A 72,089-nucleotide genomic window follows, 5' to 3' on the forward strand; every position below is an offset into this window, starting at 1 on the left:
AAAATACCACTATTTTGGGTGAAATGTATGTCTCAACAGACGGTTTAGAAAATACCACAATTTTGGGTGACATATATGACTCGACAGTCGGTTTAGAAAATACCACAATTTTGGGTGACATTTATGTCTCGACAGTCGGTTTAGAAAATACGGATACAAGAATGTTGACTGACAAAAGCTATATAGATTCAACTACTGAAGGTTTAAAAGAAAATGATTAAAACTCTCAAGATAACCTACTGTAAGATAGCTATATAAAAGGATTCAATTCGTGAAATTAAAATCTTTGCTTTCCGCGAAATAAAATGTTCTGAAATCTTAACAGGTTAAAACAAAATGTTTGCCACAAGCGCAATAACAAATTGTATGTGTTATTGTATTACCTTGTGTAGCTTTAGTTAAAAAACATAATCTGCAACAAACCATATTGAACTTAGACCAGCAATCGTTATGAACTTTACTGTAATTTTATGACATGTGGCCTAGCTTTTTGTTTAATTCTCAATACTGACTTATAATATCATTTTAAATTTTATATTCTAATAATATCAGATTTTTAAATATTATTAATTCTTTAAAAATAGCATGATGATAAAAAAAATTTTTTTTTTAAAATAGCACAATATTAAACGTATATTTTAATCATTTATCACAATATTCTGTTTGCAAATATTTACATATTTATTCAGATTTAAGGGGCACTAGTAAAAGCAATTGCAATGATATATTGGTTAGAAGTTGCATTTTATTTCTATGTTAAAATAATATTATAGATTGGTACATCAAATAGACCTACTAGTCCATATTATTTTTATTTTAAGATTTGTAAATCTTATTTAATATTTCTTAAAAGCAGTTACTAGTTATTTAATAACAGCGAAAACTGTTTATTAATCAATCATCGAAATAAATTATCATGTATTTAAAAACTTAATTGGCGTATTAGTTTTCAACTTAGTTATCTATCACAAAAGATGCACTTCAGAAATATATTATTTGGTTAGATTTGATATTTTTAATAATCCATTGTATTAAATGGCTGAAAATAAATGGTACAAGATTGCTTTGTGTATTTTTGTCAAATAAAATATATTACTTATAAAGACGAAAAATAACAATTTCGTGGTTGTTTGTTTGTATAGGGTCATGTTTCTTAGTTAATGATAATTTATTTAAAGGCTTAATTTTTTACCCAAACAGTTAATGAAGCTGGAAAGAGCTCAGCTAAGTTTTCTCGTATACTCTTATACAACAGTGTGGGTAATTAAGATGTTTTCTGAAGGGGTGGTGGGGTGGGGGGGGGGGGGATATACAGGCGGAATATTCATTCAATGTGTTGCTTTATGAGAAAATTATATAAATTGTTTAGTAATAAATAATATTCTATTTGAATCTACACGTAACGAACATTACATTTGGAGGGCGATTTTTTTTCTATTGTTTCTCAGTTAGTGACGTTTTTGGAGGTTGGTGTATGCACTTTCTCAAAGAAATCGGTTGATCATTTTAAAAACTGTCACGGGATTTGTGTGCATTAGATAAATGATGTTAGACTTCTGGGACAGCCCTAGAGTAAACGTGGGCCTTGAGGAAGGTGTAATAATGCTGGTGTTAGTATCCGGATCATAAGATATTCTCTAGATTTCTTGGCGTGGAAGATGTTATACTAGCCATCGGTACCCGTTACACGTGAACTTTAGGCATATATATTTTAAATGTTATAATTGTTTGAGAAATACATTTTATAAAAGAGTTATTTTTCAAAACGCAATGTGCTTTACTACACGTTGCATGATATTACTGACAAAGTAAAGAAATAACTAAATAGCTAAAAATCCGACACATTTAAAATTACATAGGGTAGCAATACCAATAAGAAAAATTAAAACCAAATTATTATTAGTCAACACAAAACCATATTAAATGCACACACTGATTAAAAAACTTAAATAATTCCGTTAATTATTCTGTGTAAAATTATAAATACCTCTTAAATATAATTACTATTCTTTTGTTAAATGATCACCAAACAAGTCAAGCATAATAAGATAAACAAACAAACGCGCTCCTGTTCAATGTTGCGAGACGCCGCGCCGCCTACGCCGTGTCATATAAGCTATATAACCACCGCAACATGTCGGCTAAACAAGGTATTCAAAACATTCATGAAAAGAATGTTAGAACACCGCCGCCAACATGACCTTACATTTATTAAAGAATAAAGTTATACTTACTGCACTTTCTCAGTTTTGAAAAAAAAAAATAAAAGCTAAATTTAAAAATACAAACAACTTTTATGCTTAGAATTGTGTTTATAATCAAAATTTCAAACTTAAATTGATTAAAGAATGTCTATTTGGAAATATTATTTATTATCTAATACAGGGGTCTCCAAACTACGGCCCGCGGGCCGGATGCGGCCCGCGAGATCCTCTCATCCGGCCCGCGGAGATCTTTTTGTCCAAGGAAAAATCGTTTGTTGGTGATTGCTGAGAAAGTTTGCTCAGAAAAATCAAAGACATGCCTGGAAGAAACTGGCCCCCGAACTGAAATTTGATAGTAAATGCGGCCCTCGGACTGAAAAGTTTGGAGACCCCTGATCTAATATTAACATTTTTCGGGCAAACGGCCTTCGGGCAAGTGGCATTCGGGCATTTGTCCCATTCGGGCAAGTGTCCATTCGGGCATTTGTCGCATTCGGGGAAGTGTCCATTCGGAAATCGGCCTTCGGGCAAACGGCATTCGGGCAAGTGTCTTTCGGGAAAACGTCCGGCTCCCAAAATGTTTTATCTAAAAAAGAACATAATTTCAATATCTCAATATTTTTCGCTAAAGTCACAGCGCAGTTAACAGAAATGATTCTGCTTTCGTTGAGAAGCAATGTGGATTATGGTCTCAATGGGAAAGTTGATATCTCCAAAGGTACCTAGTTAGAACTAATAGTTCACGTGTCTTATACCTGTCCTATATATAAAGCCCGAATCTTTTGCTTTTTAATCATTGATAACTAATTAGCTTAGACGACAACTACCTGAACAAACACCGTTCTGTGACCACTGAACCATGACGGTACACGTGATGCTTGACAGTCCTGTGACTTGGTATCCATGGTTACACTGGAGGTAGCACTTTTCATTGTACTGATGTCCCCGAGGACAATAGAACTGTCCTTGTAGGACTTTGGGTGGAGCTGCGCATGTCCGGGCTAGTTAGAGATAATTGTTACGTGCCATGTTCAAGATTTTTATTTATCCCAATTGGGTGCTGCAGTTTTGATGCTGATGTAGTCTGTAACATGTGTTGTGTTGGGGTTACACTTGAAAATCGTAACAGATTGTTGCAGATGTATCATAGCTTAAGTTTTAAGTATGACAAGTGGGTTGCATTAAATATTGCTTAGATGTTAAGACTAACAGGACATTTGTCTGCAATCAGTCCGAATTATAAAGACATGTGACTTGTACAAGAATGCAGACAGTTCTAGCGCTTTAAGACACTTACGTCTGCAGCCAGGTTTGACGTAGCTCCATGACTGGTTCAATAAACATGTCTGCGCACGCTCTGTGACGTTACGTAACTCGTAGCCAGGGTGACACGTGGTGATACATTCAGAGCCGTAGGCGGCACCATGGGAACAGGTCACGTCTGCTTTATAGGCTGGTGTGTATTCTGGACAGTAGATTACTGTAAAACGAAAAAAAAGGAAAACACATTTCCACGAACTTAGAAAATTACGAGAAGATGTGATAGAACCAACTTCTCTTTATCACGAGTCTTTTCACCGTCAGAATTGGTGGATCTTAAAAACCCAAACTCGTTATTTAATTTTCATTTATAGTGTCGTCAACAGTTCGACCAAATGACAAACATTTGATTTAAAACTTCCCTAATTTGTAGTAAAAAAAAACTGGAACTACTAAATGACATCAATAACTGTACCTGCGACTTTGATAAAAGTCTTGCACATGTTACTATTTTTAGAAGCATCTGTTGCTGTAAATGTTACGACGTGTTTTCCCACGCTGAAGTTGGATCCGGAAATGACGTCACTGACAACTTCCGTGTCCAGACCGGAGTTATCGGACACTTCCGGCATGTCCCAGAAGACCACAGCCTCTCCAAGCTTTGGCCCAGCTGGTGCTTCTATAGTGGTCGGGCAAGAAATGGTTGGTGGTTGAACGTCTGAAGTAAGATCAAGTTTTTCTTGAAGTAATGTTGAAGTAATGTTGAAGTAATGTTAATGTAATGTTCAAATAAAGTTATGTTTACATGAAATCAATATGAAAGTAAAGCAAGGAAATACTATATATATATATATATATATATATATATATATATATATATGTAACGAGTCTATTTGCCTGTAGTGCCAAATGTTAACGAGTCTAACCACTCATTCTACACAACATCGACCACAGTATAGATACTCGAAGATGCAGGTTCACTATTGATCCTTTTATTACATGAATCAAAGAAATGCTTCACAATAATATAATGAATCAAAAGAAATGCTTCACAATAATAGTCTGAATCAACTGACCCCCAACAGTCCTCACTAGTCTTCACATAACTGAATGCACATGTCTATCGTCCTTATTAACACAATACGGCTAACCCGTTCAATAACCAACTTGATACTGCCACTTTCCTACTGACTGACTGATCTCTTACTCATCTCTCTCGATCTTAGCTGTCGCCTTCCTATATATCCCCTTCGTATTCGTAATCGTATTCGGTTCTATCATAGTTATGTTCAATCCGAATATCTCGCCTTCCGATTACTACGCAGTTGTCTCATCAGTCCGATTAATAGAACACCTGCACTGTTTCATCAGCCAAGTCGTGTCAAAGTTGACAGCGCTTGTCGTATCCTTCCCAAAATACGCCGTGGCTTTATGATCGTTATCAGTTGGCTTATCAGTCCAACACCTGCACTATTGCGTTGTTATCGTCTCTGGTAACTACACCTAGTTACATATATATATATATATATATATATATATATATATATATATATATATATATATATATATATATATATATATATATATATATATATATATATATATATATATATATATATATATATATATATATACCTGGACATATAACAATCTTAACTGGACATGTAACAATCATACCTGGATGTGAAACAATCTTAACTGGACATGTAACAATCATACCTGGATGTGAAACAATCTTAACTGGACATGTAACAATCATACCTGGATGTGAAACAATCTTAACTGGACATGTAACAATCATACCTGGATGTGAAACAATCTTAACTGGACATGTAACAATCATACCTGGATGTGAAACAATCTTAACTGGACATGTAACAATCATACCTGGATGTGAAACAATCTTAACTGGACATGTAACAATCATACCTGGATGTGAAACAATCTTAACTGGACATGTAACAATCATACCTGGATGTGAAACAATCTTAACTGGACATGTAACAATCATACCTGGATGTGAAACAATCTTAACTGGACATGTAACAATCATACCTGGATGTGAAACAATCTTAACTGGACATGTAACAATCATACCTGGATGTGAAACAATCTTAACTGTACATGTAACAATCATACCTGGATGTGAAACAATCTTAACTGAACATGTGACAATCATACCTGGATGTGAAACAATCTTAACTGGACATGTAACATTCATACCTGGATGTGAAACAATCTTAACTGGACATGTAACAATCATACCTGGATGTGAAACAATCTTAACTGGACATGTAACAATCATACCTGGATGTGAAACAATCTTAACTGGACATGTAACAATCATACCTGGATGTGAAACAATCTTAACTGGACATGTAACAATCATACCTGGATGTGAAACAATCTTAACTGGACATGTAACAATCATACCTGGATGTGAAACAATCTTAACTTGACATGTAACAATCATACCTGGATGTGAAACAATCTTAACTGGACATGTAACAATCATACCTGGATGTGAAACAATCTTAACTGGACATGTAACAATCATACCTGGATGTGAAACAATCTTAACTGGACATGTAACAATCATACCTGGATGTGAAACAATCTTAACTTGACATGTAACAATCATACCTGGATGTGAAACAATCTTAACTGGACATGTAACAATCATACCTCGACATTGTCCATAGGGTGTCCATGTTTTATTGGCCAAGCACAACGTTTGCTGCTGACCAATGGGATTGTAGCCCGCATCACATGACAGAAAACAGACCGAGTTGTAGTTCACGGATTTGCAGATCAGCTGACCGTTTCTGACAACCGGCTGCTCGCACTGTATCACTAGTTTTATCGGACGGGGAGGTATAGCAGAGCATTAGGGACATACAATTGATAGGGTCAAGACTCAAGAACAGTATTTAAAGATAACAAGATGGCTCACGAGATTCCAAGAGAGAAGGCGATAATAGATCAAATAAAATGCTGATCTTTAAAGAGAAAATAGACAAAATGGGAAGGAGGTGGAAAAGGAAAACAAATCAAGGAAACAAACAGGCACATTTTTATTTTGACTTTAATCGTCCACAATATCTTGCCAGTGGATGATCTGATACAGAAGGAGAAAAGTTTCAAATGGTTTATAATTACTTTCACAGATTATCTCTTGGCTTGCCACGCCCACCCATCTCTGGTCAATTTCACAGGACGCCGTCATCTCTCCATTCGTATGGGGGCCGGGGTCAGTCTCCCCGGTGGTCTCGAACCCTGGGTGGCACCGAAAGCGACACACACTCCCGTAGATGTTGTCGTGGCTGCACTCACTGTAACCGTTGGTGACTGACATCTCAGGGCATTTACGCACTGCAGACAATTTAAGTTGTGTAACTAGTGAACCATTAGGTTATCAGCAAGTGTTGGTCTGTGTTGCAACAAGGTCATAGGTCGTTGACTGGAGATTTCCAGGTCAGACAGTCCTAGACTCAGTTCTCAAACTCTCGCTATTTGGCCATGCCACAAATCTCCTGGTTTTTACCTGGGTTGTCCCATTTTTTAATCAGCTAGGGGAATTCCAGACGATGGTCTTTTTCCGTATAATGGCCATCATCTTTCGATATCAAGTACGTTTTTTCATAGTTAAATACACTAACGCTAGTTCATCAATAAATACACCATCACTAGTTCATGAGTAAATACATGAACGTTAGTTGACACGCTAAAAATCACAATGCTAGTTCATGGGTTAAGCTAAATACCATAACACAAAATGCAGGTACTCACCCAGAACTTGAAATTGTATTTGACACGTGACCCTCAGCCTGCCGCTGTCCACAGCTTCAAACAACACCAGGTGAGTCCCAGCCTCGAACTCTGACCCTGACCTATTGCCGCCAGTCTGATGCACGCTGTAATACAACATCAGCAAACATGACATGATTATACAGCATAGCTTATATTTATTGAGTTCAGTGTTTCTTCCAGACTTTTTTCTCCGGGGGGGGGGGGTGTACACTTTCTGGAAGAAACTCTGATTGAGTTATATAGACCAGCAGCTACAACTTATATTGAACTTGTATTATAAAACATGGGGTAGGCCTACATAAATATCAAATGAATAGAAAATAATGTATTGTTATATCAATGAATCAAGCGAGTGGATAATGGTACCGGTTAAAGTTCAACTATGGCCACACGGAAAATGCACATATCATTTGTTAGGCTGGTATAGTGACTGGTTTACGTTGCGTTTTGTGTTATATCAGGTGGGTGGTATGGATTGGGTGGTTAGCAACCACAATACTAGATGTGAAATATAATTTTTGCTAAATTTCTTCTTAATTGCATGAGTTGGTAAGGTGGGGTAATTCCACACACGGGGTAATTCCACACACTATATACTGGATACTCTCTATTTTTAATGCGAGTAAAGTTAAATTAAAAGTTACTATTCCCTGTTTCTAAGAGGTCATTTCTTGTACTTTCTGATACTGTTAGAGAAGCGTTCACCTACATTCAGAGCAAGAATTTTAATTTTATCTGCATCTATCTTCAAACATCCTTAGGTAAGTACAACCCCTGCACTTTTTAAAAAATATTTTTTTTTGTCTTTTTTTTAATTGTTGTCAATTATTTATTGATTATATGAAAGCTTAATCATTTTTGTTAATAGTAACAGTTAATGATGCTAGATTCAGCCTTTAATTTAGAACAGGAAAGCATATTTTTTTTCAATAGTAGGTGTGAGGCAATTCCACACACATGGTGTGGGGCAATTCCATACACTATAGTTTGGAATGTCCCATGTTGCTTTGTATACTCTTTAGAGGGTTTAGCTTTTATTTTAAACCATTTCAAATGGTTGTGGCTAATTCTGTAATTCACAACTCATGATTTAATCTTAAAAAATACTTGAATAGCACTAGATCTAGTACTATTTATTTTTTAAAAAGACTCTGCTATTAAAGTTAAGTAAAATTGCCACATACTTCTTTTATTTCTTTATCTATTATTATTTTTACTGTACCTATATTATTTATTATAATTTATGCAATATTTAGAGCTAAACATCCCCATATACACATTAGTAATTAGACTTTCTAACATTTAATTTTGTATTTGTTTCAGAATGGTCCACAATTATAAACGAATAACTTCGGCCTATGACAGATGAGAGTAGAATTCAGGAGGAAGAAATTGAGACTTTCTCCTCACCCATTGATGAAGACTGGTTGCCCCCATGCAAAATTGTTTCCAAGGGGAAAAATGTTTTTTACACATTTTTAAATACATGAATTTTAAAATTTTCATAATGTGTGTGGAATTGCCCCACTTGCCATGTTTTTTGCAATAAAAGTGAAATATTTAAAAATTGTATTTTATTTTGTGAATTATCTTTATATTTGTTTGCCATCATATAAGTAATGCATGTCTAGTTTTACCCTCAATATTATATTTTGGTAGTGTTGATTTTAGATTTTTTACAAATTTTTTAGAAAAGTAGTGTATGGAATTACCCCGGGTTACCCTACTGATAAATTTCAATGGTTACAATTTTTTTTTTCTTTTGCTATTATTTAATTTTCTTTATGTCTTTAGTGAAAACATAACATATATAAACTTGAAAAATATGTAGAGCGAATGTTTAGCTACCATGGCGTCCTTTATATTATCTTTATCTTATATCTAATCATGCAAAGTATAATGATCGGCCTGAGTAGATCAGTGTGATGAATGTTGGTGACTAAACTGAAATCTCGTGGGGGAGTTAGGTCCTTTAACAATTTGAAAAAAAAAACTTACGTAATGTTTCCGTCCTCTGGGTCCCAGACTGAGGGTGCTGGCCACGTGACGACCGTTGAAGTCTCACGTCTGGCCGTGTAGACATTGTTGACACATGGGCAGGTGATTGTAGGTGGCCTGTTGGTAGGGGCCTTCACGTCTGGGCTCACACAGACAAAAGTTAGTTGGGGTGGGAAGTCATTTGTAAGAGTCGCCTACTTATAGGGCTGGTAAGTAGGTCAACAACCAGTTCTATGGCTCATGTAGGTTTTATTGAGCCGTAGAACTGGTTGGTGACCTACTTACCAGCTCTATATTCAGTTAGAAAGTAGGCTTATATTTGATAAACACTCTTTAAAATTTATCAGTGCATTATTTTTTTATAAAAATCAATTTTTATCAGGTGTTTAAAGGTGTTTCATTTATAAATTAATCTTGAGTTTAGAAGATATGTTCATTTTTTTCCAATTTAATATCTAAAGATTTTTAAATACTGTTTATATTTCAGTATTTATATATTGAAATTTGTGTCACAACAAATTTTTTATATAAACACTGTTAGAAATTCTACAAGGTCTTAAATGTTGCACTCTAATTAACATGTGAAAAAATTCAGCTTGGAGACTTTTTTAGCATAAAATATTTTTGATGAAAACCATCACCTGTTAAAAAGTTATATTATTACATGAAAACAAATACTGAAAATGTGGTGGGCCTTGTATTATTATTATTATTAAAGTAGTAGACATTTTAGTGTTAAAAACTAACAAAATGAGAAAAACAGAAAAACATTATATTAAGAAAATACCTGAGAGTCCCACGCCAGCTTTAGACACACGTGCAGCAAACAGCAACGTAACAAGTCCCCAGAACGTGAATACCGTCAGCGGCATTCTCTCATATGAAAACCATCCCATGTTTGTGCTCTATGCTTTTTTTCTTCTTGTTACAACTTGTGAATAATTCAACTTTTTATTTGTTGTAAATGCAGAGAGCAAAAATAGTATTTCTTTACTAACACAGAAATACATAAACACATACACACAGGCACACACACGTATTATATATATATATATATATATATATATATATATATATATATATATATATATATATATATATATATATATATATGCGTACCTGTGCTTCGCTACGGTGAATCTTTGTTAAATGTGCCAACTGTACCAACATGGGAACAGAATAAAAGAAAATGCAAAAACAAATGCAAACACAAAAGAAAAAAACAAACGCAAACGCTAACTTAAACAAAACGCAAACACAATGCAAACGCAAAAACAAAATGAAACACAATACAACAAGCAAGAATAAACACAACGCAAACACAAACGCAAACACAAATACAAACACATAAGAAAACACAAACGCAAACAAACGCAATTTAAAACAAAAATGCAAACACAACACAAACGAAAACGAAAAAGGAAAACAACAAAAAACACAAAAGCAAGCAGACAGGAAAACACAAACGCAAGCGCAAACAGAAAAGTAAATACTAACACAAATACAAAAGAAAATTAAAATGCAAACTAAAGCAAACTCAAACTAAAAAAATCGCGAAGACAAAACAAACACAAACGCAAAAGCAAACGCAAACACAACGCACAAGTAAATGCTAATGCAAACGCAACATGCTATCGCAAACAGATCTAAATATCATTCGATCAAGCAAATTATTTCACAACAACCTAAGTGTGTAATTGTGTGGTGGAGGGTGGCTGATACCAGTAGAACAATAGCTGTACATTTGATTGTGCTTAAGTAGTTGATTGGTTATATATGGTGTGTGATGTGTTTAATGGGTTATTTTTGTATGCCTATTAAAAGTTGTGTAATATGTGTCTAAAAGCAATGTATATTTGTAGCAAGGTATTTGTCTTTGTCACATATATTTTTTGATATGTAATAGGTTAAATGAAAACATTTTGATTTTTCAATAGCTATTTAAAAGTGCGTATTTCATAATAACACAACTTTTGAAATGTATTAAATCATTGTAAATACATCAAGTTAAAAAAAGAGACGAAAAAATAAAAAAGCGAACAACAGGTTGTCTATTAAATTGACAAATGTTTATTCTTTTCGTTTGCTGCACATTTTAAACAATTGATTCACGCCTTTAATCAAATTGATCAACTACTATTTGTATATTTTGTAATGGAATATATTCTATGAAATTATAATTATTTGATTAAAACTTTAGCATACCCATACGAAGAAGATCAGCCTACAATACACAGCTTTTAAAAATATATTAAATACAACCACAAAAAAAACATATTTTAAAGACATATATATATATATATATATATATATATATACATTATATATATGATTACTCATTTCCAATCACTTAGAATAAACTTTAAGCACCTTCACGTCAACTTACACACTTTAATATTCATACAGAGTAGAACTACGAAGACACGACATCTCTAAAGCCTCACTCATAGCAACACATTGACTGACAACACAGTAGAGCGGCACACTAGATATTCAAGGGACATCACTAAGATAAATATAACACAAGGGACGTAACAATAACTAACAAGACAACGCAACCATATATATATATATATATATATATATATATATATATATATATATATATATATATATATATATATATGTATGTATGCGTAATACGAATATATCAAGAGCTACATTGTGAATGTATAAAAACAACCCACTCACTTATAATAAATATCATTTAGTTACTCAATACTCACATGCACTATGTTGCATATATTCGCCAAAATTTGTAGACTTTGAACATCACGAATGGATGATCAACAACAAAAAAATGCCCCATTGTGTTTTTCTATTACTTACTTCCTGCTGTAAGCGAAAACAAGAACCTCTATATATGTGCGTGAGTGTGTTTGTGTGTATCCGGTAGTCTGTTTTCAAGGTCAGCTAGTCGCAGTGTTTATTTTTCTGGCTGCAATAGCATCGTGATGGCTTGATAACATTCTAGGTTAACCTAACCTAACCTAACCTAACCTAACCTAACCAAACTTACCTAACCTAGCCTAGCCTAACCTAACCTAACCTAACCTAACCCAACCCAACCCAACCCAACCCAACCTAACCTAACCTAACCTAACCTAACCTAACCTAACCTAACCTAACCTAACCTAACCTAACCTAACCTAACCTAACCTAACCTAACCTAACCTAACCTAACCTAACCTAACCTAACCTAACCTAACCTAACCTAACCTAACCTAACCTAACCTAACCTAACCTAACCTAACCTATAGTTTGCGATGCTCTTTTGTATGTTTGTTGATTTGTGGGTTTTACGGACAATGGCGGATTAAGGGGGGGGGGGCTGATGGGACTGACGTCAGGGCCCCAGATTTTTTAGAGCCCCCAAATTTTTACTTACAAATCATAGTAAATTGCACTTTACAACTTAATTGTTGTTGTTTTTTATCTAAAATCAATGTTTTAATTTGATGTTTAATTACCTATTTTAAAACTAATTAATATTTTCTTTATAAACCATGAATGTTCAGCTTTATTATGGTTGTATTATGAAGGAAAGTTATATGGTTAGCATAGCTGAATTTTTGTGTCTCATTAATAATGGAATCATCAATGAGATTAACATTATTTTGAATCATTTTTCTAAAATAATCTATTTATTTATTTTATTTTATTTTTTTACAAGAAAAATGAACATTTTACTAATCTTTTTTGATATAGGTATAGAAAATCAGCCATCCCCCCCCCCCACACACACACACTCACCCCTGACCAGTATGCATTTATTTTAACTTCAAATAGAATTTTTTCTTTGCAAATTATTGTTTCAAATTATCAGCAAATACAATATGCTATCAAATTGTATTTCCAATTTTATTTATTTAAAATAATATACATATAATCTACAGAAAATATGCATTAAAAGACAAGTCTCAATGTAAATAAGCATACAATTACTACATATTGTTTCCATATACAAGCACATGATTCTGGAAGATTTTTCAGAATGCCTCTCAGTTTATGCCATTTGCTGGGCTGGTGCACATTCTCGACAAATTCAGTTGATATCTACATTACAGAAAACAATAAAATTATTCTTTTAATGGATAGACTGGTGAATCAATGATGAGCACGTTCAGCCTCTCTGGCTGGTAACACTGTCACTTGCAAGGATAACATTTTTGTAACAGTTAAATGTAGATGAATGTATGTTTCGAGTGTGTATCTTAAAAAGGCGATATGGATCGAAAATTTAAGGTGGGTGTGCGCATGCGCTAAGGAAAGGAAGCAGAGAGAGGTAGATAGAGCGCGAGAAGGATGACGAAACTGAAAGTCGTGGTTCTAGACTGTAAAATCACCAATAATGTGGTTTGTATTTGCCTTTAATTTGTGCCATGAACTCAGTCATATAAAAGGGCCGTGACAGTTTTGTTGAAAATTTTTTTTTCTCTAACATAATCAACTGATTTTTTTTTTACTTTGGCTAATATTTTTTGAAGCTTACTTAGACCAACAAAGTTTGAGTTTTAAATTTAGAAGCAATAATTTAGTCATTAGTGTGACTTATCGGGAGATATAGGAGTCGATTTGGTTGGACCAATAAAAGGCATGGCTGTAAAGACAAAAAGCCAATGGTTCGAATCTATGGGCAGATGAAGCACGATAGCTGGGAACAACGAGCCTTTTAGGAGAGAAATCTAAAAAACGAAACAGCTACTGACGTGTAGCAAATCCAGCTAGAAAAGCAGGCTGAAAATCTGAGTCGACGGCCGTTATATTATGCTGTCACGTTACACTTAATTGTGTATGAGCAAATAATGTCCTATATTACAATTTGGAACGAAGAATAAGCACACAAAAATGGCCGCTTTATAAATTAAGCTAAATAAAAAATTGATAACGAATACAAACTACAAAGAGGCAAGACAAACACAAGACAATAACACAAACATTGAACAAACACATGACAATAACACAAACATTGAACTAACATAAGGCAATAACACAAAAATTGAACTAACACAAGACAATAACACAAACATTGAACTAACACAAGACAATAACACAAACATTGAACTAACACAAGACAATAACACAAACATTTAGCTAACACAAGGCAATAACACAAACATTTAGCTAACACAAGGCAATAACACAAACATTGAACTAACAAAAGGCAATAACACAAACATTGAACTAACACAAGACAATAACACAAACATTGAACTAACACAAGACAATAACACAAACATTTAGCTAACAAAAGGCAATAACACAAACATTGAACTAACAAAAGGCAATAACACAAACATTTAGCTAACACAAGGCAATAACACAAACATTGACAGTCTCGGGTGGACAAGGGTCAATTACATGAAACGTATGACAGGTGTAATGATCCCTAGCTAAGAACAGAACTGACCTTGACATTGCTTGAGACTGACTGACCCCATGTAGACTGTCGTTGTACCTGTAGGGCACGGCTGGCAGGTGAACCCAATGTCCTGGTCCTGATAGGTGTCTTTAGGACATTCCCTGCATTTGTCTGTCTTTGTGTCGTAGATGTAACCTTGTCCACAGCTTACTGTAATAACAAGATTAGGATCATCCATTCTGACGATTCCCCAGTAAATACATCCATCTTTAGGAAAGTTTATGCTTGCTTTCATAATCTATTTTCATAGAAGATATTTAGTCTAAGATTTTTTTGTTGTCGTGAGTTGTGTTTTCTGTGTTTGAGATATTTTCCCTGAGATATTCTGTATTTGATATAATTATTTTTTATTAAATTCGGTTAGAGATGGTTTTTTCCTGAGATAATTTGTACTGAGATATTAAATTGTGCTTAAAATAATTTTGCTGTTACTAAAATTTTGTTTCGGATCAGTCTGAAATATGTTCTCTTTGACATATGATTGTTGGGTGTTAGTTGTGTTGATTTGTTTAAATATTTTTAAAGGTTAAACTGTCGTGATATTTACTTGCGGAGATATATTTTTGTTAAGTGTTTATGTCTATGTGATATGTGCTGAGCTTGTGTCTTGAGATACACACAACAAACGTGTTGACTAACCACACGTCAGAGAGTCTTTCATCAATCTGGTGCCCAGGCCACACCGAACTTCCAGACGACCAGCCTTCACCTTGCTGAAAGTGCCGACACCAGGTAGGTCAAGGTCACCGGATGTCGACAAGTTTGACAGTTTTTCATTGATAGAGTACCTGACAAAGCTGTATGACGTCATTGTTCTGTTGACGTCATGATCTATTCCGATTTTAATGATGGGCGTCAACTGGAGACAAAGACATGTTTTTAAATTAAATTATTTCTTGCGGCCATATTTTTGTAGACGTCCTTACACACAAACACGTCTTAATCTGACATCAACTAATGTTTCTTGAAATTTTACTCGAGGATTTCCTCTATTAGTTTTTCTAAATGCTTGAGGCTATCTGAGTTTTCTATGACTAAATATTAGTCCAAATGTGCATGTAAATTTAATGAACCCATGTAAATTTAATGAACCCATGTAAAGTTAATGAATGTTCAGGTAAATTTAATGAATGCTCGTCTAAATTTCAGTATGTACAGCGTGTATGTCTGCGGAGGTCTTGCAGTGTTCTTTTCTTTGATTCGCGTCTGGTAAACAAAACCTCATATAAAATACAAAGTATTACAAACGTAAACTTTTCACCTTGTAGGCATAGACCAGGTTTCTCTTTGACCTTCGTCTCTTGGTCTGTCTGCCGCAAGTGACCTTGACCTCACTGACGTCAACCTTCTGGTCCGCCACCACCAGTTCTAGAGCTGTCAAGGCCGTGAGAAATTTTTCCTTGACCACACTGACGTCACTGCTACAGTTACCGCTGTAGTAGTAGAAGCTGGGTGACGTCATGACGTACTGAGGACGTACTGGGACTGAAGTAAACAATTGTAAATTTGGCTTTAAGTGGTGAAAACGTCATAAACCGTTAAATTTAACCTAAACTGAAATTTACGAAAATGTTTTGTTGAAATGGTCATATTTAGCTTGCACGTTCTGATCATGCATTTTAAGTCAGGAAGTTTGGACAAGAGGGGAATAACGCTGCGTGCTGACCAGGTCTGGTTTTATGACATAATTTTTTTTCTCCGGGAGTGGGGGAGAGGCACTTGAAATTTTCGGAAAGGGGGTGGTGCGGACTAAATATTCCGGAGGGGGGGGGAGAGGGGCGGGGGTCGGACACTGATAAAGAAATAGTTTCTATATAAATTCCATTTTGTTTGGGTAGTGGGGGGGGGGGGGGGCTATGCGCCCCCGAAGAAATGCCTGGACGAAACTCTGATTACAAAAATGAATTCATACCCAGACAGTTGGGGACAAAGTTAACTGATGACATACATGATTACTTACCCAGACAGTTGGGGACAAAGTTTCCTGATGACATACATGAATACTTACCCAGACAGTTGGGGACAAAGTTTCCTGATGACATACATGAATACTTACCCAGACAGTTGGGGACAAAGTTTCCTGATGACATACATGAATACTTACCCAGACGGTTGGGGACAAAGTTTCCTGATGACATACATGAATACTTACCCAGACAGTTGGGGACAAAGTTTCCTGATGACATACATGAATACTTACCCAGACAGTTGGGGACAAAGTTTCCTGATGACATACATAAATACTTACCCAGACAGTTGGGGACAAAGTTTCCTGATGACATACATGAATACTTACCCAGACAGTTGGGGACAAAGTTTCTTGATGACATACATGAATACTTACCCAGACAGTTAGGGACAAAGTTTCCTGATGACATACATGAATACTTACCCAGACAGTTGGGGACAAAGTTTCCTGATGACATACATGAATACTTACCCAGACAGTTGGGGACAAAGTTTCCTGATGACATACATGAATACTTACCCAGACAGTTGGGGACAAAGTTTCCTGATGACATACATGAATACTTACCCACACAGTTGGGGACAAAGTTTCCTGATGACCTACATGAATACTTACCCAGACAGTTGGGGACAAAGTTTCCTGATGACATACATGAATAATTACCCAGACAGTTGGGGATAAAGTTTCCTGATGACATACATGAATACTTACCCAGACAGTTGGGGACAAAGTTTCCTGATGACATACATGAATACTTACCCAGACAGTTGGGGGACAAAGTTTCCTGATGACATACATGAATACTTACCCAGACAGTTGGGGACAAAGTTTCCTGATGACATACATGAATACTTACCCAGACAGTTGGGGACAAAGTTTCCTGATGACATACATGAATACTTACCCAGACAGTTGGGGACAAAGTTTCCTGATGACATACATGAATACTTACCCACACAGTTGGGGACAAAGTTTCCTGATGACCTACATGAATGCTTACCCAGACAGTTGGGGACAAAGTTTCCTGATGACATACATGAATACTTACCCAGACAGTTGGGGACAAAGTTTCCTGATGACATACATGAATACTTACCCAGACAGTTGGGGGGACAACGTTTCCTGATGACATACATGAATACTTACCCAGACAGTTGGGGACAAAGTTTCCTGATGACATACATGATTATTTACCCAGACAGTTGGGGACAAAGTTTCCTGATGACATACATGAATACTTACCCAGACAGTTGGGTATAAAGTTTCCTGATGACATACATGAATACTTACCCAGACAGTTGGGGACAAAGTTTCCTGATGACATACATGAATACTTACCCAGACAGTTGGGGACAAAGTTTCCTGATGACATACATGAATACTTACCCAGACAGTTGGGGACAAAGTTTCCTGATGACATACATGAATACTTACCCAGACAGTTGGAGACAAAGTTTCCTGATGACATACATGAATACTTACCCAGACAGTTGGGGACAAAGTTTCCTGATGACATACATGAATACTTACCCAGACAGTTGGGGACAAAGTTTCATGATGACATACATGAATACTTACCCAGACAGTTGGGGACAAAGTTTCCTGATGACATACATGAATACTTACCCAGACAGTTGGGGACAAAGCTCCGAGGAGACCAGCTCTGGCTTGACGACATACACAGGTACGAGCTGGGTGCCGCCTCCTGGCGGACAAAGTTCTCGTTACACATGACCACACACACTCGGCTCGTGCCGTTGGTGACGTCACAGCTCAGGGCGCCGTTGTTTGGGGGTGGCAGGGGCTTGCAGGTTTTGGCTGAGAAAAACATGTCATGTCTTTATTAATGTAAAAACTCCTAGCATTGTATTATAACGCAAGTAGAAATGTCTTTAGTCGGCGTAGATTTAAAACGCTGGGAATAAGCAAAAGGAGAATGTAAAAGTGGGGGGGGGGGGGGGGGGGGAGGGGTGGTGTTACCCAAAAGCTGAATTACTTATCTTTTTAAAAAATAATCTTCAAATACCATCGGAACTATATAGTAGGAGCGTTAGTTTTACGTCAAAGAGTAAAGCAAGCTACCCTTACTGGGTGCAACATTAAAGATAAGGAGATAGCTGGGTGTAGAGGGGGTTGCAATGCTCTATTCAACTGTTACATAATGAAACGTTCACATGTCACACTTAGATATCTTACAGTTACAAGATGGCCGCGTGTTATCTGACCACGCCCACGTCATCCTCCCACCTGAGGTCCTGGAACAATGGATGGACGCTGGTCCTTTGACCTCACTGCCATCACGACAGGTCAGCTGACACGAGGAGCCCATCACGTGACCATTGGGGCAGTCGTAGACAATCAGGCTGTTGACGTTCTGTTCAATGTTGGGGGTCTTACACCTGGCGTCTGATGAAAGTACCGAAAAAATAGTTGTGATTTTTAAAATTAATATAACATTACATATATATATATATATATATATATATATATATATATATATATATATATATATATATATATATATATATATATATATATATATATATATATATATATATACTATCTGCATATTGGTTAATCTTATTTAATTGCATCAACTTGGGAACAGAACAAACCTAAACACAAACGAAAACACAAACTCAATAATGGCGCAAACACAAACACAAAAGAAAACGCAAACGCAAACGCAAACACAAACAAAAATACATATAATATACCACATTGAATGCGATAAAAACCTTACACGTGACATTGACGTGAAACGAGCACGTGACACTGTTGTTGCTGACATCCACTGCTGTCAGTGTCACTAAGGTCACGCCGACCAGAAACCTTGACCCTGACTGTGGGTGTCCGGACACAAGGAACTGACCAGAGTTGTCCGACACACGAGGGAAGTTGTAGACCACACGTGTGTCTTCTCCCACACTCGCAGCCTCTTTATGGATATCTCCATGGCAACCGTCAACAAACACTGGCGGCTGTACGTCTATGGTGAAAAATGTAATTAGTTTCTGTACAAAATTATCGAAAGAACATTCAAAACATGCAAAACTAGTCAACAAAAAAAAATGAATAATAAACTTTTTTATAACAAGCTTGTATTTAATAGTGCACTAAAAAAGGAGACAATAAATTATTTCCTTTAATTATATACTAATACACTAATATTTAAATAACTGTATATAACTGTTAACATTTTTAATACAATAGAGTTGCATTACTAAAACCTGTTGCGTGTATAACTGTGCGGAATAGTAGGATAGGATAGCCTACTAGTTTCAGAAATGAATAACTCATGAAAAATTAATTATGCATCCAATTAAGTCAAATTTAATGTTATATCGCATTGTTTTCAAATCTTGACCCACGCGCCGAATTTAAGATAAATTGGTCTAATAGAAGTACCCAAAATTTCGCTCGCCCGTTTCGATCTATGACAGACAGACAGAGGAAACAAATTAAATAAAAGCTACCTCCCAAAGAAATCTACCCCCATGAAAACTAAACTCACACCATTAGCAAAACAAAATACACAAAGCGCTCACCCTGACAATAGCCACTCTTGGTCCAGGTTAAATCCTCCTGACAGGTGATCTCCCCTGCCCCTACAGATGTGAAGCCAGGGTGACAGGCCAGGTGACAGGTGTCTTGGAATCTGGTGCCGTTGGGACAATTTACTTGCCCGCTTGCAACTTTCGCTGGGGGCTCGCAATTTCTGACTGCGGAGATGGGGTGGGGGTAAAAGTGGTAGAAATAATTTGTTTTGAATCTAGGAGCGAGAAGACTGGGAAGGTAAGGACGACATTGGATGAAAAACATCAAGGTGTGCTGCCCCATCGACCCAAGGAGCTTAAGGATTATTATGTGGTTTATTGATTGAATGATTGCATGATCGCATGATTAAATGACTGAATGACTGAATGACTGAATGATTGAATGGTTGAATGGTTGAATGGTTGAATGGTTGAATGGTTGAATGGTTGAATGGTTGAATGGTTGAATGGTTGAATGGTTGAATGGTTGAATGGTTGAATGGTTGAATGGTTGAATGGTTGAATGGTTGAATGGTTGAATGGTTGAATGGTTGAATGGTTGAATGGTTGAATGGTTGAATGGTTGAATGGTTGAATGGTTGAATGGTTGAATGGTTGAATGGTTGAATGGTTGAATGGTTGAATGGTTGAATGGTTGAATGGTTGAATGGTTGAATGGTTGAATGGTTGAATGGTTGAATGGTTGAATGGTTGAATGGTTGAATGGTTGAATGGTTGAATGGTTGAATGATTGAATGCTTGAATGATCGAATGGTCGAATGATCGAATGATCGAATGATCGAATGATCGAATGATCGAATGATCGAATGATCGAATGATATAATGATCGAATGATCGAATGATCGAATGATCGAATGATCGAATGATCGAATGATCGAATGATCGAATGATCGAATGATCGAATGATCGAATGATCGAATGATCGAATGATCGAATGATCGAATGATCGAATGATCGAATGATCGAATGATCGAATGATCGAATGATCGAATGATCGAATGATCGAATGATCGAATGATTGAATGATTGAATGATTGAATGCTTGAATGCTTGAATGCTTGAATGATTGAATGATTGAATGATTGAATGATTGAATGATTGAATGATTGAATGATTGAATGATTGAATGATTGAATGATTGAATGATTGAATGATTGAATGATTGAATGATTGAATGATTGAATGATTGAATGATTGAATGATTGAATGATTGAATGATTGAATGATTGAATGATTGAATGATTGAATGATTGAATGATTGAATGATTGAATGATTGAATGATTGAATGATTGAATGATTGAATGATTGAATGATTGAATGATTGAATGATTGAATGATTGAATGATTTAATGATTGAATGATTGAATGATTGAATGATTGAATGATTGAATGATTGAATGATTGAATGATTGAATGATTGAATGATTGAATGATTGAATGATTGAATGATTGAATGATTGAATGATTGAATGATTGAATGATTGAATGATTGAATGATTGAATGATTGAATGATTGAATGATTGAATGATTGAATGATTGAATGATTGAATGATTGAATGATTGAATGATTGAATGATTGAATGATTGAATGATTGAATGATCGAATGATTGAATGATTGAATGATTGAATGATCGAATGATTGAATGATTGAACGATTGAACGATTGAACGATTGAACGATTGAATGATTGAACGATTGAACGATTGAACGATTGAACGATTGAACGATTGAACGATTGAACGATTGAACGATTGAACGATTGAACGATTGAACGATTGAATGATTGAATGATTGAATGATTGAATGATTGAATGATTGAACGATTGAATGATTGAATGATTGAATGATTGAATGATTGAATGATTGAATGATTGAATGATTGAATGATTGAATGATTGAATGATTGAATGATTGAATGATTGAATGATTGAATGATTGAATGATTGAATGATTGAATGATTGAATGATTGAATGATTGAATGATTGAATGATTGAATGATTGAATGATTGAATGATTGAATGATTGAATGATTGAATGATTGAATGATTGAATGATTGAATGATCGAATGATCGAATGATCGAATGATCGAATGATCGAATGATCGAATGATCGAATGATCGAATGATCGAATGATCGAATGATCGAATGATCGAATGATCGAATGATCGAATGATCGAATGATCGAATGATCGAATGATCGAATGATCGAATGATCGAATGATCGAATGATCGAATGATCGAATGATCGAATGATCGAATGATCGAATGATCGAATGATCGAATGATCGAATGATCGAATGATCGAATGATCGAATGATCGAATGATCGAATGATCGAATGATCGAATGATCGAATGATCGAATGATCGAATGATCGAATGATCGAATGATCGAATGATCGAATGATCGAATGATCGAATGATCGAATGATCGAATGATCGAATGATCGAATGATCGAATGATCGAATGATCGAATGATCGAATGATCGAATGATCGAATGATCGAATGATCGAATGATCGAATGATCGAATGATCGAATGATTGAATGATTGAACGATTGAACGATTGAACGATTGAACGATTGAACGATTGAACGATCGAACGATCGAACGACTGAATGATTGAATGATTGAACGATTGAACGATTGAATGATTGAATGATTGAATGATTGAATGATTGAATGATTGAATGATTGAATGATTGAATGATTGAATGATTGAATGATTGAATGATCGAATGATCGAATGATCGAATGATCGAATGATCGAATGATCGAATGATCGAATGATCGAATGATCGAATGATCGAATGATCGAATGATCGAATGATCGAATGATCGAATGATCGAATGATCGAATGATCGAATGATCGAATGATCGAATGATCGAATGATCGAATGATCGAATGATCGAATGATCGAATGATCGAATGATCGAATGATCGAATGATCGAATGATCGAATGATCGAATGATCGAATGATCGAATGATCGAATGATCGAATGATCGAATGATCGAATGATCGAATGATCGAATGATCGAATGATCGAATGATCGAATGATCGAATGATTGAACGATTGAACGATTGAACGATTGAACGATTGAACGATTGAACGATCGAACGATTGAACGACTGAATGATTGAATGATTGAATGATTGAACGATTGAATGATTGAATGATTGAATGATTGAATGATTGAATGATTGAATGATTGAATGATTGAATGATTGAATGATTGAATGATTGAATGATTGAATGATTGAATGATTGAATGATTGAATGATTGAATGATTGAATGATTGAATGATTGAATGATTGAATGATTGAATGATTGAATGATTGAATGATTGAATGATTGAATGATTGAATGATTGAATGATTAAATGATTGAATGATTGAATGATTGAATGATTGAATGATTGAATGATTGAATGATTGAATGATTGAATGATTGAATGATTGAATGATTGAATGATTGAATGATTGAATGATTGAATGATTGAATGATTGAATGATTGAATGATTGAATGATTGAATGATTGAATGATTGAATGATTGAATGATTGAATGATTGAACGATTGAACGATTGAACGGTTGAACGGTTGAATGATTGAACGATTGAATGATTGAATGATTGAATGATTGAATGATTGAATGATTGAATGATTGAATGATTGAATGATTGAATGATTGAATGATTGAATGATTGAATGATTGAATGATTGAATGATTGAATGATTGAATGATTGAATGATTGAATGATTGAATGATTGAATGATTGAATGATTGAATGGTTGAATGGTTGAATGGTTGAATGGTTGAATGGTTGAATGGTTGAATGGTTGAATGGTTGAATGGTTGAATGGTTGAATGGTTGAATGGTTGAATGGTTGAATGGTTGAATGGTTGAATGGTTGAATGGTTGAATGGTTGAATGGTTGAATGGTTGAATGGTTGAATGGTTGAATGGTTGAATGGTTGAATGGTTGAATGGTTGAATGGTTGAATGGTTGAATGGTTGAATGGTTGAATGATCGAATGATCGAATGATCGAATGATCGAATGATCGAATGATCGAATGATCGAATGATCGAATGATCGAATGATCGAATGATCGAATGATCGAATGATCGAATGATCGAATGATCGAATGATCGAATGATCGAATGATCGAATGATCGAATGATCGAATGATCGAATGATCGAATGATCGAATGATCGAATGATTGAATGATTGAATGATTGAACGATTGAACGATTGAACGATTGAACGATTGAACGATTGAACGATCGAACGATTGAACGACTGAATGATTGAATGATTGAACGATTGAATGATTGAATGATTGAATGATTGAATGATTGAATGATTGAATGATTGAATGATTGAATGATTGAATGATTGAATGATTGAATGATTGAATGATTGAATGATTTTAACGATTGAATGATTGAATGATTTTAACGATTGAACGATTGAACGATTGAACGATTGAACGATTGAACGATTGAACGATTGAACGATTGAACGATTGAACGATTGAACGATTGAACGATTGAACGTTTGAACGATTGAACGATTGAACGATTGAACGATTGAACGATTGAACGATTGAACGATTGAACGATTGAACGATTGAACGATTGAACGATTGAACGATTGAACGATTGAACGATTGAACGATTGAACGATTGAACGATTGAACGATTGAACGATCGAACGATTGAACGACTGAATGATTGAATGATTGAATGATTGAATGATTGAATGATTGAATGATTGAATGATTGAATGATTGAATGATTGAATGATTGAATGATTGAATGATTGAATGATTGAATGATTGAATGATTGAATGATTGAATGATTGAATGATTGAATGATTGAATGATTTTAACGATTGAACGATTGAACGATTGAATGATTGAATGATTTTAACGATTGAACGATTGAACGATTGAACGATTGAACGATTGAACGATTGAACGTTTGAACGATTGAACGATTGAACGATTGAACGATTGAACGTTTGAACGATTGAACGATTGAACGATTGAACGATTGAACGATTGAACGATTGAACGATTGAACGATTGAACGATTGAACGATTGAACGATTGAACGATTGAACGATTGAACGATTGAACGATTGAACGATTGAACGATTGAACGATTGAACGATTGAACGATTGAACGATTGAACGATTGAACGATTGAACGATTGAACGATTGAACGATTGAACGATTGAACGATTGAACGATTGAACGATTGAACGATTGAACGATTGAACGATTGAACGATTGAACGATTGAACGATTGAACGATTGAACGATTGAACGATTGAACGATTGAACGATTGAACGATTGAACGATTGAACGATTGAACGATTGAACGATTGAACGATTGAACGATTGAACGATTGAACGATTGAACGATTGAACGATTGAACGATTGAACGATTGAACGATTGAACGATTGAACGATTGAACGATTGAACGATTGAACGATTGAACGATTGAACGATTGAACGATTGAACGATTGAACGATTGAACGATTGAACGATTGAACGATTGAACGATTGAACGATTGAACGATTGAACGATTGAACGATTGAACGATTGAACGATTGAACGATTGAACGATTGAACGATTGAACGATTGAACGATTGAACGATTGAACGATTGAACGATTGAACGATTGAACGATTGAACGATTGAACGATTGAACGATTGAACGATTGAACGATTGAACGATTGAACGATTGAACGATTGAACGATTGAACGATTGAACGATTGAACGATTGAACGATTGAACGATTGAACGATTGAACGATCGAACGATTGAACGATCGAACGATTGAACGATTGAACGATTGAATGATTGAATGATTGAATGATTGAATGATTGAATGATTGAACGATTGAACGATTGAATGATTGAATGATTGAATGATTGAATGATTGAATGATTGAATGATTGAACGATTGAACGATTGAACGATTGAACGGTTGAACGATTGAACGGTTGAACGGTTGAACGATTGAACGATTGAACGATTGAACGATTGAACGATTGAACGATTGAACGATTGAATGATTGAATGATTGAATGATTGAATGATTGAATGATTGAATGATTGAATGATTGAATGATTGAATGATTGAATGATTGAATGATTGAATGATTGAATGATTGAATGGTTGAATGATTGAATGATTGAATGATTGAATGATTGAATGATTGAATGATTGAATGATTGAATGATTGAATGATTGAATGATTGAATGATTGAATGATTGAATGATTGAATGATTGAATGATTGAATGATTGAATGATTGAATGATTGAATGATTGAATGATTGAATGATTGAATGATTGAATGATTGAATGATTGAATGATTGAACGATTGAACGATTGAATGATTGAATGATTGAATGATTGAACGATTGAACGATTGAACGATTGAACGATTGAATGATTGAATGATTGAATGATTGAATGATTGAATGATTGAATGATTGAATGATTGAATGATTGAATGATTGAATGATTGAATGATTGAATGATTGAATGATTGAATGATTGAATGATTGAATGATTGAATGATTGAATGATTGAATGATTGAATGATTGAATGATTGAATGATTGAATGATTGAATGATTGAATGATTGAATGATTGAATGATTGAATGATTGAATGATTGAATGATTGAATGGTTGAATGGTTGAATGGTTGAATGGTTGAATGGTTGAATGGTTGAATGGTTGAATGGTTGAATGGTTGAATGGTTGAATGGTTGAATGGTTGAATGGTTGAATGGTTGAATGGTTGAATGGTTGAATGATTGAATGATTGAATGATTGAATGATTGAATGATTGAACGATTGAACGATTGAACGATTGAACGATTGAACGGTTGAACGATTGAACGGTTGAACGGTTGAACGGTTGAACGATTGAACGATTGAACGATTGAACGATTGAATGATTGAATGATTGAATGATTGAATGATTGAATGATTGAATGATTTAATGATTGAATGATTGAATGATTGAATGATTGAATGATTGAATGATTGAATGATTGAATGATTGAATGATTGAATGATTGAATGATTGAATGATTGAATGATTGAATGATTGAATGATTGAATGATTGAATGATTGAATGATTGAATGATTGAATGATTGAATGATTGAATGATTGAATGATTGAATGATTGAATGATTGAATGATTGAATGATTGAATGATTGAATGATTGAATGATTGAATGATTGAATGATTGAATGATTGAATGATTGAATGATTGAATGATTGAATGATTGAATGATTGAATGATTGAATGATTGAATGATTGAATGATTGAATGATTGAATGATTGAATGATTGAATGATTGAATGATTGAATGATTGAATGATTGAATGATTGAATGATTGAATGATTGAATGATTGAATGATTGAATGATTGAATGATTGAATGATTGAATGATTGAATGATTGAATGATTGAATGATTGAATGATTGAATGATTGAATGATTGAATGATTGAATGATTGAATGATTGAATGATTGAGTGATTGAATGATTGAATGATTGAATGATTGAATGATTGAATGATTGAATGATTGAATGATTGAATGATTGAATGATTGAATGATTGAATGATTGAATGATTGAATGATTGAATGATTGAATGATTGAATGATTGAATGATTGAATGATTGAATGATTGAATGATTGAATGATTGAATGATTGAATGATTGAATGATTGAATGATTGAATGATTGAATGATTGAATGATTGAATGATTGAATGATTGAATGATTGAATGATTGAATGATTGAATGATTGAATGATTGAATGATTGAATGATTGAATGATTGAATGATTGAATGATTGAATGATTGAATGATTGAATGATTGAATGATTGAATGATTGAATGATTGAATGATCGAATGATTGAATGATTGAATGATCGAATGATTGAATGATTGAACGATTGAACGATTGAATGATTGAATGATTGAATGATCGAATGATTGAACGATTGAACGATTGAACGATTGAACGATTGAACGATTGAATGATTGAACGATTGAACGATTGAACGATTGAACGATTGAACGATTGAACGATTGAATGATTGAATGATTGAATGATTGAATGATTGAATGATTGAATGATTGAATGATTGAATGATTGAATGATTGAATGATTGAATGATTGAATGATTGAATGATTGAATGATTGAATGATTGAATGATCGAATGATCGAATGATCGAATGATCGAATGATCGAATGATCGAATGATCGAATGATCGAATGATCGAATGATCGAATGATCGAATGATCGAATGATCGAATGATCGAATGATCGAATGATCGAATGATCGAATGATCGAATGATCGAATGATCGAATGATCGAATGATCGAATGATCGAATGATCGAATGATCGAATGATCGAATGATCGAATGATCGAATGATCGAATGATCGAATGATCGAATGATCGAATGATCGAATGATCGAATGATCGAATGATCGAATGATCGAATGATCGAATGATCGAATGATCGAATGATCGAATGATCGAATGATCGAATGATCGAATGATCGAATGATCGAATGATCGAATGATCGAATGATCGAATGATCGAATGATCGAATGATCGAATGATCGAATGATCGAATGATCGAATGATCGAATGATCGAATGATCGAATGATCGAATGATCGAATGATCGAATGATCGAATGATCGAATGATCGAATGATCGAATGATCGAATGATCGAATGATCGAATGATCGAATGATCGAATGATCGAATGATCGAATGATCGAATGATCGAATGATCGAATGATCGAATGATCGAATGATCGAATGATCGAATGATCGAATGATCGAATGATCGAATGATCGAATGATCGAATGATCGAATGATCGAATGATCGAATGATTGAACGATTGAACGATTGAACGATTGAACGATTGAACGATTGAACGATTGAACGATCGAACGATTGAACGACTGAACGATTGAATGATTGAACGATTGAACGATTGAATGATTGAATGATTGAATGATTGAATGATTGAATGATTGAATGATTGAATGATTGAATGATTGAATGATTGAATGATTGAATGATTGAATGATTGAATGATTGAATGATCGAATGATCGAATGATCGAATGATCGAATGATCGAATGATCGAATGATCGAATGATCGAATGATCGAATGATCGAATGATCGAATGATCGAATGATCGAATGATCGAATGATCGAATGATCGAATGATCGAATGATCGAATGATCGAATGATCGAATGATCGAATGATCGAATGATCGAATGATCGAATGATCGAATGATCGAATGATCGAATGATCGAATGATCGAATGATCGAATGATCGAATGATCGAATGATCGAATGATCGAATGATCGAATGATCGAATGATCGAATGATCGAATGATCGAATGATCGAATGATCGAATGATCGAATGATCGAATGATCGAATGATCGAATGATCGAATGATCGAATGATCGAATGATCGAATGATCGAATGATCGAATGATCGAATGATCGAATGATCGAATGATCGAATGATCGAATGATCGAATGATCGAATGATCGAATGATCGAATGATCGAATGCTCGAATGATTGAACGATTGAACGATTGAACGATTGAACGATTGAACGATTGAACGATCGAACGATTGAACGACTGAATGATTGAACGATTGAACGATTGAATGATTGAATGATTGAATGATTGAATGATTGAATGATTGAATGATTGAATGATTGAATGATTGAATGATTGAATGATTGAATGATTGAATGATTGAATGATTGAATGATTGAATGATTGAATGATTGAATGGTTGAATGGTTGAATGATTGAATGATTGAATGATTGAATGATTGAATGATTGAATGATTGAATGATTGAATGATTGAATGATTGAATGATTGAATGATTGAATGATTGAATGATTGAATGATTGAATGATTGAATGATTGAATGATTGAATGATTGAATGATTGAATGATTGAATGATTGAATGATTGAATGATTGAATGATTGAATGATTGAATGATTGAATGATTGAATGATTGAATGATTGAATGATTGAATGATTGAATGATTGAATGATTGAATGATTGAATGATTGAATGATTGAATGATTGAATGATTGAATGATTGAATGATTGAATGATTGAATGATTGAATAATTGAATGATTGAATGATTGAATGATTGAATGATTGAATGATTGAATGATTGAATGATTGAATGATTGAATGATTGAATGATTGAATGATTGAATGATTGAATGATTGAATGATTGAATGATTGAATGATTGAATGATTGAATGATTGAATGATTGAATGATTGAATGATTGAATGATTGAATGATTGAATGATTGAATGAATGAATAATTGAATGATTGAATGATTGAATGATTGAATGATTGAATGATTGAATGATTGAATGATTGAATGATTGAATGATTGAATGATTGAATGATTGAATGATTGAATGATTGAATGATTGAATGATTGAATGATTGAATGATTGAACGGTTGAACGGTTGAACGATTGAACGGTTGAACGGTTGAATGATTGAACGATTGAACGATTGAATGATTGAATGATTGAATGATTGAATGATTGAATGATTGAATGATTGAATGATTGAATGATTGAATGATTGAATGATTGAATGATTGAATGATTGAATGATTGAATGATTGAATGATTGAATGATTGAATGATTGAATGATTGAATGGTTGAATGGTTGAATGGTTGAATGGTTGAATGGTTGAATGGTTGAATGGTTGAATGGTTGAATGGTTGAATGGTTGAATGGTTGAATGGTTGAATGGTTGAATGGTTGAATGGTTGAATGGTTGAATGGTTGAATGGTTGAATGGTTGAATGGTTGAATGGTTGAATGGTTGAATGGTTGAATGGTTGAATGGTTGAATGGTTGAATGGTTGAATGGTTGAATGGTTGAATGGTTGAATGATTGAATGATCGAATGATCGAATGATCGAATGATCGAATGATCGAATGATCGAATGATCGAATGATCGAATGATCGAATGATCGAATGATCGAATGATCGAATGATCGAATGATCGAATGATCGAATGATCGAATGATCGAATGATCGAATGATTGAATGATTGAATGATTGAACGATTGAACGATTGAACGATTGAACGATTGAACGATTGAACGATCGAACGATTGAACGACTGAACGATTGAATGATTGAACGATTGAACGATTGAATGATTGAATGATTGAATGATTGAATGATTGAATGATTGAATGATTGAATGATTGAATGATTGAATGATTGAATGATTGAATGATTGAATGACTGAATGATTGAATGACTGAATGACTGAATGACTGAATGACTGAATGACTGAATGACTGAATGACTGAATGACTGAATGACTGAATGACTGAATGACTGAATGACTGAATGACTGAATGACTGAATGACTGAATGACTGAATGACTGAATGACTGAATGACTGAATGACTGAATGACTGAATGACTGAATGACTGAATGACTGAATGACTGAATGACTGAATGACTGAATGACTGAATGACTGAATGACTGAATGACTGAATGACTGAATGACTGAATGACTGAATGACTGAATGACTGAATGACTGAATGACTGAATGACTGAATGACTGAATGACTGAATGATTGAATGACTGAATGACTGAATGACTGAATGACTGAATGATTGAATGATTGAATGATTGAATGATTGAATGGTTGAATGGTTGAATGGTTGAATGGTTGAATGGTTGAATGGTTGAATGGTTGAATGGTTGAATGGTTGAATGGTTGAATGGTTGAATGGTTGAATGGTTGAATGGTTGAATGGTTGAATGGTTGAATGGTTGAATGGTTGAATGGTTGAATGGTTGAATGGTTGAATGATTGAATGATTGAATGATTGAATGATTGAATGATTGAATGATTGAATGATTGAATGATTGAATGATTGAATGATTGAATGATTGAATGATTGAATGATTGAATGATTGAATGATTGAATGATTGAATGATTGAATGATTGAATGATTGAATGATTGAATGATTGAATGATTGAATGATTGAATGATTGAATGATTGAATGATTGAATGATTGAATGATTGAATGATTGAATGATTGAATGATTGAATGATTGAATGATTGAATGATTGAATGATTGAATGATTGAATGATTGAATGATTGAATGATTGAATGATTGAATGATTGAATGATTGAATGATTGAATGATTGAATGATTGAATGATTGAATGATTGAATGATTGAATGATTGAATGATTGAATGATTGAATGATTGAATGAATGAATAATTGAATGATTGAATGATTGAATGATTGAATGATTGAATGGTTGAAAGATTGAATGATCGAATGATTGAATGATTGAATGATTGAATGATTGAATGATTGAATGATTGAATGATTGAATGATTGAATGATTGAATGATTGAATGATTGAATGATTGAACGATTGAACGGTTGAACGATTGAACGGTTGAACGGTTGAATGATTGAACGATTGAACGATTGGATGATTGAATGATTGAATGATTGAATGATTGAATGATTGAATGATTGAATGATTGAATGATTGAATGATTGAATGATTGAATGATTGAATGATTGAATGATTGAATGATTGAATGATTGAATGATTGAATGATTGAATGATTGAATGGTTGAATGGTTGAATGGTTGAATGGTTGAATGGTTGAATGGTTGAATGGTTGAATGGTTGAATGGTTGAATGGTTGAATGGTTGAATGGTTGAATGGTTGAATGGTTGAATGGTTGAATGGTTGAATGGTTGAATGGTTGAATGGTTGAATGGTTGAATGGTTGAATGGTTGAATGGTTGAATGGTTGAATGGTTGAATGGTTGAATGGTTGAATGGTTGAATGATTGAATGATTGAATGATCGAATGATCGAATGATCGAATGATCGAATGATCGAATGATCGAATGATCGAATGATCGAATGATCGAATGATCGAATGATCGAATGATCGAATGATCGAATGATCGAATGATCGAATGATCGAATGATTGAATGATTGAATGATTGAACGATTGAACGATTGAACGATTGAACGATTGAACGATTGAACGATCGAACGATTGAACGACTGAACGATTGAATGATTGAACGATTGAACGATTGAATGATTGAATGATTGAATGATTGAATGATTGAATGATTGAATGATTGAATGATTGAATGATTGAATGATTGAATGATTGAATGATTGAATGATTGAATGACTGAATGATTGAATGACTGAATGACTGAATGACTGAATGACTGAATGACTGAATGACTGAATGACTGAATGACTGAATGACTGAATGACTGAATGACTGAATGACTGAATGACTGAATGACTGAATGACTGAATGACTGAATGACTGAATGACTGAATGACTGAATGACTGAATGACTGAATGACTGAATGACTGAATGACTGAATGACTGAATGACTGAATGACTGAATGACTGAATGACTGAATGACTGAATGACTGAATGACTGAATGACTGAATGACTGAATGACTGAATGACTGAATGACTGAATGACTGAATGACTGAATGACTGAATGACTGAATGACTGAATGACTGAATGATTGAATGACTGAATGACTGAATGACTGAATGACTGAATGATTGAATGATTGAATGATTGAATGATTGAATGGTTGAATGGTTGAATGGTTGAATGGTTGAATGGTTGAATGGTTGAATGGTTGAATGGTTGAATGGTTGAATGGTTGAATGGTTGAATGGTTGAATGGTTGAATGGTTGAATGGTTGAATGGTTGAATGGTTGAATGGTTGAATGGTTGAATGGTTGAATGGTTGAATGGTTGAATGGTTGAATGGTTGAATGATTGAATGATTGAATGATTGAATGATTGAATGATTGAATGATTGAATGATTGGATGATTGAATGATTGAATGATTGAATGATTGAATGATTGAATGATTGAATGATTGGATGATTGAATGATTGAATGATTGAATGATTGAATGATTGAATGATTGAATGATTGAATGATTGAATGATTGAATGATTGAATGATTGAATGATTGAATGATTGAATGATTGAATGATTGAATGATTGAATGATTGAATGATTGAATGATTGAATGATTGAATGATTGAATGATTGAATGATTGAATGATTGAATGATTGAATGATTGAATGATTGAATGATTGAATGATTGAATGATTGAATGATTGAATGGTTGAATGGTTGAATGGTTGAATGATTGAATGATTGAATGGTTGAATGATTGAATGATCGAATGATTGAATGATTGAATGATTGAATGATTGAATGATTGGATGATTGAATGATTGAATGATTGGATGATTGGATGATTGGATGATTGGATGATTGGATGATTGGATGATTGGATGATTGGATGATTGGATGATTGGATGATTGGATGATTGGATGGTTGGATGATTGGATGATTGGATGATTGGATGATTGGATGATTGGATGATTGGATGATTGAATGATTGAATGATTGAATGATTGAATGATTGAATGATTGAATGATTGAATGATTGAATGATTGAATGATTGAATGATTGAATGATTGAATGATTGAATGATTGAATGATTTAATGATTGAATGATTGAATGATTGAATGATTGAATGATTGAATGATTGAATGATTGAATGATTGAATGATTGAATGATTGAATGATTGAATGATTGAATGATTGAATGATTGAATGATTGAATGATTGAATGATTGAATGATTGAATGATTGAATGATTGAATGATTGAATGATTGAATGATTGAATGATTGAATGATTGAATGATTGAATGATTGAATGATTGAATGATTGAATGATTGAATGATTGAATGATTGAATGATTGAATGACCGAATGACCGAATGACCGAATGACCGAATGACCGAATGATTGAATGAAAGAGGTAGAAAAAGGAAAATCTAACCTAGCTTAAAATTCCAGCTTAATCTATGCTAATATTTACATTATCTAAGGTAAAGGACGTCACCTACGTTGACAAGCCGCTTCCTCCCCACCCCACAGGCTGTTGTCCTGACAGACGTGGAGAGGGTCACCCACCAGCTGGAAGCCCCTGGGACACAGGACCGTGCACTCTGACCCCAACACGTTCTCGTGGGAGCAGACGGTGGTCGAGTTCTGGGGCGGCTCAAAGACTGGACACACTTTCACTGGGGGGAGAGATTTGGTGAGGTAGTTGGTGAGGTAGTTGGTGAGGTAGTTGGTGAGGTAGGTGGTGAAGTAGTTGCACAGGCGTAGCAACCCCTCCTGACGCCTGGGGCGAGCTTTCAGTTCGGCGCACCCCCCTCCTCCATATATATATATATATAATACAGTGTATGATTTTCGTCCCCTAAAACTTTCCTCGACGCTAATGGCATTCCCCTAAAGATGCATTATTCTTTTAAAAAAGATTAGCAATATCAGGAAAAAAATAAACATCATCGGAGTTTAAAAAAAGTTTGTAGCAGGCGCTAATACGTTTATACAAATGACATACAATAGCAAATTATCAGAAACATGTATTGTACATATTGGAATACGACATTGGTATTTCGTTGACTGGTTGATTGTATAATGACACAAGCTAGATTAAACAAATTGCCATTCAATGGACATAACAGCTCGAAGTTGGAGATTTTGCGAAATTCAAATGTGGAATTCAAACGCATTGTCAAAAACATTCAATCTGGATATTTAGCAAAATTTTGAAGGAAAAAGTTTAAAATAGAGATAAGGGATGCTGGATTATTAGGGTTCTATTTTCATAAAAATCAAGTGAGTTTACTAAGTGTTAGCTACGCCTATGCTCCTTAGAAACCCGACACGAATAAATAGAATAACATCAAAAGAGTTTAGAATAGTGGTTCTTAATCTGTGTTAATTCGAACCTAAGCGGTTCGGTAAGACAGTTTCAGGTTTTCGGTCAAGACACACGCCCGACTCATATTATTCACGATCGGATTTTGTCAGTATGGACGATACAACTATTAAGAAGGGTTCGTTGAATACGCATTTGAAAGTTGTGGGGTTTAGTACCTCCAAATCGGTAAAGAACCACTGCTTTAGAGTGTAGTTGGTAGAAGATGCACTCTTATTTGGTCTACTTGTGGTCGTGTCTTTAGAACAGTTTTGATAATAATATAATACAGTTTTAAATTATTAGTTAGAATGAACAAAGTAACAAAGCAGTAGCAGTTGTCGTGTTAGTAGTATATTAGGTCCCTTTTGGGTATCATGGCGCTGGCGCAGAGTGGCGCAGCGCGCAGGGACAATGAGATATAGTAAAATACTCACCCTCCTGGCGCTGGCGCAGGGGGAGGGTGAGCCGCAGGGACAACAACATATAGTAAAATACTTCGGAGGAGGAGGGGGAGGGGAGGGGGAGGAGGTGGCGCAGGGGAGGGGGAGTAGGTCAGTAGGTCAGGTGAGGGGGGTGACCTTGTGACGTAATCACCACCGGTTATCTTGTGACGTAATCACCATCGGTGACCTAGTTACGTAATCACCATTTAAAAAAAAATTTAATGAGTTTTAATGAGTTTGTTTGTAACGAGTTTTTAATGAGTTTTTTAATTAATTAGATTTTAATGAGTTTCATTTTTTAGTTTTTTAATTTTTTAATTTTTTTAATTTTTTTTTTTTTTTTAATTTTTTAATTTTTTTTTTTTTTTTTACTTTAATTTTTAAATTTTAATTTTTAATATTTTTAAATTTTTAATTTTAACTTTAAATTTTTTAATATTTTTAAATTTTTTATTTTAACTTTTAATTTTTAAATTTTAATTTTTAAAACTTTTAAATTTTAATTTTAATTTTAATTTTAAATTAATTTAATTAATTCATTTTATGTTGTTAAACCTTGTCTTCCTAAATAATTTTTTAACTTGTTAAAGAAATTGAATGTTTAGTTAAGCATTCTGACGAGCGTTTTTTTCACTAGGGACGTTACTCGTGGCTGTAAACAAGACTGTGCTAATTTTAGAACAGTTGGTTTTCCTCTCGTTTCTCTATTAGGGAAGACACGTGAGCACGACACGCGACACATTATTTTTAAATGTAAACAAGAGCACACGGGGTGCACTTAAAATAAACCCATCTGCGAAAATGACAATGGCATGGTGACACCATTTGGAAAAAAACTCTTTCATGTAAATAAAATAAGGGTCGCTTTTGTTGTCACCATGATAATGTATACCTTTGTGTTCTCTCCGCCTTTACCGACCTGGTGTGTGTGTGTGTATGTGTATGAATGAGTGTACGTGTATCTCAAAAAAGTGTATAATGTCAACGCCTGGACAACAAGTCATAGTCAAAAAGGCCTAATTTATTACAGATCTATGAAAAGTTAAAATACTCGTTTCTCTATTAGGGAAGACACGTGAGCACGACACGCGACACGTATTTTTAAATGTAAACAAGAGCACACGGGGTGCACTTAAAATAAACCCAGCTGCAAAAATGACAACGGAATGGTGACACTTTTTGGAAAACACTCTTTCATGTAAATAAAATAAGGGTCGCTTTTATTGTCACCATGATAATGTATACCTATGAGTTCTCTCCGCCTTTACCGACCTAGTATGAATTTCCACTCCAAATTACCAATGGTTATTTCTTTATGGTTGTGAAAGAAGGTTGTATTACTCTCCTTGTAAACTAATTAATACCCTTTACATGTACTTATGTTAGGGAAAGTAAACTCGGTTGAATCAAAACATTTACTTAAATATATAGAGTTATAGAACCTTAAAGTTAACAGATGATGAAAAAATAATAAAATTAAAATTAACATCCACCTCCTCACCCACCTCACCCAGGTGGTGGAGTATTTTACTATATATCCTTTACGCCTGGTCCTGCTCCCCCTTCACCCACCTGCTCCCCCATGTTACTATGAGTCGAGTATGTTTTGAACGGTTGTTAAGTTTACAGCATGATATTTTAAAAGCCCTTGATGACTTGGAAAAAACGTTAATAAATAATTAAAATATAAGAAGACTTTTGTTCGAATTTTAGTGTGTGTGTGAATGTGTATACATGAATCTAAAAAAGGTGTAGAATGCTAGTACCAGAAAACCTAAAAACAAGGTAATGAAAAAAGCCCTAGAGCCTCCGTTAAGTGTGGTGCCAGCCATAAATACGTAATTACTTTTCAGGACCCATAAAAACACGTAGCCGAACGATGCGTGGGTTATAAAACACGTCAGCGCCGCATACCTGAGCTGTTGCTCACGTTTCCTATGCACGCTGTGAACCGTTACCTGTCGGCTATAAATCAACCTGGGCTGGGGAAAAAGCCATTCATCACTGCGCGGCACCTGTCAAAAACTCAACCGCGGAAAACTTCGCTGGTGCTTGAAAATCTTTGATGTATTGATTGATGTGTACCAGGTGTAGTTAATGGTTGGTGTGAATCTGCTAAACAACTTTCTTTCTTTGTACACATTTGTTGTGGTGGAGTATTTTAAACATACAAATAAACAAATAAAATGAATTAAAACAAACAAATTAAAACAAATTAAAATTTAAAATTAAAATTTAAAAAATTTAAAAGTTTTAAAAAATAAAATTTAAAAATTAAAAGTTGAAATTAAAAATTTAAAAATATTAAAAAATTAAAAGTTAAAATTAAAAATTTAAAACTGTTAAAAATTTAAATTTAAAAATTTTAAATTTAAAAACATTTAAAAAATAAAAAAAAATTAAAAATTTAAAAAATTAAAAAATTAAAATTAAAAAACTAAAAATGAAACTCATTAAAATCTAATTAATTAAAAAACTCATTAAAAACTCGTTACAAACAAACTCATTAAAAACTCATTAAATTTTAAAACAAAATAATGATTACGTAACTAGGTCACCGGTAGTGATTACGTCACAATGTCACCCTCTCACCTGACCTACTGAACTACTCCCCATCCCCATCCCCCTGCGCCTGCGCAACCTGCTCCGCCACCCCCTGCGCCAACGCCAGTTGGCGTAGTATTTTACTATATGTCTTTGCGCCTGCGGCTCCTGCGCCACCACCACCCACCTGCTCACCCAACTCACCCAGGTGGGTGAGTATTTTACTATATCTCATTGTCCCTGCGCCTCCGCCTCCACCTTCTCCCTCACCCACTCCACCGCCTCCTCACCTAGGTGGGTAGGTATTTTACTATATAACATGTCTAACCCTCCACCTCCACCCTCACCCATGTCTCCTTCACCCTCACCCATCTCACCCAGGTGGGTTAGTATTTTACTATATCTCATTGTACCTCAGCCTCCGCCTCCACCTTCACCCTCACCCATGTCTCCTTCACCCTCACCCACCTCACCCGGGTGGGTGAGTATTTTACTATATATCCTTTGCGCCTGCCCCTCCGCCTCCACCTCCACCTTTACCCTCCGCCAGTTGGCGTAGTATTTTACTATAAATAGTTTGCTCTTGCTCCTGCTCCTGCTCTACCTTCACCCTCCGCCAAAAATGCGGTCCAAAAGGGACCTAATATACTACTGTGGTTAGGGTTAATTCTAAAAGTAATATATTTCCTAAACCCGGGCAATGCTATATGCTGCTTAATAAACACACAAGTCAATGTCCTTTACAGAAAGGTTTGTCACAAAGGCCAGTGCAGGGCCTTACCGGGACGGCTAGTATATATATATATATATATATATATATATATATATATATATATATATATATATATATATATGTAACTAGTGTAGTTACTAAAGACGATTGATAAGAACGCAATACAGTCTGTCAACTTTGACATGACCAAGGCCAAACTGGGCTGATGCAACAGATGCAGGTGTTGTTGACTGATAACGAATGCAAAGCCACTGCGTAGTTGGGAATCGATACGACAGAAGTGCGGAGTTGATAGTTATGATGCAACGGATAGATACGATTACGAATACGAGGGGATATAATAGGAAGGCGACTGGTAGTAAGGGACAGAGTTGAGAACCGAGTTGAAGACTGAACTGTGGAGACGTGTTGTGATTTGTGAGAATAGGAACGATGGACACGTGCATTCTGATATGTGAGGACTAGTGAGGACAGTGGGGGGTCAGTTGGTTCATTGTATTCTTGTGGAACATTGATGCATTGTTATGTGGAGCATTTCTATTGATTCATGTAATAAAGAGATCGATGTAAACCTGTACTTCCGAGTATCTGTATTGTGGTTGATGTTGTGTGCTGGTCAAAGATAGCACGAGTAGATACACTCGGTAACATTTGGCACTACAAGTAAATAGACTCGGTAACAGTTGGCGTTGTCAATACACTCGGTAACATATATATATATATATATATATATATATATATATATATATATATATATATAAAAGTATAAAAACAACTCTCGCTGGTCCTCAAGCAATTTATAGTACTGACTTTATCAAACAGCGGAAACCAAAATATTCTAATTTGTCATTTCTCTCCCCCCCACCCCCCGTCATGTGACAACTTTACCTTTGACATGTATCTTCATGACACAATGTGACCTGAGTCCGACATCATCAGTAGCGTAAAAGTTGACAAGGTGGTGACCTACTTCAAAGAAACTTCCAGTATTCAAATCACTAGTGACAGACACGTTACCAGAGTTGTCGGTGGCAGACGGCGTGGACCAGACGACACTTACTTTTCCGCGCTTTGGTCCGGCATAAACCTCAATATCCGGTTCACAGTTAATGGTGGGTGGTGTCACGTCTACTCAACGAGAGACAGAGAAATATTATATATTATATTCTTTTAATGTTGTTTTACCTAATTATTTATAGTAAAATAAATTACTGACTCATGACTGTTATTTGAACTGAAGCACAGTCGATCATCCGCAGAAATAAATAAAAATCTACAAAGCATATGCAAGTCCATTCTTAATTTTATAAAAATTCATATACAATTACATAGAAACCTCTATACAAATGTCTAAACAATCAAATACAAACCTCTACATGATCCAGCTGAACTCCAGTAACCGTTAGCTTGGCATGTGATTTGATTTGATCCGTGAACAGAATAGCCGGAAGAACAAGACAAAGCGCAGGAGGTGCCATAGGAATAGGAGTTGGAACGGCAGTTAAAATTACTATTGGAAACTGCATGAGGCGAACCGCACACCACCACTGACAGAGGAGATCATTTTAAGATGACATTGTAAATAATGTAAAGAATATGTATTATCAATGACGATGATATGTAAAGATTTTGGTTAGACGAAATATAAACAATACAAATATGTTTAAGAGACTTTGCATACGAAAACACATACGTACCCTTGCAAAAAGGTTTCGACCGACTCCAGTATTCGTTTACCTCACACTCAGCCATAGAGCTACCTACAAGTCGGTAGCCAGTGTCGCAGCTGTAGTAGCACTGGCTACCGTAGACATTCCTTTCCTCTGCGTTGTAGCAAGTGACGGATCCATGTGAGAGACTAAGATGATCAGAGCTACATCTGCGGACTAGAGATTTAAAAACAGTATTACACTAATTAATGTCCTGGATAATTTTTAAAACTGTCACATTTTAATTTTGGTATCTTGGTATTTTTAGATATTTTAAACAGAACGCAATAAGGTATATAATTGTTGAAACCCTTTATTTACCTTTTAGTGTAAAGGAAAATGAACAGGATTCACTTGCAGATTCTGAGTCAATTGTCGTATAAGTAATATGATAGTGTCCTTCGGTGAAAATACTCCCAGAAGAGGGGCCTTCTGTTTGAGAATAACTGCAAAATGTCGAGAGTTCTAGACGTCATAATGTTTTTAAAGGGATGATTACTATTAAAAAAAGTTCATAAAAAAACGTTTTTAATAACAAGCTATTATGTAATAATGCACTAAAAAGGAGAAAATAAATTATACACTACTATTTAAATAACTATAAAGAAAAGCGTGGGTCACTTTAGTATCTATTGGATACCTTTACTAATATTAAGAAGAGACACACGCTGTTCTTTATAGTTATTTAATAAACCGGGAGTGATTTCCCCTGAACTTTCTCGAATATTCTAATATAAAATAACAGGGGAGGGGAACTCGGGATATAGACATAAATTTTAATCCATTTTAAATACTTAAACTCTTTAAAATAGAATAAAATCTCGTAGAAACAAGAATTGCACACAAGTGAACGCAAAATAAATTGTGCAGAATATTATTAGTACTTTATTAATTTACATGCGTTTTTTGAGAAATCGGAAATAGCGTTATTTAGTACTTCCGGTCAACGGAAATTACTCAAAATTTGATAGAACATAGAAAATTAGATCTTTGACTTACCTGTGAAATTTTATTTATCTATCTGAAATAGTACTCAAGTTATAGGCTTTTGAGAAATTCAAAGTAAAAAAGTACCACTTCCGGTTATCGGAAATCGCTCAAACGTTGACACGGATCTATGATTTTGATAAAATACTTATATATGAAATTTCATTAACCTAGCTATAACGGTACTCAAGTTATCGTGTTTACATACACATAACACACAGACTTACGGACAGAAGTGCTCAGCACAGTTTTTCCGATGCTATTACGCATAGAACGCTGAAATTTTGATAAAACTGCCTTTATTATTTATGCCCGATTATAATAAGATCCTATACTACGTACATGATGAAGTACTGCGGAGTAAAACGATGAAAACACTGTCAAAATGTCATGTGATTTTGTGCACTATTACAATACTTCCTCTATACTCTATATAGATATCTACGAGAAAAAAAAATTGGTGGGAAAATCTTGGTAACTATGATAACGGCGGCCATCTTGAAAAAAAACACCTCTTCGAAAACCATTCATAAAGTTTTATGTTTTAGGTCCAATAAACAATGAATTCATAGCCTTCTACAATATTTTGGAGTACTCAGCTAAAGTTTTAGGCTCAGATGTACAAACTAATTTGTTATGAATTTTCAAATTAGAAATTCATAATAAATCAATATGACCATCTTTGCAAACAATTATGTTTTGTGGTAGTTATGCGGCAATTTGTTGATTTTTTCCGAAAACTGAAAAGTTCATTATTAGTTATATCAGATCATATCTTCATTACCATCAGCACATTTGGCTGGGTTGCAGTCATAAGACCTGGCACACACCAGCCTTATCGTTAATAAAATGGCGTCTACGTTTGTTTCAAAGAGCACCCTACGTTATCGCTAAAAATCTTTATTTCTTTTTACCTTTAATACTTTTGTAGAATTATCAGGGCTCACAATTTACATAATTAATTACCTTGGTGCGGAATCTTCATCGTCAAAAACGGATGGTGCACTCCAATATATTGTCGCTTTTACCGCTCCTTTAGGCGTAAGGAATTGACTTGGAATTGTCGGGCAGTAAATTTTTGGTGGTGTGTTTCCTTAACATTTAGAATACATGTGAAGCGTCGATAAAGATGTTGATAAACGTTTTATACAATATATATATATATATATATATATATATATATATATATATATATATATATATATATATATATATATATATATATATATATATATATATATATATATATATATATATATAAACATTCATTGCTGTGTTTTTAAAACTTTTTTCTTGAGAGGATCGTGAAAGGGCAACCTAGATAAAGCATTTTGGATTGTCTCTCATGCAGACATATTTGCGTACTTAGAAAGCCGTAAGAATAGTCTAGAATTAAGCCGATTTTCGGTGCATTGTATAATGGTGGATTTAGAGCTTCAGATATAATTAGAATTTCAATACTGCTAACAGAGGCTGAAAAATAAAAAATGCGAACGATCGTGGAAATCTAGTTTATGTTTTTAGCGCAATTTCCATTCTGGAGAATTGCGTTTATTAACTCGTCAAGGATGGATGGATGTCCGAGCTTTAAGTCGTATCTCCTCCTCAACGAAGCAATATCGAGGACTAGTTCCAAATCAAAAAAGTTAAGCAAGTTCAAAGGATGATTGTGAGCCAAAAAATTTCCCGGGTTTCCTTCCTGGATTTCCCGGAAAAGCCAAAAAACCTCGAAAAAATGCCGTTTTTGGCCCATATCTCGGCAACCAGACCACTTAGCGACTCGAAACATTTACCAATCGATTCCTGCCATAATTTAGAACATTATTGTCGAAGAAAGTTTTCAAAAATATCCTTTCGTTCGGTCACAAAAAAAAAATTTAAAATTACATTATACATAATACATTACAGTACTATATAGCAAAATCGGCAGTGGAAGGCGAAGGAGGACGAGGGTAAATCATGTGACCTGCTTAACAGCGAACTGCGCGGGCTGGCTTTGCAGCGAACTGCGCGAGACGCAGGCGAAGGAGGAGGATTCATGTGACCTGGCTTTGTCCCCGTGTGTGCTTTACGCTACGACAGAGCTATTTTTAGATAATATAAGGAAATTGCGCTTAAATTGTCACTAGACTTTTTAATAACTTGTTTTTATTGTTATCCTTAGTGTAGATTCATAATACTGTTGCTTATATGCGCTTAGTGTATAAAAAAGTAGTTAATGTGATTAGTTGTATAATTAGTTTGTTTGATGTTTATGTTATGGTGAATGTAGTGTTACCTTTCGGTTTGTGGTGGGTTTTAGATGTGAGTGTAAGGGGGCATTGTGATGGGGCAAGGATTTAATTACTTAAAAGTTACGTAGTGTTTTATAATAAGCATATGTATTATTAGTAGTAGTATTAACGTGGATTTTAGTATTGCATTGAGTATTGTTCTTTATTTAACACGTAAAAGTAAAAAGTAAAGAATCCTCTCTAGAATTAGCAATCCATTGAGTAATGAAGTAGAGTTAATATTTTTTTTTTACCTCGGAATATGAAGGGACAGTGTTGTCAGCATTGTGCCCCGCCGCCTTTACTTTTTCTATCAAGTGTTAGGTACCAATCAGTTTTGAGTTAACTTAATAGCGTTCTACTTAAATGGATCCGGATCCGAACTCGAAACATTGGGGTTAGCGGAACTACCGCTTAGGCCACGCCGTCCTATTACAGGGGTTATTGTTAAATGTGTTATTTGTGTGAGTGTAGTGTGAAATTAGGGTAAATTTTCGCCGGGAAAGTGCGAGTTTAGTTTTTTCTTCTGACTTTACAAACTGGGATCGACTGTGAATACCCGCCTGAATGCCGGCGTGAAGATATTTGGGTATTTCTTTTACATTCGTTTTGACTGAGTCTTGTAAACCCTTTTGTCTTTGTAGGCCGAGGTATTTTATATTTTATTTTATGCTTATTATTGACATTTTAATGTAATCAGTAATAGTATAATTGTTAGTTTTAATAGGCTACATCTGTGATTTGATTAAGTCGCTTTGTAAGAATTATGCATTATAATATTCCAGTGCCATTACTTTTAACAAATGCTTTCTTTAGATAAATTCATGGTACCATAGAGGACTGTCTTGTATCAGTAATGTCAGCCTAACTTTGTATTGATTGTATGGATCAATTGGCTGTGTGGATGAATGGACTTTAATTTATATCACAATTTGTGTAAGTAAATCTGTTCAGCCTAGTTTGCTCAATATACCTGTCTCCAGTGGCGTCTCTAGGTTGGGTGACACCCGGTGCGGCAACTAATAAAGTTAATCGCCCCCGACCCCAAACAAAAAATATCAGTTTATATATATATATATATATATATATATATATATATATATATATATATATATATATATATATATATATATATATATATATATATATATATATATATATAGCTGTATAGCAGGTTTACTTCAAGGTGTCATTCCCTTCCGCATATCAGAATCTTTGATTTGCACTTAATTGTCCACAGAAGTATATCACGCTATCGCATGATAAAATTTACTACGGTTACATTTTTAAAATTAATTTTTAAAAATAATTATAATTATTTCATTTTTGTTTCAGGCCACTTTTATAACTTGATTGTGTGTTTATTTTTGTTTTGTTCGTTATAATGTTTTCTTGTATTTTCCTTTGTTTTTTTGTATTGTTATTATGTTTTGCTAAAATATTTTTATAGTCGTGTTTGCTTATGCTTTTAATATCAAATCGTTACTTTAAAAAAAAATGGTCCTAGGTGCTTTGACCACAGGTGCTTTGACCATAGGGGGTTTGACCATAGGGGGTTTGACCACAGCGGGGCTTTGACCATAGGGGATTTGACCATAGGGGGTTTGACCACAGCGGGGCTTTGACCACAGAGGGGCTTTGACCATAGGGGGTTTGACCATAGGGGGTTTGACCATAGGGGGATTGACCATAGGGGGTTGACCATAGAGGTTTGACCACAGCGTGGCTTTGACCACAGAGCGGGTTTAACCATAATATATAGATTTTAAAATAGATATTATAAATTGTTAATTGATTTAAATTTGTGATACAATAAATACGATTTTATACATGTTTCCTGGGATTCCATTAATAGAAATTAACGTACTAAAAAAAAAAGTTAAGAACGATATTTTAGTCTCCACATAAAGGCTGGTGCTACGCCTCATAGAATTTATTTTAAATGGAACATAAATAATGCGACATATAACAAGTTTCACAAATAAATAATCTAGATGTACTTGAAAATACATAAATAAAAATGATAACAAAGGATAAAAAACATGCCAACAATGTAGTCAAAGAAGTAATAATTGTATGCTTTAGATGACTTGTATTTATATATGATGAATTAACATATTGTTATATCCTGCCGCAATTTAAAATATAATTACACAACATTTAAAATAAATCATTACAATATTTGGTCAAAGCGCTTATTATCAAACGCCAGCATTGGACAAACCACCTGTGATCAAAGGCCCTATGTAGACAAAAAACCCTGTGATCAAAGCTTCTATATGGAATAAACACCTGTGTTTGAAGCCGGACACAGCGCTTGTGATCAAACACCCGTTGACAAACCACCTGTGATCAAAGACCCTCTGCTGCGAAAACACCTGTGGTCAAACCCCCTATGATCAAACCCCCTATGGTCAAAGCTGCGTCATGGTCAAAGCCCCGCTGTGGTCAAACCCCTTATGGTCAAACCCCCTATGGTTAAAGCTCCGCTGTGGTCAAACCCCTTATGGTCAAACCCCCTATGGTTAAAGCTCCGCTGTGGTCAAACCCCCTAAGATCAAAGCACCTGTGGTCAAAGCACCTGTGGTCAAAGGTCCGCGCACCAAAAAAATAGAGTTATGATTAATTGATATTTTTTTCTGTTGCTAATCGATATTAAGGTTAGGAGTTAATCACTCTTTAACCGGACTAGATTAGGTACCTTCGTTAAAGCTTACTTTAAAAACTTAAAAACTCATATTAACTTTGATTTAAGTTATGAATTAAAATATTTACGACAATCTTTAATTAAAAACTTACTTCTACACGAATGACAGCCTTCAGCGAAAATGGCCAGAAATAATAACAAATCTTTAAAGTCGATCTTCTTCATGGCATACAGTTAAAGCTACAATTGTGACTCACGTCAAATTTAAAACTTGTACTAGTTGAAGATCCAAAACAAAAATTATGTAGCAGTCTTATTTTTACATCGCTGAGATGCTGTTTCCGGGAAGTAAATTACACAGAAAATGCGCAACAGATGTTAAGGCGCAAAATATTTTCCACAAGTTCAAAAAGCGAATATCTATAATATTAGGCTGATGGTAGTGTGTCAGTCATTCCGTCCGCAAGTCAGTCATCGCTATAGATTCTAGAACCATAAAAGTAAACATCAACACATGCCGTGCATTTCACTTGCATCGCATAGTCTTATTATAAGTAATGGAGTAGTGTTTATTTATATAACGGCTTAATTTTTTTTTGGTATGGTTTGGCACAGTTTTACTCTTTTGCATAACGCAAAGAAAAATATTTAATACACACACAATGCTAAAACATATTAAACGGATCAACGTCACATAATATTTTCGCTTAGACTCCTAGAAAAAATCGATACATTTTAATAACAGTAGGTTCGATAAAACTAATTAATTAAAATGTTTAATAGTTATGCCAGAGGAGGTTATTTAAAAATAAATAAAACTCACGCTAATAAAAATAGACAGGGAGAAATCTCCCCTAAACTTTCTCGAACATTCTTATAGAAAACAACAAGGGATGGCAACTCGGGAATCAGACATGATTTTTAATCCATTTTTAATAACTTAAAGTTTCTTAAATAGAATAGAATCTCGTAGAAACAAAAATTACACACCAAGTGAACAGAAAAGAAAATGTTTATAATAGTGCAAAATATTATTAGTACTTTATAAATTCGCGTGCGTTTTTTTTTTTTTTTTTTGAGAAATTGGAAATAGCAAAAATTACTATTTCCAGTCTACGGAAATTACCTTAAAATGTGACAGAAGGCAGATAATTAGATTTTTACTTACATGAGAAATTTCATTTATCTATCTGAAATTGTACTCAAGTTATAGTGGAAATCGCTCAAAAGTTGAAACGGATGTACGATTTTTATATAATACTTATATATGAAATGTCATCAACCGAGCTGTAACGGTACTCAAGTTATCGTATTTACAGACAGACAGACAGACAGACAGACACACACACACAAACACACACAAACACACACACGAGACTGCAAAACTATGTTTTTCCAACTCAGGGATGTGTAAAACGTCAAGATTTGCAAAATTCCTGTTTGTTTTGTTTTTTGCACGATTACAAGACTTTTCTATACTTCGTATATTCCAGAAAGTAAAAATGTGAATGCAAATTCTGCCGACGTCCAAGACGGCATTATTGTTGGAATAATATGATTAGCATTGAATGATAAAGTACAGTATGAGAGGTAAAACACGGATATTTTAAACGAGAAAAATGGCCCGTTGAGGAAGGATACAACGGGCGCTAGGTTGATAGTGCTGTCTATTTTCTCGGTACTTTAATTTATACAAAATATAGTCATAGGCATATCCCTAAACCATGCACCTAATCTCATTCATGACAAAAGTCGCATTTAGAGTTTCTTTCAGGCAACTCTACTTAGGCGGAGGGGGCTTTGCCCACCCCCCTCCCCCCCCCCCCCCATACACACTCCAAAACATGTCTACCGTCCCATTCAACGAAATATAATTATATACTATTTCCAGTGTCCGCCCCCTCCCAGAAAATTCTACCCCCGCCCCCGAAAATTTCAAGTACCCCCACCCCTCTCCGGGGAGTAAAAAGTCTGAAAGAAACACTGGTCGCATTTGTAGATCATACAAACTAAAGGAAGAATCTGGGCGGGGCTTCGTCTCTACCGGAAGAGATGCTTGAAAAAAAAAACTGCACGCTAAACACTTTTTAGATTAGAAAAACTTCCCCCCTCCGGGGAGGAAAAAGTCTGAAAGAAACACTGGTGTCGCGCTTAGCCACTACCCGAAGAATTGCATTAAAGAAATTGCAAGAAAACCACTTTTTAGATTAGACACATTAATTAGGCGGTAATTTTATTATAGAGTATCGATGACGACATTTCTTTTTAGTTGGGGGGGGGGGGGAGGGTCGGCTTAGACGTTCATTCTCGAGGGTGGGGCTTCGCCCCTACCCGAAGAATTGTATGAATGAAACTCTTCACGCAAACCACTTTTAAGATTAGACAAAATTGCCTTTTTATTCAATGTTTACTCGAGAATCAATGACGTCATATTATTTTGTGCACTCTCCCGGCTGTCGACTTTTTTCTACAATATGCTGAATATGACGTCATATTTCGCTTTCGCTTTACTGTGAAAGCTTTTAATTTGCTTGTGTTTTTTCTAGAGCGTTCTTGTCAGATAGATACATAGATACATAGATACATAGATACATAGACAGACAGCGAAACTCTTATTATAGATACTGCCTTTTATTTATTTTATACACTGAATGTTCTGTTTACTAATTATTATTTTTAATCACTGTAACAGACTGTATTCTTGGGTATGATTTATTATATTATCTTTAACATGAAGTTGTATAAATGTAGCGTAACTTTCCAACAGAAGGACTGTGTGAGCTACTAGTCATGTTTTTTCCTTGCTTTTTGTGAGATCGCTCACTGACGTTAAGGGAGAGAATGTAGGGTATAAAAGGGGAGCGCAAGGTGGACTAAAGGCAAGTGCCTGTATAGAAGAATGTTGTAAGCTGTCACCACGTCGCTCTGTCTCTGGATTGTATTTTGATTGCTGTTATTTCACCAGGGATTTTCATTATTAATTCCTATGGATTTATTTTAGTAATGTAAATAAAGTTATAAGTTGTAAGAACTGCTGATTGTATTCTTGGACGAAAGAACTCACAATAGCAAATACGGATCATATACGATTTGTTACAATCAATAACAGTTTAGAAGCCGCTCATTAAAGTCATGTATCTTTTCTTCTATCTTTCGGTTTGTGGACAATCTGGTTTTTTTATTGTCGTTCACTAAATTGAATAAGGCGCGTCCGCCGGGGCTCAAGCAAGGTTTGATTTTGTACGATGGGCTATATTGTGAGCGCTATGAGTTAGGGTTAGGATTAGCAAAGGGCTAGAATGTGAGCACTTTGCGTTTATATTTGTATTTAAGTTTGTGTTTATGCAATGAGTTGTTTTTTGCGTTTAGGTTTGTGATTGTATTTAAATGTTACGTTTGCGTTAGCGTTTGTGATTGCTTTTTCAGTTGTGTTGTTTTTGCGTTTGTTTTTGCGTTGTGTTTGCGTTCGTTTTCTTTTATGTTTGTGTGTTGCGTTTACTTTTTTGTTTGTGTTTTTTATCTTTATGTTTGTGTTTGCATTGTTTGTGTTTGTTTCCTTTTGTGTTTGTGTTTACGTTGTGTTTATATTTTTTACTGTGTTTGTGTTGTGTTTGTATTTGCGTTGTGCTTGTGATTGTGTTTGTGTTTTCTTTTGTGTTTGTGTTTAGTTTTGCTCTGTTCCATAGTGTGTTCATTTAAAAAAAGATTCCACCAGGCGTGGCACGGGTATACAACTAGTTTATAATATAAGGCTTGAGGTAAGGTGTCAGTCATTCTTTTCTTTCGGATATCACTATAAATTTTGGACCCATAAATGTGAACAACGACACATGACGTGTTTTCCTTGTATCGCGTTGTCTTATTATAAATAGTTGGGTAGGGTTTATTTATATTACGAGATGACATCATGGCAAAAGAAATGCAAAATCTACATCAGAAAATTGCTTTTTGCCAGCTTCATTAATGGTTAATTAAAGTTAAAAAGTCTTTAAGTACAAAATGACAAAATTTACAATAATAATAACGAGCCGACCCGCAGCGTATCATACGCCGCTATTTAGTTGTTTTATTTTCTACTTTTCAGTAATTCATAATTTGTGAATTCGACAGTACCAATGCTGCCAAAGAAAATATTTGCTTTAAAACACTAACACCCCCCCCTTTCCCCTTTCCCCTAACCCCGACCCTACACCCCCCCCCCCCGTGAAGGCAGCCTCCTCTTAGTTATTTCTTAGTTACCTCCTGTAAGTTTAAAATCGAACTAAATTATCTGCCCCTAATAGAAACCCGGATCTACGTCTCTACGATTTGTAAACATTTAGCTTTGTAAACATTTAGCGTGACCACAACTCACCAGACAATGTGGGGGTGGGGTGGGGGTGGTAGTGATAGTGATAGAGAGAAAGAGAGTGGACTGCAAGGAGGCGCTTGCAGCTTGTTTTCTAACGGCTTCCAGAAGAGAATTATATATATAGATATATAATTATAAATAAATATAATCTTTATATATATATATATATATATGTGTACATATATATATATATATATATATATATATATATATATATATATATATATATATATATATATATATATATATATATATATATATATATATATGTATATATATGTATATATATATACATACATATATATATATATATATATATATATATATATATATATATATATATATATATATATATATATATATATATATATATATATATATATAAATAGGAGGGGCGCCAAACTTAAAGTTCGTCCCGGGCGCCGGGAGTTGTCGCTACGCCTCTGCCCCCACGGGAAGAACCAATGCGTCAAATAGCATCATGTCGGGACGCCGTAAATAAGACATCCTGGGTTCGATTTAGTGAAAGACTCTAGTAACCCTTCTTATCCATAGTCTATCGCACTGTTTAAAACGAACGTATGCACCATAGCGCTCCCATGATATCCCGGGACGCAAATCGCACCCTGCCGGCGGACGCGGATTTTATACCCCAACATTGTCCACAAACGGAAAGGTAGAAATAAACATAGATGACATTTAGGAGCGGCTTCTAAATTGTTATTGGTTACAAATAATAATTAGTAAACAGTACGTTCAGTGCATTAAATAAATAAAAGGTAGCATTTAAAAGACCATGCTAATAATGTAATTATTTTTTTCCAACTGATAAAAAGTACTTTTTTCCCGAAGTGATTTTTTTTAAAAGAAAGTAGACCTAATTGTTATTTTTTGTGTGATCTATCAAGGAAAGTAATTGGTAATAAAGCAGCAATGAAAGTTAGTAATAAACTTTTTAATTTTTTTTTTAAGGGTGATATATTTACTTATATTTTGTTAACTCCACATTAGGTTAATTGAAAGGACAGGTTTTAAAAAAATTATCAATATTAATTTTTTTTCAATCAATAATTTAGATAATAAACGCTTTTAAAATATTAAACTATGGCGATCAAATCGATTTTTTTTACTTTATAGGCTTTTGAAAAATTCTAGGTAGAAAAAGTTCCACTTCCGGTTATCGGAAATCGCTCAAAAGTTGACACGATCTACGATTTTGATATAATACTTATATATGAAATTTTCTCAACCTACTCAAGTTATCGTGTTTACAGACACACACACACACACACATACATACATACACGAACACACAGACATACGGACAAGATGGCAAAACTATGTTTTTCCGACTCAGGGAGATCTAAAACGTCGAGATTTATAAAAATCTCGAAAAAAATTGTGCACGATTACAAGACTTTCTCTATACTTCGTATATACGAGGAAGTAAAAATGAATCTTTTTTTTTCGAAATTATCCATGTTAATTTTTGTAGTCACTCATCTAGATATTAAACGCTTTAAGAATAACACACTACGGAGATCAAGCCCAGTTTTTTAATGTCTTTTATTACAACGGTCCGTCCGCTGGCCGCTATCACTTGCAGAGGCACAGAATCCGTTTGAGCTTAATGTATTAGATATAAGCAAAAAAATGTAGTTTCATTATCAGTTTTAATTTTGAAACATGTAACTCGCATTTTTCCAGCTTGCTTTAACTTGTTGAGGATTATTTTTTTTTTATTTCTAAATTGTTTAGGATCTAAAATCATAACAGGATAATTCAATATTATTAGTTTTGAAATATAACAGCAATTTTGGGAACTTTTATTCTTATTGTATATAATTATCCACTTCAGATGCTGAAATGTAGTATAAAATAAATCTTGTATCAAACTCCATTACATAGTGTAAGGTCTTCTAAACAAGAACTGAATATTAAAGGACTTCTAAAATTGCCCATATAAATGATTAACAACCCCTGTATGTAAATTGATTGTTTACTATATTACTGTTCGTTTAGAGGTAAACATGTTTGCTTGCTACAGGAGTGGAATAGGTAATACGAACCGTTAAGAGCATAGAACCCGTTTATTGTTATTCTTTTCGGGCGAAAACAACTAATATTAGGTTAGTAGCTGCTCTATGGTGTCTAAAAACTGCTCAAATCAGGAAGTAAATTATAAACAACTAGCTTGCATGTTGTTTTTGCTTCCATCGCAGAAGAAAAAAACAAATGAAAAAACTTGTTATGATAACATATAGTTGATGCCAATGGTGTATTTTTAGACGCATGAACTTGTTTACTTACATTCTTATCTGTGTAGTGATTGGTTCATTTAATACTGGATGCTAATTTAAATAAAAATAAAAGTAGATTTATCTGCGCAGTAACGCATACATGGTTAATGGGAAAATGTCAATATTGCAAAACATAAACCTTAATTCCAAGATGCAGTTCTAATATCGGTTATAATTAGATACCAAACTTACTATTTTCTATTATTTAAAACTCCAGCTATTAAAATGAAAACCATGACAGCACTTCCAAAAGAAAAAAGAAAAAGAAGATACAAACGTGCACAGCATAACATTACTGATTTTTAAATGCTCAAAGCTAAGCTTAACACTTACCATTGATAATATGTGCTTTAAATGTAAAGATGGATTATTGTTATTATAATTTACGAAATAAATTGTTTTTTAATTATTCTAAAGTTTTAAATTTTCGTTGAAAGAAATCCTCACCCCCTTATCCCACTTATTACAGTTCTTGTCGTAGTCAAAAAAAGATAACCCATTCAAACTTTTTTTTTTAATAAATGCATAAGGCAGGGGTCGGCAACCTGCGGCTCGCGAGTTGCATGAGGCTCTTTTGATATCAAGAAGCGGCTCTCCAGCTCCTTGCACAAATACTACAATTTATATTATTTCATTTTCAAAACTCATAACAAAAATTATACTTTAAAGAAACATAAGTTTAAACAGAAGAAACAAATTATCAGAGAACAGTAAGAAAAGATGCAGTAGAGTGGCTAGAGAGTATACGAACAGCTGACAGCCGCTTGGGCATCAGGCCCAGCCCCACATCCGTGCTGGGAACAGCCACGTGGCAACAATTCCATGCCTACCACTGCCCAAGTGCCGACTTTATCATATAACGTTAAATGGGGGGTGTTATTTTATTCAGAATGCATTTCCCTATCCGTCAGTAATCATTAATTTGACGTGAGTGATGTAGTTTTTTTTTAGTAATTAGCTTTCTACTGTTGAGCCGGGTACTGGACGGTGGGGTACGAGTTTACCCTGCGTTCAGTTGGGTGGAAAATAACCCTGGTGAGAACCAAAGAATTTACCGATACACGGTAATGAAACCCATATCCAAGCCAGTTTGTCAGGGAGTTTGCCGTGTTGAGGTATGCCTGGCAAATGGGAGACACCCCCCTGAGCCGGTTATGTCCGTAAGGAAAGAAAAAATTTAACTGCTTCTAAAGTCCAAATTTTTTTATTTTTTGATAAATAATTTTATTATTCTGGCGAAACAAGCGTATGTTTTTATATGAATAAATATTATTTCATAAATGAAGCTTTTTATTTTAAACAACAAATCATTTTTTTAAAACTAATCTTAATAAAAAAAAAATATTTGAAATAAAAAAATGTTAGTGCCTCTTTAAAACCAGGGAAATTTTAAAAAATGTAACGTTTGGCTCTTCCGCTTCATAAGGTAATAGAAACGCTTCTTACTTTTTACTTTCACGTATATACGAAGTATAGAGAAAGTCTTGTAATCGTGCACAAAAATCACATTAACACATTTAAAAAGTTTAAGTAATTAAAAAAAAATGATTTTTAAAAATTCATAAAAACGTTTTAAAAACAAAGTTTTATATACGAATTCATTAAAAAGTAGAAAACAAATGAGTTTCATTAAATATATAGTAATACTCTACTGTTTAAATAACTATAAAGAAAAGCGTAGGTTTTTTTGTTGTTTTTATTGGATACTTTTACTAATATTTACGAGACCCACGTTTTTCTTTGTAGTTATGTAAGTAGTGTATTACTATATATTTAAAGAAACTCATTTATTTTCTACTTGCTAGTGCGTTAGTATATAGGAGCTTTTTTTTACAAACTTTTATTATTAAAACGTTTTTTATGAAAAAAATTTCCGTACTTTACATTTTTTAATGCAATAAATTTGCATGACTAAAAACCATTGCGCACCTATTGAACGTGATGACACTTATCTAATTGTGCGGAATAGTTTGATGCAAAAGCCTACTAATTTGGACAACATTTTAACTAATTCATAAAAAATGTATCAGGCAACCAATTAAGTGAAGTTTAATGTCATATTGCATTGACTTCATGTCTTGACCCACGTACCAAATACGAACCGTATCTGTCAGCTATAAGTGCCTGCAATTTCGCTCAGGCGTTTCGATCTAGACAGACAGACTAACGACAAACTGACGAAAGAGGAAGTGAGTTAAATAAAAGCTTGTAAAAATCATGTCTGTATCCGAGTTGCCATCCCCCGTAGTATCATATAAGAATATTCGAGAAAGTTTAGGGGAAATCACTCCCGATTTTTTAAAGTGTTGGGATTACTTTATGTTTCTTTATAATGTAACCATTCAGAGTAGATTGCTTTTATTTTTATTATTTGTTAAATATTTTAAGTTGACGGCTATAACAATATTTGATTTGATTGTATATATATATATAAATAAACATAATTGTTTAATTCAGGGGTCTCCAAACTTTTCAGCCCAAGTGCCGCATTAACATTCAAATATAATTTCGGGGGCCAGAGTTTCTTCCAGGCATCTCTTTGGGGTGGCAGAGCCCTCTCCCCCCTCCTGAAGAACGTCTACCCCCTACAACGGAATATATATATATATATATAAATATATATGTATATATATATATATATATATATATATATATATATATATATATATATATATATATATATATATATATATATATATATATATATATATATATATATATATATATATATATAAAGTGCCCCCACCCGAGAAAAAGTCTAAAAGAAACACTGTCTGCGACAGTGTCCTCAAATTGTTCTTCACGTAGGCCTACTTTATTCTTGATAAAGTTTGTATGTTTTTCCAAAATTTGAAAGGTACTTTGATGCAAAAGGTCTAATATTAGGAAAGTCTTCCTTGGGCAAATACTTATAAAACTCGCCCGCCCCTATTCGATATTGCTGGGCAACTGGCCACATTTATTTCAATGTTAGTTGCACCAAATGCTACATTTTCAGTTTGTTTTGAATTTTTTCTCAGCCACTTCTAACAAGCCATTTATTTTTGTAGACAAAAATATCTCCGTGGACCGGATGAGAGGACCTCGAGGGCCGTATACGGTCCGCGGGCCGTAGTTTGGAGACCCCTGGTTTAATTGGTCCGTAAAAACAATACAAGTGTTTAATTAATTAATGCATTTATAATTAAATTTATTTATTGATTATAATCCCGTATGCGTCTAAACAGTTGTGGATTCTAAGATCCTTAACTACGCCACTGCTCAAAGCTATATTTTAAAAACACACTCTATGTTAAACAGGAAATAAATTCCAACCGTGTTTTCCAGTTCTATATTTACACCAGCCACCACTTTCCTTTGTTGATATATGTTTTGAAATATGTGTATGTTTTTTGTCGAACTAAGGTCTACAAATAGCCAAGAGGTTGTAGTCAGTTTGCTGAAGTTAATAACCACATGATTTCAATTCATTAAAAAAACTTTTATATGTGTAAAGTATAAGCGTGTGTGTAATATAAAACTCACAAGTAGATTGCACGTTTAAAAAGCTAAAATTTAATTAAGGTAATGATGTATATTACATTTTGGGTTTAAATTCATATGAAATGTCTATACTTGACAGAAACAACTTTATTTTGAAGCGTAGAGGAACAAACGACAAGCATACAATAAATCAGCAGCTACTGCTACATGTGCTATTTCATAACCCTTCAATACACTGATCGTAGTGCTTTCAACTGCCACCGGCGTCATAAAGCCAACTTTCCCACCAATGTTTTGAAAACAACTAACAATAAATCATGCTGTTTCACTACCGTCGTTATTTCAACGTGGTGGCTGATTTGGTGTAAATAGACAGCGTTTCCGTTGCACCTGATTTTTTTCGTCTTCTAATACCTGGCCAGGTAACCTACTTCAAAATTTCGGGTTTGACAAGCCGCACAAGGAACGAAGTTTAGATATCGTATTATTTTCGAGGTCTGTGGTTCAATACGCCATCATCATACCCACGTAAGTGATTTAATTTGTGATACAATGTGTTTATGTAATTACCTAATGTATATAATACACATTTGACAATTGTTTATTATCTATATTAACATGAGTTAATAATGTGCTTGATGCATATTTGAAAGCCAGTTTATTATTCTTTAAAAATATAGTATAACTGGAGTGTAAAACCATTTTAAACGTATTATCAAATAAAAATAATATTTGATTTTGCTGCTCCTAGTCTATCTATATACTACTAAAAGTCAAAAGTTTGTATATTTATATAATTATTTATTATTTATTTATTTATTTTGTTTGTATGCTCCGCTTGATCAGAGCATTTGTATTAAGTGTAGAACTGTAAAATACGTATTTATGTAAGGAATAAGGATTTAGTTTCTCCAAAATGTTATAGATATATACAAAGATGATAATTAATGCATTAATATATTCATTTGTAGAAACACCTCTTTAATTATAAAAGTTCAGAACAAATACTTTATTTAGTTATTTTCAAAACAAATATTACTTCCATAGAAGATCATGTTGCCTATTCAAAATATTAATGCACTATACAGCTAAATTTTCTGTCGGCTGTAGCTTTAACAATACGTCTATTTGTTATTTTTATAAGGTTCAAACACTACTATCCATTTTCAATAGGATACGCTTGATAGTTCTTCTAATTTGAGTCATCAATAAATTTTTCTAGATCAACCGATAAATTAGATTTAAACAGTTGGAGGAAAGTAGACCAAAACAAAATTAGTTTAAAAAAAAGTATAAATACACAATAAATAATGACCCCAGTAGTAATTGACAGAGGGTAATAGTTCCGAAAGGGTGGGATAGTGAAAGGTGTATTGTCTGACGGAAAAGGGAGGGGGAGGGCGGAGGGTTAATGCACTTCTCTCTTCAAATCACAATCCCATTAACACCTGTCAATAAACCCACCTCCCAAGTTTACTACCTTTGGTCAAAATATCAGAGTAGGACAAAGCTTCGATGGAGTGGCGAATTAAGGTGGGAGGGCGGAGAGGGCTACAGTCAAGGACCCCCGATTTTTAGGGGCCTCAAAATGCCCTTTTCCAATCATAGTAAATTTCACTTTAAAGTGAAATTGTTGGGGTTTTTTTTAGTATAAAAACCAATGTTTTAATATGTGAATCATAAGCTTATTTCAATCGTTTTTCAAAATTTCAAACTTGAGCACACACTTTTGTATAATAATACCAGCTGTCATCACCTCCTATCCATACATTGTTTACATAAAGCCGAAGCTCGATAAAATAAATAGCCAGGGCAGCTTTCACTCATGACAATAAAAGTGGCTAATTTTAGAGTTAAAAACACAAACAGTGGTCGAATTCTGACACATGAGTCTGTAATTGACGCCTTTTGAAAAATGCACAGCACTGGAAAGTTATTTAGTAAGATAAAGTCAGATTAGGTAGTGATGTGGTATCCAAAATTAAAATAATACAAATGTTAGGCAAAGGTCTCACACTGAATTAGGTCTCACTCGCAAGCATCCAGACAAGCAACATTAGTGACCAGCCTTAACAATCAATGAAAAACTGCGTGACCGTTTTTGCTTACCCACTACTAAGAAAGGTATTAAAGATGCTTTACTTTTTTTGTTATTAGAAGCGAGGTTTTGGATATTCATTTTTTAGGTACAAGATATCTAGATCACGGGTTCCCAACCTGGGGGTCGCGAAGGGCTTTCTGGGGGGTCGCCAATTGGTATACTAAACCTTAGTAATTTGAAATAAAACATAAATATTTAGAAGAATTTTTGAAATTCGGCTTTACTAACATCACTGGAAAGGGAATAGAGAAGAAGCAAAGCGTACTGTACAAAGTTGTTCTCAGTCACGAGTTTATGAAATCTTCATTTGAAACACACCAAAAAAGATATGGAGTTCTTTCTTCGGCATAAAGCTAGTTGCAAACGTCAGAGACTTGATCGAACAGGAAGTTTTCACAAAGGAAACACAGCATTAGTGCAAGCATCACATGAAGTCGCGACAGAAAATGCCAAGCAAAAACAAACACAATAGAAGAAAATCTCATCAAACGCTGCATGTTGAAGATTGTGAAGTTAATTCTTACATATCCGTAGATGTTAAATAACACATTTTTATTGAAATTTCACCATTGTTTGCTTTTCAAGTTGATAAATCAACAGTCGTCAGTTCGTGTTCGCAGTTGCTGGTCTTTGTCTATATTCATTCAGATGATAGCAAAGAAGAGTTGCTCTTTTGTGAAGATAGCATGGAGAAAATAAATATTTTTTTTTAATTGGATGATTAAAATGGGTTAAAACGGCTGTGAGGGTTTGTGCGGATGGTGCACCATCTATGTTTAGGTCAAAATCGGGCTTTCAGAAAGCAGAAAAGATTTAGCTCCCTAACCACTACCCTCACCAATCGCCATCAAGACTCCATTGCTGGTATAAATGGTAAATTATATATAATCTGGAGCCTTCAAAGAACTGAGCAAAGACCTGAATTAAGATCACGAGGTTCTGCTCTTCTACACTACAGTGCGCTGGCTGTCAAAGGAATTGTTGTGAATCGTGTTTTTGAATTGAAATTTGAAATCAAATTGTTCTTGGAAATGCAAAGGAAACAAGACCTTTTGGTATACTTAAAACGACATGGAGTGGTTGGAGAGAGTATCATACCTAGCAGATGTGTTCGAACATCAACATAAGCATAACCTGAAGCTTCAGGGAAAATGAACGAATATTATCACTTTCCATGATTATCTCGGGGCATTTTATCAAAGCTGCAAAATCGGCAAAGAACATAAATCTTGGAAATATTGTAAATTTGAGAAACTCTGCAGTGTGGTAGATGAATCTAATTGTGAGATAATTAAACTTTTGAAAGAAGAAATTTCTGGACATCTTGAATCAAGTGAAAACGAACTGCATCGCTATTTCTCTGAGCTGAAAAAAAAAGAATCTGCATTGACGCATTATCCATTCTCTTCTTCCCTCGATGTTGCCAGCATTCACGATGAATTACAAGATGAATTATTTGATTTGTAGAATGATTCCGCGTAAGATGAAAAACTGCAGACACAATTTTGGTGTAGTATTCACCATTCATACCCAAACGTAAAATTGATTGACTTTTCGAGAATAGATTTTCAACATTATTTTTCGATTAAAAACAAAATTAAGATAATGATAATGACATAGGTTGTCGTTAACAACAAAAAAAACTTTAAAAAAAAAATTAACCGCGAATGTTTAGTGAATAATATGCAATTTTACTCATGGTATTAAAACAGTTATCAAGAGTAGTTCATATATAAAATCTACTAGAAAATGTTATTTTAGTGCTTATTAATTTCAATACTAATTTCGGCTTTTTAATTCTATGAGGGTCGCAGGTCACTTAATTTTTATAAAAGGGGGTCGCCACTCGAAAAAGGTTGGGAACCACTGATCTAGATCTAGCTCTTTTTTTATTTCTTTTAGGTACAGGATATCTAGATCTAGTTATGTGGATTAAAACTCTTTAGATTAATTTATTGCGCATTGAGGCATAGGGAATATTGGGTAATTCACATATTTAGTTGTTCTCAGCAAATGAGACATTCTGATCAGTTCTAGATTTACGCCTAGTCTCAGTCAGTAGTTTTATAAATATGAGATTGATCTGTGTTGGGTGTTCTCGGATTTGAGCCTGGAAACTTCTTCTTCTTCTTCTTCGTTCTTAATTATTAGTGTTGAAGGGGATCGAGATTTATCTGCCAGTGGGTTTGAACTCGAGACTTTGTTCGAATTTATCAACCATGAGCTTTTTGCCGACTCGACCACGCCCCCAACACAATTAAGCGTTACGTGTCAATTGGTTATGCGCCATTGAGGCCATTGACTCCGATTTCAGCCTGCTTTTCTTTTTGGATTTGCTTCCATAGCCTTTGTCCAACCAAGAACAAGCTACAAGGCAGCAGTTGTTTAATTTTGGAGTTGTCTCTCCTAGAAGAGTGGCTGTCCCCAGCTAACGAGCCTCATCTGCCCGAGGGTTCGAACTCCAGACTTTTCGGTTTAGCAACCATGAGCTTTACCGACTCGACCACGCCGACCCCAGCCTGGAAACAAAGCTCATGACTTTTTGGTCAGCAGTCGTGCTTTCTACCACCTATTGTACACTCGTAACTTTTAAGTTTTTAATATCACAATAGGCCACAAACCATTAGGCTTAATTAACTAGCTTGTAATTTCTTTAGCGACTAAGATAGATTTATCTTAAGAATATAATAAATCATCAACTTATGATGCTAAAACTTTAGACAAATGTGGATACGTGGTAGTTGTGGTAAGTGTTAGGTTTAAAGTTAGAGTTGGCTAGTTAAATGAGACTGGGGTGGGGAAAACAATGAGAGTAATTAACAGGTTTATGGTTATTTTCAAAACTGCCAGTAATGATAACTATTCGCAAAATCTCAACACAGCCCACACATACAAAAGAGTGGAGCTGGGTGCATTTTGAATAGACTGAATCAGCAGGTTCGCAAAATTGTGAATTGACTAGGTTGCGTTCTGGTTAAAGCACGTAAGGCTGTATCAATGTGCCTGAATAACCATTGAACACAAGTGACGCGGTATCAACACATCAATCCAGAGAGTGCTGGAGACTGTTCGACCTACATATTTAAATGTGTTATTTCCCTAAGTAAATAATTTTCTTTAAGCACGTAACACATTTATAGCTATGGGTTTTAATGTAGGTTTGCTTATTTATACTTGTATTAGTATGTTGGTTCTGTTTATCCTCAATTTAAGCCCCGACATTATATAATCACATTTTCTTTTTTTTCAAGTACGAAACAATTGACAGGAGTGTAACTAATAAAGATATACATGTTTCTATCAAACACTTCTTTCTGATTGTAGACCCATGACGTCATTCAAGGGGTGCGAGAAGTCACTGACGGTCAGGTATATCAATGTCATTTTGCTGGTCACCCTGTTGTATCAAGTATGTCAGTCAATCGACGCTGTTAGTTTTAAAATAAATGTTCCTGAAAACCTGGACTCTAATGTCAAAATGGTATGGATTTTAAAAAAAAACAACCAGTTTCAATATAAATATTGAGACAATTAACAATTTTTAAAATTAAATGTTTATTTGTGTATAAAAGATGATGCAGCACACAACATAACACATCACATATGTAGGCCCTACATAGCATATAGCGAACAACATATTACACGTACACGTACACGTGCACGTACACGTACACTTACACGTACACGTACACGTACACGTATACGTACACGTACACGTACACGTACACGTACACGTGCACGTACGCGTACACGTACACGTACACGTACACGTACACGTACACGTACACGTACACGTACACGTACACGTACACGTACACGTACACGTACACGTACACGTACACGTACACGTACACGTACACGTACACGTACACGTACACGTACACGTACACGTACACGTACACGTACACGTACACGTACACGTACACGTACACGTACACGTACACGTACACGTACACGTACACGTACACGTACACGTACACGTACACGTACACGTACACGTACACGTACACGTACACGTACACGTACACGTACACGTACACGTACACGTACACGTACACGTACACGTACACGTACACGTACACGTACACGTACACGTACACGTACACGTACACGTACACGTACACGTACACGTACACGTACACGTACACATAATGCGTGTTAGTCATCCACATCCACGGTGTTGGGCGCTTTCAAACGCTTTTTACAAAGATTTAAGTCCAATGAATAGCGGAGTAATGCATAAAAGACAAACCAACATAAAGGCACTAAGAAATACTGTGTGTGTGTGTGTGTATGTCACGTCAAAATAGCCATTGAAAAATTGTCTTTGATAGCCCCGTGAAATCGACCCCGTCAAGCGAGCCATCGAAAAATTAATCCCGTCATATAGGTTCCCGTCAAAAGGGCTCCCTGTAATAAGTGTCCCGACAAATAGGCTCCAGTCATTTAGGCAGCCGACTAAACGGCTTTCGTGTTTTTAGCACACAACAAAAAAGCTCCTGTTTTTTTTACTCCCGACAAAAGTATTCCTGTGAATACGGTTACTGTAGAGACTTAGTCTCCCGGCGAAACAGCCTCATTGTATATAACACCTTCCAAATGGCGTTCTTCCTCAAAACCATTTAGCTGAGCAAACACCCTTAAATATTACAACGTTTGTAGCTCTAGGTTGGGGGGCCTTATTTTATACTATTTTTATCTAATAACGGTAGCAACAGTAGACTCTGAAGTCTTTTACACATTGGCCGTTTTATTTCAAAACAGAAAAGCAACATTTTATTTTAAATAAACCAGGAGTGATCTCCCCTAAACTTTCTCGAATATTCTTATCTGATACTACGGGAGGTGGCACATCGCGATATAGACATAATTTTTACAAGCTTTTATTTAACTCACTTCCTCTGTCTGTCGTCAGTCGTCAGTCTGTCTTTCTAGATCGAAACGCCCGAGCGAAATCGCAGGCACTTCTACCTGACAGATACGGTTCGTAGTTGGTACATCGGTCAAGATATGAAGACAATGCATCATGACATTCAAAGTGACTTACTTGGTCGCCTGATTACTTTTTTATGAATTAATTACACATGTGACCAAATTAATAGACAGTCCCATCCAGCTACTCCAGACGCGTCATAACGTTAAATAGCGCGTCATCGCGTTCAATAGGAGCAAAATGGTTTTTCGTCATGTAACTCTATCTATCTCTATACTATCTATATACTACTAAATCTCAAATTTGTTTACATGTTTCAATATTTATTTGTTTGTTTTTTTGTTTGTCTGATTGACTACTGGAGAAAATCTGCTCTATGTGGAGAGCGGTAAAATAGTATGTAGGTAGAGAACAATGTTTCTTTTCAGACAGACTGTTAATCACAAATTTATTTTAAGACGTTAATTAATTTATTGATTAATTCATTGGTAGATTAACCACATTATTTTAAAAGTTTAGAAAAACGACTTTACTTTGAGTGAATTGTGACATCACATGATGTGTTTACTTTTTAGTACAATTAAATGGCGGCTTCTATCGAAGAAGATTGTGTTCCCATTCCAATGTTTAACGCGTTCTAAAGCTAATTTCCGTCGGCTATAACTTTAACAATACGTCCGTTTGCTGTATTTATTACGTTTCAACACTTATATCAATTTTCAACTGTCTATTTCATTCCATCAGCTGTCGAAAGAAGAAAAAGTTATGAATCTAGATCTAGATCTAGATCTAGAAGTCTAGATCTTGATCTAGGTCACTAGACTTATGTAAATTCTATATCTAAAATCTATTTCAGGCCTTAATTATTTTATATAAATCTTTGTTTGTTTAGCTATACAATTGGCTAATTTAAGATATAATTTAATTTGAAATAATTCTAGATCTAATTCTAGGGCCGAATCGCGTAGATTCTTGCGGGTGGCACTGGTTCGAGACATGTCAATGTGAATTTTTTTTTTAATTAATTAATTTATTTATTTTTTATTTTTTTTTGTTGTGAATGATAAAGTTGCCTTTTCCTATTGGAACTTAGTGGGATACAGGGCAGGTGAAGTAGAGTTCATCTGTTTCTTTGTCCTCAGTATATAACGTGGATTGTGTGGTCAGGGCCATGTTCGGCCGAAATTTTGTTTTTTAAAGATAAAACATGTTGTCTGAGACTTGGCGGAACACTGGGCATTTGAAGTAGTGTTGGGTAGGTGTAGAGTTCATCTGTGACTTCAAAATATGAAGTGATAGTGTAGTCAGACCCTTGCTCAGCCAAAAGCTGTGTTTTCAAAGACAAAATCATGTCTGAGTTGGAAGGACACTGGGCAAGTGAAGTAGAGTTGACCTGTTTTTGTGTCCTCAGCATATGAAGAGATTATGTTGTCAGACCCATGCTCAGACGAAATCAGTGTTTTTAAAAGACAAAAACGTCTGAGGTGTGAGTGTGACGCCTTTTTGAATGTGGGGTCTGGTTCTTTTGTGATAAGCGACAGACGTGATGTCATTTATGGATGACCCTCGAAACCCACAGTTATCTCACTAGATAACGGGTAGTCTATTGTACTACTAAAACTCAAGTTTGTTTACTTGTTTGAATATTTATTTATTTTTTTTTTTGTTTGTCTGATTGACTACTGGAGAGAATCTGCGCTATGTGGAGAGCGGTAAAATAGTATGTAGGTAGAGAACAATGTTTCTTTTCAGACAGACTGTTAATCACACATTTATTTAAAGACGTTAATTAATTTATTGATATAGTCATAGGTCGATTCACCACATTGATTTTAAAAGTTTAAAACATTGATTTTACTTTGTGACGTCACATCATTTGTTTACTTTTTAGTACAATAAATGGCGACTTCAATCCAAAATTTAGTTGCCGATTCAGATGTTTAACGCGTTCTTAAACTAATTTTCTGTCGGCTATAACTTTAACAATACGTCCGTTTGCTATTTTTATTACGTTTCAACACTATTGTCAATGTTTTAACACTTCTTTTTATTTTATTATACAATACATTTAATTTGAAATAATTCTAGATCTAATTATAGGGCTGATTCGCGTAGATTCTTACGCCGCTTAGAAGTAAAATATATAATTTAATAACTTCTCGAGAGTACGAGCCTAGATAGCTAAGAGGTTAGCACATTAGGTTACCATGTGGGTGGCATGGGTTCTAGACATGTCAGTCTTTTTTTTTATTTAATTTTTTTTTCAGTTGTGAATGATAATGTTGCCTTTGCCTATTGGAACTTAGCGAGATACAGGTTAGGTGAAGTAGAGTTCACCTGTTTCTTTGTCCTCAGTATATAACGTGGATAGTTTCATCAGAGCCATGCTGGGCCGGAAACTTTTTTTTTAAAGATAAAACATGTTGTCTGAGACTTGGCGGAACACTGCGCAGGTGAAGTAGTGTTGGGCAGGTGTAAAGTTCACTTGTGACGACAGCATATGAAGAGATGGTGTGGTCAGACCCACGCTCAGCCAAAATATGTGTTTTCACAGACAGAAACATGTCTGAGTTGGGAGGACACTGGGCAGGTGAAGTAGAGTTGACCTGTTCTTGTGACCTCAGCATATGATAAAATTATGTTGTCAGGCCCATGCTCAGACGAAGTCAGTGTTTTTAAAAGACAAAAACGTCTGAGGTGTGACGCCTTTTTGAAAGTGGGGTCTGGTTATTCTGTAATGATTAGTGACAGACGTGATGTCATTTATGGATGACCCTTGAAACCCACAGTTATCTGACCAGATAACGGGTAGTCGAGTTGTAAATAAAAACATGTAAAGTACTTTAAAAAATTTCATAATTTTTTTTAATAACAAGCTTTTGTGTAATAATGCACTAAAATGGAGAAAAAAAATTATACGCTACTATTTAAATAGCTATAAAGAAAAGCGTGGGTCTTTTCCTAAATATTAGTAAAGGTATCCAATAGATACTAAAGTGAACCAAGCTTTGCTTTATACTTATTTAAATAGTAGTGTATAATTTATTTTCTCCGTTTTAGTGCATTATTACATAGAAGCTTGTTATTAAAACGTTTTTTATGAATGTTTTAATCACTTAAACTTTTTAAAATAAAATAAAAATTTGTAGAAAAAAAATTGCACACACGCCTAACAAAATGTGCATAATAGTGCGGAATATTATCAGTACTTTATAAATTCACAGAGTTTTTTGAGAAATCGGAAATTACTACTTCCGGTAGACAAAAATTTGTCTAAATTTGACAGAAGGCAGAGAATTAGTTGTTTTACTTACATGTGAAATTTCATTTATCTATCTGAAATAGTACTCCAGGTATAGGCTTATGAAAAATTCAAAGTAGAAAAAGGTTTCTTTCCGGTTATTGGAAATCGCTCAAAAGTTGACACGTATCTACGATTTTGATATAATACTTATATATGAAATTTCATCAACCTAGCTGTAATGGTACTCAAGTTATCGTGTTTACAGACACATACACACACATACACACACACACACACATACACACACAGACACACGGACAAGAATGCAAAACTATGTTTTTCCGACTCAGGGAGATGTAAAACGTCGAGAATTGCAAAAATCTTTTTTTTTGCACGATTGCAAGACTTTATCTACACTTCGTATATACAAGAAAGTAAAAATCGATTAATATTAAAGACGCGGGCAGTAACATAGCATTTTAAAATTTGGAAAAATAAATCATGTTACATAGTTATTTTACACAATGGAATAGAATCTTAATATATAAAAGCCTATGTGCGCACTTCGCTCTCTCTCTCTCTCTCTGTCCGCAAAATATTTTCGCAGGCTATCACATCAGAATCTTTAGCGATATATGGAGAACTTGATACGGACTTTTGTTGAAAATAATATGGTAGATGTTTTAAATGTATAAATAAAATTTTATTTAAAGAAGAAAATAAAAAATAAAGGCGTATTTGAAGGTAGAAAAACAATTTTAATTATGCAATCGGAAAAGTGTTCATAGTTGTGACAAGAACGCATAAAACAAGGACGTCACATACCAAAAGTTTACACTAAAGAAATTACACAAAACTCATGGCGTCTTCTTTCGTTTTTTAGAATATTATGAAATGAGCTATTTCATTCAAAATTGATTTAGATCTACGTGCGCTATGAAATGTATACAATACAATTTTCTCGGCCTAAACTTATAAAATCAACTTTATGAATCTGGAATCTAGATCTAGACTAGATCTACAGAAAAACTAGACGTAGAAGCTAAGATCTAGATTTAGACTATCTACTCTAGAACCAATTCCCATAATAAATTTCTATATAAAACTAATTCAGTCCTTAATTATTGTATAGAAATCTTTGTTTGTTTAGCTATGCAATTGGCCAACTTGGGATAAAATTTAATTTGAAAGAATAGGGCTTTTCGCGGAAGTTAAGTTTATTAAATAGGTCTTTTATTATTCATTAATCACAAGGTGCTTAAATAGCTGAGATGAAAGTGAAATCGATACCATACGAGTTGTACGGGTTCGAGACACACCAAGTCAATCTTAATTTTTTTTTCAATTTTTTTTAATATGTTGGTGATAAAGTTGCCTATCGGGATTTGGCGGGACACGGGGCAAGTGAAGTAGAGTTAACCTGTTTCTGTCTTTTAAGCATATGAAGGGATAGTATGGTCAGACCCATGCTCAGCCGAAATATGTGTTTTTAAAAGACAAAAACAACATAATTACCAGTGAACAGCCGGGTTTTTAAAGAAATCTCTTACGTCACTTAATTTTAAGTCTCTTAATCAGCGAGTGCATTTAATATGGTATAGTTACAGATAAAGAAATGTACTTTATCCTTAAATCTATAGATATATACATAAAAAAACTAATAAAAATAAATCACTTTAAAAACAAGAAGAATATAATTGAATAGCCAATTTTTAACGGAATCAGTTAAGTCACTTAATCAATGTGTGCCTGTGTTACGTTAAATGTGTCTGATTTTTAGCTAATTAGTTATTTCTTGCTTTGTCATTAATATCGTTCAGCGTGTAGTAAAGCACATTGCGTTTTGACCAATAACTATTTTATAAATTATTTTTCTCAAACAAGTACACCATTTTAAAATATATAGGCCTATAATTCACGTGAAACGGGTACCGATGGCTAGTGAGAATATAGTAGATGAATGACTGGGTCGTTGGAACCGGGACTTTTTATATTCGTAATTGTATATATATATATATATATATATATATATATATATATATATATATATATATATATATATTGTATTTATGTATTGAAATGTCTGTGTCAAAGTGTCAAGTGGACAAAGCTATGGCCATAGACGTGTGCTTTGACCAGCACGACAACGGGGAGATAACCCTTGTTAACACCGACAAGATGGCCGCTCTACCTGAAGGTACTCAGTGCAAGTTGAAACAGGAGGGAGGGAGTTTAACGGTGGTCTTGTGTGAGGACAACGACTGGAGGCTCAAAGGTAATGTGACGTCATAGGATCAATGGTCACATGACGTCATATGATTAGAGGTGACACAATACGATCACAGATGCTATCACCCTGTGATATAGGAGTTTTGAGGGCGGTAGGGGTTCAGTACTCACATTTTACTTAATCAAAATTCTCGCATAAATAAATATATGTTATAGCCAAAGCCCGAAGAGCGGCCAGTTTTAAACCTGAAGCGACAGATGCGCTTCGCTAATGTCAGAAGCGCTTAAAATTAATAAATTATCAGTATATTTCTTATAGGTTACGGTCAGGGTAGCGGTAGCGGCATAGTACCGATTACCGCAACTTTAACGGCAATGCAATTAAATAGTAACGGTACCGTAACGTAATGGTAGGATATAATAAACAATATGGATTGAGTAAAGATTAAGGATTAAGCATATGGTTTTGTTAGGAACAGTTAAAGGGGCTGGAGATGGCTAAGAGGAAAGAAATGGAAGGGGGGCAGGACGTTTAGGGGGCCCAATTCCGACCAAAAAAACAAAGAATTTTCTTTTCATAAATAATGTTTTTCGTTCACATTGATAGTGGTTTTGTAAAGAACAAACAGGTCTACAAACAGTGATTGTTCTACAGTAACTAAAACACACTTTTGCTTAGAAAAATATTTTAAAACTCTACACGAGCTGTAGTTTGGATGATAAGCAAAGGTCAGACTACTTCCATGACCTACTGTCCTTTTTAAAAACAGGGGTGCCCATAAAGCTCATTTAAACAGTTTTGTACTATGTGAAATAAAAAGCAATTGATTCTCTTAATTTTTATTTAAGACATACTACGGAATCGTACAGCTATGAAATTGAATATATTCAAAAATAATAAAATAAATTTAAAAATCATAAAAAAACATAACGCGAGAAACCAGTGCATCAGTCAAGCTTACATGTTCATGTACTTTTGACCAGCTTGACTGTTATCAAATAATTCTTTTAACAATTTTTGGTAGACATGAAATGCCATTCAAATAATTATTAAACACGATAATTGCAAGCCCGAATTAAGTTTGTACATATGTATGTCTGGATCGTTGTCTCAGGGTGGTTATAAATTGAAACGAAATATAGTACATGCTCAGGAATTATATTATTTCAAATTTAGTTATTAAGATGGCTACTAATATATATATATATATATATATATATATATATATATATATATATATATATATATATATATATATATATATATATATATATATATATATATATATATATATATATATATATGTATAGAAACACCTAGAAAAATAACACATTCTCAGAAAAATCATATTAAGTGATTACTCCTCAATTTTAATTGTTAATTACACGTAACAACAATAAGAATTTAAACATTTTAATTTCCCCCATTTTTTGTCTACTTCACGCAAAAATAAACAAAGAAAAAAATTTAGATAAAAAAATTATTCCTTTAAAATTTATACTAAACGGTTTTCAAATAAGTGTGAAAATTAATAAAAACAAGTTTTACCGCTTAATTATACACGTTAAAAGGGATGTAACTGGGTCAAGAATCTAGACTGTAATTTCTATATATTTTGATTAAATAAAAAAAATGAACCATAATAGCATGTAGATAAAAGAAACAGTTAAAAAATGTATTCTACATAATTTTCAAATTGGTGTGAAAATTAAACCATCGATATTAACTAATATTTGTATTTGCTAATTTCAAAACTTGCTAAGTTGACTTTTTGAAAATTGAAAGTTGTTCTTATAGCCAATTTTTTTTTTTTAAATAAAAGGATCAAAGTATTAAACTGATTTTGTTCAG

At 34.4% G+C, this 72,089-nt stretch overlaps 4 protein-coding genes across 5 annotated transcripts in view; 2 read left to right on the forward strand and 2 right to left on the reverse strand.

Moving 5' to 3' along the window:
* LOC131929967 (sushi, von Willebrand factor type A, EGF and pentraxin domain-containing protein 1-like) overlaps positions 1 to 1,044 on the forward strand; it is a 41,160-nt gene extending 40,116 nt beyond the window's left edge. For both annotated transcript variants that reach the window (XM_059286352.1, XM_059286353.1), the window contains exon 20: positions 1 to 1,044. This exon is cut by the window's left edge. In XM_059286352.1, coding sequence (XP_059142335.1) covers positions 1 to 221 — 221 coding nt within the window. In that variant the 3' untranslated portion in view covers positions 222 to 1,044.
* A 2,200-nt stretch (positions 1,045 to 3,244) lies between these two features.
* On the reverse strand, positions 3,245 to 11,786 carry LOC131929973 (sushi-repeat-containing protein SRPX-like). Its single transcript, XM_059286359.1, has 9 exons — positions 11,659 to 11,786; positions 10,060 to 10,203; positions 9,273 to 9,411; positions 7,254 to 7,378; positions 6,624 to 6,836; positions 6,150 to 6,317; positions 3,940 to 4,182; positions 3,502 to 3,684; positions 3,245 to 3,288 (listed from the first exon to the last, which is right to left on the reverse strand). The coding sequence occupies exons 2-9, from the start codon at positions 10,166 to 10,168 to the stop codon at positions 3,245 to 3,247; spliced, it is 1,224 nt and encodes a 407-aa protein (XP_059142342.1). The 5' UTR covers positions 10,169 to 10,203; positions 11,659 to 11,786.
* A 1,293-nt stretch (positions 11,787 to 13,079) lies between these two features.
* Positions 13,080 to 36,743, reverse strand: LOC131929974 (E-selectin-like). Its single transcript, XM_059286360.1, has 10 exons — positions 36,695 to 36,743; positions 35,392 to 35,568; positions 20,212 to 20,385; positions 19,407 to 19,652; positions 18,860 to 19,069; positions 18,290 to 18,481; positions 15,956 to 16,179; positions 15,334 to 15,553; positions 14,683 to 14,844; positions 13,080 to 13,328 (listed from the first exon to the last, which is right to left on the reverse strand). The coding sequence occupies exons 1-10, from the start codon at positions 36,741 to 36,743 to the stop codon at positions 13,318 to 13,320; spliced, it is 1,665 nt and encodes a 554-aa protein (XP_059142343.1). The 3' UTR covers positions 13,080 to 13,317.
* A 21,446-nt stretch (positions 36,744 to 58,189) lies between these two features.
* Positions 58,190 to 72,089, forward strand: part of LOC131929985 (uncharacterized) — a 20,284-nt gene continuing 6,384 nt past the window's right edge. The window contains exons 1-3 of the mRNA XM_059286373.1: positions 58,190 to 58,258; positions 63,156 to 63,312; positions 70,103 to 70,283. Coding sequence (XP_059142356.1) covers positions 63,160 to 63,312; positions 70,103 to 70,283 — 334 coding nt within the window. The 5' untranslated portion in view covers positions 58,190 to 58,258; positions 63,156 to 63,159. The remainder of the gene's footprint in view (positions 58,259 to 63,155; positions 63,313 to 70,102; positions 70,284 to 72,089) is intronic.

Source organism: Physella acuta, unplaced genomic scaffold (assembly GCF_028476545.2).
Source record: "Physella acuta isolate Inbredline_101_S28 unplaced genomic scaffold, ASM2847654v3 ptg001700l, whole genome shotgun sequence".
Lineage (NCBI taxonomy): Eukaryota > Metazoa > Mollusca > Gastropoda > Physidae > Physella > Physella acuta.

Coding starts and splice junctions, on each gene's coding strand:
- LOC131929973 (XM_059286359.1), bottom strand. CDS start 10,168: ATGGGATGGTTTTCATATGAGAGAATGCCGCTGACGGTATTCACGTTC. Junction 4,183..6,149: donor ACCCTATGGACAATGTCGAG/GTATGATTGTTA, acceptor ATCTTACTTCAG/ACGTTCAACCACCAACCATT. Junction 3,289..3,501: donor CGTCAAACCTGGCTGCAGAC/GTAAGTGTCTTA, acceptor CACATGTTACAG/ACTACATCAGCATCAAAACT.
- LOC131929974 (XM_059286360.1), bottom strand. CDS start 36,743: ATGTTGTTGTCCCTGCGGCTCACCCTCCCCCTGCGCCAGCGCCAGGAG. Junction 20,386..35,391: donor GGAGGAAGCGGCTTGTCAAC/GTAGGTGACGTC, acceptor CCATCTCCGCAG/TCAGAAATTGCGAGCCCCCA. Junction 19,070..19,406: donor GTTTCACGTCAATGTCACGT/GTAAGGTTTTTA, acceptor TACTTTCATCAG/ACGCCAGGTGTAAGACCCCC.